A 70,236-nucleotide genomic window follows, 5' to 3' on the forward strand; every position below is an offset into this window, starting at 1 on the left:
TCCAGGAGACAGTGAAGGACAGGGAAGCCTGGCTTGATGCAGTTCATGGGGTCACAAAGAATCAGACACAATTTAGTGGCTGAACAACAACATGTCCAGCTCTTTTGTGACCCCATGGACTGTGTAGCCTTGCCAGGCTCCTCTGTCCACGGGATTTCCCAAGCAAGAATACTGAAGTGGGCTACCTTTTACTTCCCCAGGGGAATCGTCCCAATCCAGGGATCAAACCTGAGTCTCCTGTATTGGCCAGCAAATTCTTTACCACCTGGGAAACCCCTTTCCAAAGCTACTAGATCATTTTATAATCCTACCAGCAGCATAGTCAGGCTTCAACTGAACATGAACTGTGAGCTTCCAGATATTCAAGCTGGATTTAGAAAAGGCAGAGGAACCAGAGATCAAATTGCCAACATCCGTTTGATCATCAAAAAAGCAAGAGAGTTCCAGAAAAACATCTATTTCTGCTTTATTGACTACACCAAATCCTTTGGCTGTGTGGATCACCACAAACATATGGAATTTAGAAAGATGGTAACGATGACCCTATACGAGAGACATAGAAAGAGACACAGATGTAAAGAACAGACTTTTGGACTTGGTGGGAGAAGGCAAGGGTGGGATGATTTGAGAGAATAGTATTGAAATATGTTTATTACCATATGTGAAATAGATTGCCAGTTCAGGTTCGATGCATGAGACAGGACACTCAGGGCCTGTTCACTGGGATGACCCTGAGGGATGGGATGGGGATGGAGGTGGGAGGGGGGTTCAGGATGGGGACACATGTACACCCATGGCTGATTCATGTCAATGTATGGCAAAAACCACTACAATATTGTAATTAGCCTCCAATTAAAATAAATAAATTAACTTTTTTTAAAAAAAGAAAATTCTTAAAGAGATGGGAATACCAGACCACCTGACCTGCTTCTTGAGAAACCTATATGCAGGTCAGGAAGCAACAGTTAGAAATGGACATGGAACAACAGACTGGTTCCAAATAGGAAAAGGTGTACGTCAAGGCTGTATATTGTCACCCTGCTTATATAACTTATATGCAGAGTATATCATGAGAAACGCTGGGCTGGAAGAAGCACAAGCTGGAATCAAGATTGCAGGGAGAAATATCAATAACCTCAGATATGCAGATGAATACCCTTATGGCAGAAAGTGAAGAAGAACTAAAGAGCCTCTTGATGAACGTGAAAGAGGAGAGTGAAAAAGTTGGCTTAAAGCTCAACATTCAGAAAACGAAGATCATGGCATCTGGTCCCATCACTTCATGGGAAATAGATGGAGAAACAATGGAAAAAGTGGCAGACTTTATTTTGGGGGGCTCCAAAATCACTGCAGATGGTGACTGCAGCCATGAAATTAAAAGACACTTACTCCTTGGAAAGAAAGTTATGACCAACCTAGACAGCATATTAAAAAGCAGAGACATTACTTTGCCAACAAAGGTCCGTCTAGTCAAAGCTATGGTTTTTCCAGTAGTCATGAATGGATGTGAGATTTGGACTATACAGAAAACTGAGCACTGGAGAATTGATGCTTTTGAACTATGGTTTTGGAGAAGACTTTTGAGAGTCCCTTGGACTGCAAGGAGATCCAACCAGTCAATCCTAAAGGAAATCAGTCCTGAATATTCATTGGAAGGACTGATGCTGAAGCTGGAACTCCAATACTTTGGCCACCTGATGCAAAGAAGTGACTCATTTGAAAAGACCCTGATGGGAAAAATTAAAGGCAGGAGAAGGGGATGACAGAGGATGAGATGGTTGGATGGCATCACTGACTCAATGCCATGAGTTTGAGTGAACTCCGGGAGTTGGTGATGGACAGGGAGGCCTGGTGTGCTGCCGTTCATGGGTCGCTAAGAGTCTGACACGACTGAACTGAACTGAACCAGAAGCATAGGATTCTCATTTCCCATATCCTCACCAACAGTTATTTTCTTTTATTATGCCCAGCCTACTGGATATGAAGTAGTATTTCACTGGCATTTTGATTTGTATTTCTCTGATGTCTAATGATGTCAAGCATCTTCTCATACGCTTATTGGTCATTTGTATATCTTATTTGGAGAAATGTCTATTCAAATATTTTGCCCATTTTTCATTGAGTTGAAAGATTTCTTTATATGTTCTAGATACAAGTCCCAAAGTTCATGTTCTTACAATACAGAGTTCTAGGTGTTCCAGAACCATTTGTAGAAAGACTTTCCTTTTTTCACTAAATTACCTTGACACTTTGCAAAATGATGCCAATTGACCATACCTGTGTGGAACTATATTTGGACACTTTACTTCCATTACACTGGTCTGTTTATTTGTCTTTATGCCTTTTCAGTTTGGAATATTTCCTAGTTTTCCCTGTAATATCTTCTCTGACTCCTGGGTTATTTAGAGGCATAATGCTTGATTTCCAAATATTAGGGCATTTTCTAGATAAATTATTGCTGCTGATTTCTAGCTTAATTTCATTCTGATTAAGACATAATCTCTACAATTTCAACCCACTGGCTGATAGTCCAAATAGTTGGTCTTGGTTAAAGTTCACGTGTACTTGAAAAGAATATATATCCTGCTGTCGGTGGTATAATATTCTATAATGTTGATTTCATAATGATAAATTATAATGTTTACATCTTTTGTACCCTTATGACTTTGTGCTTGTGTTATTAATTACTGACAGAAGTGTTAAAATATTCAACTCTGTGAATTTTATATTTCTCTCTTTTGTTCTGTCAATTTCTGCTTGATGTATTGGAAGTTTGATTGTTAGACTCATCATATTTAGGGTTATGTTTTCTTGATAAATTGATCCTTTTATCTTTACAAAAATGACACTTTTTAATTTGGGGACTACTCCTTGTGTTGAAGTCTACTTTGTACAAACTTAACATAACTCAGGCTTACTGTTTACATTGTAAAATTCATTCACTCATTTACTTTCAACTCGTCTATATCTTAAAGTGAATCTTTTCTAAACATAGTGTTGGGTCTTTTCTTAGTCATTTTGACAAATCTTGCCTTTTAACTGAAGTGTTTAATATAGTTGTCGATAACTTTTCAATCTTGCTACTTTTGTTTTATTTGTGTCCCATCTTTTTTGTTTACTTTTTCTAAATGTAGAGTTGGGTATCTTTTCTATGCATGGAGTTGAGTCTTTTCTTAGTCATTTTGACAAGTTCTATCTTTTAATCAGAGTGTGTACAGTAGTTCTTGGTAAATTTTCTATCTTGCTATTTGTCTCCTTTTTTTTTTTTTTTGCTTATTTTTCATAGCTTTCCTGACTTCTCTATTTCAATAGTTCTTTTTATATCTTACACTGACACTACTCTGAGTTAATACTATAAAGCTCCACATGTAAGAACCTTACAACAATATGGTTTTATTTACCTTCCCTTTTGCTTTGTGCTTTTCTTGTCACACACCTTGTTTCTTCTACATGTGTTATAACCCCCCTAATATTAGTTTTTTTTTAATCTAAATTGTCAGTTGATTTTTAAATCATTGAATACAAGAAAGAAAATTGTCTTTTATATTCACTAATATATTTATCATTTCCTGTTCTCTGTTTCTTTCTGTCGATTCTAAATTTTATCTTGCATCATTTCCTCATCCTGAAAACTTTCTTCACTTTCTTTTTTTTTTTTTTCACTTTCTTTTGTAGTGTGAATCTGCTGGTGGCAAAAACTAGTTTTGTTTATTAGACAATATCTTTATTTAGATTTCCATTTAAAACATGTTTTTAACTAGATACAGAAACTATAAGTTAATAGACCTTTGTCCTTTCAACGCTCCCCTTGTCTTTTGGCTTACGTTGTTTCTGATGAGAAGTTAGCCATTGTTCCTATCATTGGATCCATGTGTACCATGTATATTTTTTCCCCTGGTTCCTTACAAGATTTTTCTCTTCATCTCTGTTAAGTTGGTAACTATGAAAGGATCTGAGATTTGATTTTACTCCTCTTGTAAGCCAGAAAGTTAGCATGTCACAATTTTCACAGACACTGGCGAAGACAAGAGAGAGTTTATGACTCACAGCAGTAGGAGGGGAACATTGGTACATAGGTTGTGAGTGTGCTCTCAGTTGCTCAGTCGTGTCTGACTCTTTGTGACCCCATGGACTGCAGCCCACCAGGCTCCTCTGTCTATGGGTTTTCCCAGGCAAGAATACTGGACTGGGTTGCCATTTCTGTCTTCAGGGGATCTTCCTGACCCAGGGATTGAACCCAAGTCTCCTACATCAGCAGGTGAATTCTTTACTACTAATTTACCAGAGAAGCCTGCAGGCATGATCATTGCGATAGAATAAGAAATACATATTTGGTCTTTGCGCCTGGTTCCTGGCACAGAACTCCTAAAGCCTCTTGTAATTTTCTGAGTGAGAGAAAATAGGAGCATCTTTTGTTGTAATATTTGTTTGTTTGTTTTGTTCCCAGTTTCTGAAATAGCTCTGCAGTGATAAAGATGAAGGAGGGTTGTCTGTTATTCATAACAAGCAGCTTTCAAAACACTTGAGTTTATGTTAATGAAGTGACTTTTGGAAAGCTCCTATAGATGGGACTGGTTGCCAGGTGAAACAGTCATTCAACTAGAGGATTGGAACTTTCAATCCTATCCCCTTGATCTCCAGGGAGCAGAGAGGTGTGGAGATTGAATTTAGTCACCAAAGGTCAATGGTTTAATTAATCATATGCCTACATATGGAACCTCCATAAAAACCCTAAAGAACTGTGTTTGAAGAGCTTCTTCAAGCTCTTGAAAGAATGGGTTGGTGAACACATCTGTGTACCAGGAGGGTGGTGGGCCTGGAGATGGTATAGAAGCTTTGCACACTTTCCCATACTTTGTCCTGTGTGTCCACTGCATTTGGTTGTTCTTGAGTTACATCCTTTAAAGTAAACTGGTAGCAGTAAGTCAAATGATTCTTGAGTTCTGTGGGCCACTCTAGAAATTAACAAACCTGAGGAGAGGGTTCTGGGAGTCCTTAATTTATAGCCAGTGAGTGAGAAGTCCAGGTGACAACCTGGAACTTGTGACTGGCATTTGAAGTGAGGGGAAGCCCCTAGCCTGTGGGTTCTGCAATAACTCTGAGTAGGAGAAGGCAATGGCAACCCACTCCAGTACTCTTGCCTGGAAAATCCCATGGACAGAGGAGCCTGGAAGGCTGCAGTCCATGGGGTTGCTGAGGGTCGAGCACGACTGAGCAACTTCACTTTCACTTTTCACTTTCATGCATTGGAGAAGGAAATGGCAACCCACTCCAGCGTTCTTGCCTGGAGAATCCCAGGGACGGGGGAGCCTGGTGGACTGCCATCTATGGGCTCGCGCAGAGTCGGACACGACTGAAGTGACTTAGCAGCAGCAGAAGCAGTGTCATAAATTATAGGACATCATACTGGTCTGAAGAGTTGGAGAATTGCTTAATATGAGGGGAAACCCCATAGTTAACAGTTTTCCTTGAGTTAGCAAGGTTGGTTTTTTTTCTTCAGTGGATATACAGTAATTGTTTTTCCCCCTCTTTTTGACCATAGTTCACATATTCTATTCACAATGTCTACTATTTTTTCCCCATTGTTGTTGTTGTGCGGTAGATATTGTGAATGATGCATTCTGGATTCTTTTATTTTCCTGTAAAGAGTGTCAAATTTTGTTCCAGCAGGAAATCAAATGACCAGAAACTCACCTTGGTTTTGTAGGGGCTTGGTTTTAGATTTCTCTTGATTTGTCCCTAATCCTGGCATATATTCCTTAATCTTGGAATGCAGTCTTTACTCCTCAAATGTGTCATTCTGAAGTTTCAGTGGACAGTTGAATCAGCATTTACAACAGCCAAAATATGGAAGCAACACAAGTGTCCATAAACAGGTGAATAAAGAACATGTGGGATAAATACACACACACACACACAATGAAATACTACTCAGACATAGACATGAATGAAAGTTTGCCATTTGCAACAACATGGACGGACTTGGAGGGCATCATGCTTACTGAAATAAGTCAGAGAAAGAGAAATACTGCATAACATCACTTACATGTGGTATCTAAAAAATACAACAAGCTGGCAAAAATAGCAAAAAAGAAACAGACTTGCAGACATAGAAACAAACTAGTGCTTACCACTGGGGAAAGGGGAGGGAGGAGGGGGTAAACTAGGGGTAGAGGATGAAGGGGAACAAACTTCTTTATAGAATATAAATAAGCTACAAGGATATATTTTACAGCAAAGGGAATATAGCCAATGTTTTATAATAACTATAAATTGAGTATAACTTTCAAAAAATGTAAATCACTATGTTGTACACCTGAAACTTACACAGTGTCATAAATCAACTGAACCTCAAAATAATAAAAAATTTTAAATAGAAACAAAAAAGCCAAGTGTTCACAAAGCAGCTTTAAGACAGCAGGACTTGAGTCCAAACTTCCCAGCAGCAGGCAACAAACTGTTCAAATTTCTGTTCGGCTTTTCTTTTCCTTTGGGTCGTGTGGGTTCTTGCCCCATGCCTCTTCATTCAGGAGTCAGCCAAGGATTTGAGGGGAGTTTGCAGGCAGTTACCTGTTGCACCTTTTCGCTGTGTGGTTCCCTCCTTGCTAGGATCTTTTCCCTCAGGGAGTGGCCCCTCACTTCCCAGCACCAGTTCACAACATACCACTCCCCTGCTGGACGGTGAACTTCCTGAGTACTTGGTTCAGGCTTCTATTCCACAGTACCTAGTCTGTGTCTGGCATACATACAGTAGGTGCACAGTAAATGTTTGTACCATTACCAAACAAATTATTATTGAGTTGTAGGACTGCTGACCTAGCATTAAGTCTGTCATCCAAAAATGACAAAGCAACAGCGTTGCATGGTGACAGACAGCTCCTGTCTGGTGTCATGGGTCAGGTTACTTCACCTCTCTGTGCCTCCGTTTCCTTTATAGGGATGGCTTTCTACCTTATAGGGTGATTATAGGATTAAGTATTAAGACAGGTAGAGAGCTAGTTAGTTAGTTCAGTGGCTCAGTCGTGTCCGACTCTTTGCTGACATATTGATAACGCTCATATATTAAATACTAGTAATAGCTGCTGTTGTTGCTTGAAGAGGACCTCATCCAATACAGAGGAACTTCTAAGGACTTCCAGGTGGTCCAGTGGTTAAGACTCTGCCCTTCCACTGCAGGCGGTGGGAATCCTCGGTGGGGATCTCACCCCTTGCGGTGAGATGTGGCCAAAGAAGAAAAGAAAGGAGAAAGAAACGGACTTCTGTTGTCTATCTCTAAGGAAGCTAAAGCATCACTGACTGCACTAGAAATCCGGACTCACTTCGATTTTCACATAGAGCGCCTTGCACAGTTACAGACTGAAACTAGAGTGGCATCCAGGGGGGCATTGAAATATAAGAGCCTCCTGCCAATACCACGACCTCTGAGGACATGTTTACTAAGACAAATTCAAGTTTCAAGACACAGCTATTCGTCTCCAAGCCACCGATCCCTAAACCATCAGGCGAAACTTCGCCATAAATCAAGTTATAGAAGGCTGAAATTCCGAGCTCAAATAATGCCACTTTTTTCTTGAGCCCAAATAAGAAATACTACAGGATGGGTTTGGAGGGACTCGGATTTGGACCCGGCTCGGGGCTGTGCACACGTCTGAGATTCCAGCTGATTTCTGGGCTGGAGGAGGACACCGGAGCGGGGTCCAGACGCCGGCGGCCGGCCCGTCTGGAACACCGCGGGTCGTGCAGGAGGCGCCAGCCCGCCCGGCCGGCCCCGCGCCGCCGCCGTCAGACCAGTCGGACGGCTTCGCGCGCCCCGCCCCGCGCCGCCGGTTCTGCCGCCGCCCTAGTCTCTGCGCCGGAAACCCGGGGCCTCCCGCGAGCCGCGCGCCAGAGCTGGACCGGCCCGGTTCCCGCGCAGCCGCCGCCCGCAGCCCCCAAGCCCGCGCCTGGGCTCTGGGCCATGGGGCGCCCGGGTGGGCGGGCGGCCGGAGCAGGAGCCCGGCGGGACTCGGGTAAGAGCAGGTGGGGCCCTGCGCCGCCCTCGATGGGGACCGTGCGCCAGCGCACTGGGGCGCCGACCGGGGGAGCCCCTCTGCAACCGGGAGCGAGAGCGAGTCGGGGTCCTCCGCCTTCAACTTCATCAGGGGGCGGGGCCAGGGACCGCAGGGGGACCGCAGAGCCTGCCCCGGCCTGGGGTGCCGTGGCCCCACTGACCTCCTCCAGCTGGGCGGGTTGCATTTCAGTGCAGGAGGAGTCCTCAAAAGCCTCCAGAGTCTGAGCCGGGCGCCACCGAGGGCCCTACTCCTTATATCCCATTGGCCTTGGTGGCCCCTGGGCCTGTGACCCCGCTGGGACCTTCTCTCTGTTTGCTGGGAGCCTGGCCGGCCTGGCCGGCTGTCCGCCTCTCCAGGAGCGCACGGGGATGGAGGAGAAGCCAGCTGTTCCCCATTTCTTTGGGTGCTGCCCCCCCCCCCTCCCCCCGTCCTTGGCCCTGCTAGGTGTGTGTGTCTGGTCAGAAAACCCAGAGATTCCTAAGACGGTAAACAGTGTCTGCCCGGCTAACAAACTCGCATTATCCCGCTAAGGTTCTTTCTGGCCCTGCGCTTGAGTTTAGCTTCTTTCAGCAAAACAGTGGAGCCAGGACTGTGAGTTCCTTGCAGGTGTTTTTCCCCCCGGGCTGCAAGGTGCCGTGCATTGCTAAGTGTGCTCACGCAGACCCCTGTGTCCATGGCCTGCATGTCTGGGTCAGGTGGGCAGCAGCAAAGGGAAGGCTAGGGCAGCCAGAGGTCCCACCTGCCCTTGAACCTCAAGTCCTTCCCCTGGCCCAGGGTTGATTGAATGTAATTAGCCACTAATTGAATGTCTCTGAGGCCCTCTACATGTGAAACACACCAAGGTCAGATTTAGACAACTGACCCTGCTGAGTGACTCATTCTTTTCTTCCAGATATGGTGTTTCCCTTAGGTGAGGGGTCTGAAGAAGGGTCATTCATTCATTCATACAAAATTTACTGAATGCCAACTACTAATCAGACATTGAGGCCCTGAGAATACAGCTGCTGTTATTTACATGAGTTGTGGGAAAGAGAAAATAGGTAAGCAGATGACTCATATTATTTCAGAGAGTGAGAAGTGCTGTAAGACAAAACGAAGCAGGATGACGATGGGCATGAGCATGCCTGCTCAGTTGTGTCTGACTCTGCGACCCCATGGGCTGCAGCCGGCCAGGCTCCTCTGTCCATGGCATTCTCCAGGAAAGAGTACTGAAGTGGGTTGCCATTTCCTTCTCCAGGAGATCTTCCCAACCCAGGGACCGAACCCTTGTCTCCTGCACTGGCAGGTAAGTTCTTTACCAGTGAGCCAGCAGGGAAGCTGTCTGACTTGTTGGGAGGTTTACATCTGAGGCATCGACTTGAGTTTCCCTGGAAGACATATCCTTTTTTTCTCTTTAATAGTTATTTATTTATCTGGCCGTGTGGAGTCTTATTTGCAGCATGTGAACTCTTAGTTGTGGCATGTGGGACTACTTCCCTAACAAGGTATCAAACCCAGTTCCTCTGCCTTGGGAGCAAGGAATCTTAGCCACTGGACCACCATGGAAATCCCAGAAGACATATTCTTCTCAGTCACTTATTTGTTCATTTATTTGACAAATACTGAGGGCCCACATGTTAGGCGCTGTTCTGGGTATTAAGTATACATCACTGAATAAGATAGTCTTTCCCCTCATAGAGCTTATTTTCCGGTGGAGAGAAATGGACAGTGACAACAGATAGTAACACAGAAATTTGCTCGGTCATGTCTGACTCCTTGCGACCTCACAGACTGTAGCCTGCCAGGGTCCTCTGTCAATGGAATTCTCCAGGGAAGAATACTGGAATGGGTTGCCATTCCCTTCTCTAGGGGATCTTCCCAACCCAGGGAACGAACCTGGGCCTCTTGCATTGCAGGCAGATTCTTTACTGTCTGAGCCACCGAGGAAGCCCACAGTAGCAATAGCAGTTTTATTGTCATGTAGATAAATGCTATGAACGAAAGTAAAGCAGCTTAAGGGGTGAGAAGGTGATGGGGGCTCCTGGGTTCAATAGGGTGGTCAGGGCAGGCTGTGCTGAGGAGCCAAGTGTAGACAAGACACAGATATGTGACTCTCTGGGGAAAGAACATTCCGGGCAGAGGGAAGAGCAAGTGCAAAGGCCTGGAGATGTGAAGGAGGCTGGAGCAGTCTGGGCATTGCTGAACATGTTAGAGGAATGGGAGGGAGGCCTTCATGGCCATGGGACGTGAGCAGGCATCTGCGGCTCTCAGTAGAGGGGACGGGGTTTAGACTCCTGACCGGAGACATGCAGGAGGGCAGGTGATGCTCTCAGCTGCCATGACAAGAAAATTTACATGCTCCCAGGAAAACTTCCCATGTGGCGCTGGTGGTAAAGAGCCCCCCTGCCAATGTAGGAGATATAAAAGATGCTGGTTCAATCCCTGGGTTGGGAAGATCCCCTGTAGAAGGAAATGGCAACCCACTCCAGTATTCTTGCCTGGAGAATCCCATGGACAGAGGAGCCTGGCGGGCTACAGTCCACGAGGTCACAAAGAGTCAGACACGACTAAAGTGACTTTGCATGCTCACAAGTAAGAAAACTCAGGATCGGGCCTGGTGGTTTACACTAGCAGGGGAATAGGCAATCACCAGAGATGGAGAGTGTATCTCTTGGCAGGAGAGGTTTCACTTGCTTTTCTTTTTTGTAATTTAATTTTTAAATTATTTATTTATTTTTTGGCCATGCCCCTTGGCATGTGGGATCCTAGTTCTCTGACCAGGGATTGAACCCTCACCCCCTAAGTTGGAAGCATAGAGTCTTAACCACTGGAACACCCGGGAAATCCCTCACTTGTTTTTCTTACACCCAGCATCCATTAAAAGGACATGGGCTAAAGTGGGAGGCAGACCACAAGTTTTTGAAATCAGTAAAGACTGGCTATGGGGAGCAAAACTGTTGCCGTCTAGGTAAATTCCAATAATCTTTTACAAAGAATAATCTGATTAGTAGGCTCAAAAGAGAGACAGGAGGGTATGTTGATTTGTACTGTATGCTAGGCTCTCCTTTAAGCACCTTATGTGCAAACACAAACCAGCCTCATAGCATGTCTGTGAGCTACAGACAACTCCGTTTCACAGATGAGAAAACTGAGGCCAGCAAGAAGCAAGTTGCCCACTTTTCTACACAGCTAGTGGCTGAAGAAGAATCAGGGTTTAAAATCATGTGGTGCAGTTTTAGAGCTAAGTGTTCTGAAAGAGAGAGAAGCTTTGGCTGAAGGGATGTTGGTTAGGGCTCCAGGGTGTCTCACAGCAGGGGGTTCTTAGAGAGACAACAGCAGGGCTTAAGGGTGCATTCCACCTCTTTTCTTCTTTTTAAGACAATCTTTGTGTGGGTTACAAATTCTTTTAAAAATATTTTGAAAGGTACTACTTGCCTGTTAAAAATTGTTTTTTACAGATGTTTGTTCAAACAGCCCTTAAGGAACACAGAAATCTCTCTTGTTGTCCTGTCCTCTGATTCCCAGTCCTCCTCAGAGGCAATTGAGAATGCTTGCGAACAAATGTTCTATTTGTAAATGAGCGTGTATGAATTGTACTTTTAAACAAGTATTTTAAAATTAATTTTACTATTTAATTTTGCCTGCACTGGGTCTTGGTTGCTGCCTGTGGGCTTTTCTCTATTCGCAGCGAGCGGGGCCGACTCTCTAGTTGCAGTATCTGGGCTTCTCACTGCTTTGGCTTCTCTTGTTGCAGAGTTCAAGCTTCAGTAGTTGTGGCACACAGGCTTAGTTGCAGCATGTGGGATCTTCCTGGACCAGGGGTCGAACCTGGGTCCCCTGAATTTACTGGCAGATTCCTAACCACTGGACCACCACGGAAGTCCGAAATTGTACTTTTTTTTTTTTTTTAACACAAATGAGAAAACTCACGTGTGTACCCTTTTTTTTTTTTAACTTAATATATTTATTCTGATTCAGGAGGTAGAGATATACTTCATCTTTTTAAAATAAATGCGTTTGTACTGTATTCCTCTAGTCATTCCTTTATGGTCTCTAAATTGCTTTTCCTATTTGTGTTTGTTTGCTGTGGTAGACAAGTATGCATTTGGATACTTGTACCTACGTCCAGCTTCCTAGGTAGCACTAGTGGTAAAGAACCCGCCTGCTGATGCAGGAGACGCAAGAGACGCAGGTTTGATTCCTGCATCAGGAAGATTGCCTGGAAGAGGGTATAGCAACCCACTCCAGTACTCTTGCCTGGAGAATCCCATGGACAGAGGAGCCTGGTGGGCTGCAGTCCACAGGGTCACAAAGAGTCGGACACGACTGAAGAGACTTAGCACACACGCATGTATCTACATCTTCGCTCACTCTTGTGACTTTCAGCAAGGGAAATCCATAAACGTATAACTACTGATTGAAAAGCTCTGGGTATTTTAGATTTCCACTGATGCTGCCAGCCTGCTTTCCGAAGCCCCAGTCTGACTACTTCCAGGATTGCTTGTTTGCATTGGCATGGCCCTGCAGACTTGGGCATCACGTTGTCGTTTTTAATAGGTGTTTCTGTATCATGAGTGATGTTATGAGTCTCCTGTATTTTTTAAGCCCTTTGTCTTTCTCTTTCTGTTCATGTCCTTGGCCTCTGGTTTAACTTGGATTTTTGTCTTCATGTTGTTGTTTTTGAATTCTGGGGGAATTTTAAGGGATCTCATTATGATTTATCCCTCATCACTGACTGCCCTTCAGCCTCTTCCTTTTGTGCACAGCAGCTACTCTGATATATTTATGATATGTTTATCCTGGGATCCGGACTACTTTAGAGAAATGTATGGTATTGATTTATATGTGCATGTAATTTAAACTTACAGACGTTGTATTGTGCTACAAATCTCGATCTTACTGTGAAACTCGATGCTGTTTTTTAAGGAGATTTATCTGGCTGGTGTCTGGACACTTGGTTTATTGCTTCTGATTGTTGTACTATCAGAAGCAATTGTTGTACAGATTGGTGTATTGCTTCTGATTGCATCCCATGTTTGGAATTATGAAATTATCGTAGCCATTGATTCTTTTTTTAATTAGTTTATTTTTAAATTGAAGGATAATTGCTTTACAAAATTTTGTTGTTTTCTGTCAAACCTCCACATGAATCAGCCATAGGTATACATATATCCCCTCCTTCCTGAAACTCCCTCCCACCTCGCTCCCCATCCCACCCCTCTGGGTTGATACAGAGCCCCTGTTTGAGTTCCCTGAGACATACAGCAAATTCCCATTGGCTATCTATTTTACATACGGAAATATAAGTTTCCATGTTACTCCCTCCATACATCTCACTCTCTCCTCCCTCTCCCTATGTCCATAATCTGTTCTCTTATGTCTGTTTCTCCATTGCTGCCTTGTAAATAAATTCATCAGTACCATCTTTCTAGATTCCATATATATGCGTTAGAATACGACATTTATCTTTCTATTTCTGACTTCATTCTGTATAATAAGCTCTAGGTTCATCTACCTCACTAGAACTGAGTCAAATGTGTTCCTTTTAATGGCTGAGTAATATTCCATTGAGTATATGTACCACAACTTCTTTATCCATTCGTCTGTTGATGGACATCTAGCTTGCTTCCATGTTCTAGCTGTTGTATAGTGCTGCAATGAACACTGGGGTACATGTGTCTTTTACATTTTGGTTTCCTCAGGGTATATGCCTAGGAGAGGGATTGCTGGGTCATATGGTGGTTTTATTCCTAGTTTTTTAAAGAATCTCCATACTGTCTTCCATAGAAGCTTTATCAATTTACATTCCCACCAACAATGCAGGAGGGTTCCCTTTTCTCCACACCCTCTCCAGCATTTATTGTTTGTAGACTTTTTGATAATGGCCATTCTGAGGTGATATCTCATTGTAGTTTTGATTTGCATTTCTCTAATAATGAGCAACGTTGAGCATCTTTTCATGTGTTTTTTGGCCATCTGTATGTCTTCTTTGGAGAAATGTCTGTTTAGATCTTTTTCTCACTTTTTGCTTGGGTTGTTTGTTTTTCTGGTATTGAGTTGTATGAGCTTCTTGTATATTTTGGAAATTAATCCTCTGTCAGTTGCTTCATTTGCTATTCTCCCATTCTGGAGGGTTGTCTTTTCACCTTGTTTATATTTTCCTTTGCTGTGTATTGGCTTTTAAGTTTAACTAGGTCCCACTTGTTTACTTTTGTTTTTATTTCCATTACTCTAGGAGGTGGGTCATAGAAGATCTTGCTTTGATTTATGTCATCGAGTATAACCATATTGATTCTTATTGGCTTGGTTAGAAATTTTTTTGGGAGAAATGGCATGATGGGGGTGAGCCTTGGTGGATGAAGAGGATTGGCTAGGAGGAAAGGAGAATGGGGAAGGGAAATAGAGCTGACCAGGAGCCCAGCATGAGGACATGCCAATGTGTGAAAGTTCCAGGAACGTTCAGGGGAGCCCCATAGACTGGGGGCGTGGCTCAGGGTAGGCGTGTGTGGTCCCAGGAGAGGTTGGGGGAGTGTTGGGCTTTCCCTAAAGGCAACAGGGAGAGGCAGTGGGCTAGGGGTCAATCAGAAAGGATTTTCAAGGGCAGAGGGGGTCTCCTGAAGGAGAATTGGGACCGTGAACGTGAACCTGGAAAGCAGGGAAGGTCCCTGGGGTTCTTCAGGTAAGGGAGGAATGGTGGGGCTGCTGGGCAGGGAGAACCAGCAGGACTGGGTGCTGGAGGCATGAAGGGTGCCTGCTAACCTGGGGAAACCAGGCAGATGGGATGTCACTGACAGGACCGAGGGCAGGCCTGGGCACAGGGGTGGGGAGGTGCACTCACGGGCACGTGGACAGGCTGTTGGGTGCCTAATTATTCTGAAGTCCTGCTCGCCTACCTAGAGTATTCTCGTTGGTAGTTAGGACTGCAGGCTGGGGAGTGTTCCTGAACCTTCAGTGAGTGGGTAGGAGGTGAACATGCGGGAATAAGTAGGTCATCATGTGCCATTGTTATTGTTTAGTTGCCAAGTTGTGTCCGATTCTGTAACCCCATGGACTGTAGCACACTAGGCTTCTCATGGAAGTCCATGAGAAATCCATGGGATTTCGCCTACAAGGATACTGGAGTGTATTGCCATTTCCTTCTCCAGGGGATCTTCCCAATGCAGAGATTGAACCCAGGTCTCCTGCATTGCAGGCAGATTCTTTACCATCTGAATTTCCAGGGAAGCCCCCAGGGGCAGAAGAGGCCCCTCTAGAACAAAGCCCTGGGCAGGCATGCAGGGAGAAGTGGATGGAGAGGCTGGACCAACAAGGAGGCATGGATGCCCTTTTGACCTCTGCCCTCTGCTGGCTCCACAACCTTGGGGATGCATCCTCTCATGAAAAGCTGGTCAGGGGATGACCAACAAGGGCTCCCTGCCTTCCTGGTGTCTCTCCGTGGATCCTTGGAGGATGTGTGGAAGGGCTGAGGCAGACAGGAGGGAAATGACCTCAGGAAGCACAGGTATGTGGGCTCTCTCCCTGGGAGGAGCTCTGGGCCCTAGCACTGTTCCAGCTGGAAGTTGCCAAGCCAGACAGGCTGCCCCCTCTGTCCCTGTGGGCAACTGTTGATAGACATGATCATCTCCAGCTGGCATGTAGAGGGCACTGGGAAGCCCATGGCTTTGTTGCTCTGGGCAGGCTTAAGTGTGGCACCTCCAGGGGAACACTGACCTTTCAGGGGGCCCCAGGAAATGCCTTGCTCTTTCTGTCTCCCTTCTTCACTATGTCAGAGCATATCTGTTCCTTTAGGTAACACAAGAGCCTCGGTTTTCTGCCAGTTGTGCACCTGAATTGAATTCTATGCTCATCAATCAATGATGGATGAAGGCCAGTTAGTATTATAAGGAGTACCACAGTTCTTTCTCCAAAAGAGTAACTGCCTGAAAGGTTGAACTCAGCCATATAAAAAGTGTCTACTCATTCACACAGTTTATCATGATTTCTGACATGAAAATTTTCCACCTATACTATTTCATGTAACATTTTTCCCTGAGTGCACGCAGTTTGAAAAATCAATGTGAAGTAGGCATAATTTACTTTAGTGTGGTCCTTAGCAACAATATCTGTGAAATCATGACTTTTTACTGCATATTCAAATACATTCTTAACTATTAAAAATGTTTATTATGTATACCATATGCCTACTTAGGCAAATACAGCTTTAGATTGGTGGATTCATGGAGGAGATAATCTTTATGATGTGAAGTGAAGTGAAAGTTGCTCAGTCATGTCTGACTCTTTGCAACCCCGTGGACTATACAGTCCATGGAATTCTCCAGGCCAGAATATTGGAGTGTAGCCTTTCTCTTTTCCAGGGGATCTTCTCAACCCAGGGATCAAACCCAGGTCTCCTGCATTGCAGGCGGATTCTTTACCAGCTGAGCCACAAGGGAAGCCCAAGAATACTGGAGTGGGTAGCCTAACCCTTCTCCAACGGATATTCCGGACCCAGGAACGATGTGGGAGAGGGGGAAAAGAAAAACTTTACCCTCTAAAGGGGCTTTCCAGGTGGCTCAGTGGTAAAGATTCTGCCTGCCAAGCAGGAGATGCCAGTTTGATCCCTGGGTCAGGAAAATCACGGAGAAGGAAATGGCAACCCACTCTAGTATTCTTGCCAGGAAAATCCCTGCATAGAGGAGCCTGGCGGGCTATAGTCCATAGGGTCATAGAAGAGTCAGACACGACTTAGCGACTAAACAAGAAGAACCCTCTAAGATGTTGTCACTGGTACCTCTGAATTATACTGACAGATGTTTAATAGTAGAAAAAGTTTTATTGGCCTGCACATGAGAGTCAATCTAAGTAGCTGGCTTGTTAAAGGGTTGCAAAGAGTCAGACATGACTGAGCGACTTTCACTTTTCACTTATTAAAGGGTTAAAGGCTTATATACCTAAATTAGTAGGGGAAAGGGAGGAGGGAGAAAAAGCCTTCCAGGCGAAGAACAAATAGGTTTCTTTTCTTAAGACCAATGGGTTTTTAGAACACATGAAATAAGAAAATAAGGATAGTGTTGGTCTTTATAGGTATGACTTTTTTTCAGTCTCCTTCTGGGCCATGAATCTCTCCTAGAGAAGGGAGGTGGGGTAGATTTTATTCAGTTCTTTCTTCTGGGAGTAGATCTGCCCTGCAGAAGGAATTTATGACAACCTTATTTCTCAAGAGTTGCTGCTTTTAGTCTGATAAGTTAAGCTCTGAGATGGTTTCTTACTGTATCTGTTAGATCTCTAATGTCTTCATCTTAAACTCTGTATCAGCTCTGGGGCCCCAGGTAGGTCTCTACACCAGCATCAGAGAAGTCACCCAGCAGCCAGTTGAGAGGTGGTAACAGAGAGGAGGTCCCATCAGATCCTCTCAGGCTCACCTCCATCCCACACAAGTAAGGGGTATTGGCAAAGAAACTCCCAGCCTTTAAAGTGAGCAGAGAAATTAAATATTTCCCTGTAATTTAATACAACAAATTTATTTTTGCTGATGACAAACATCATAGGTATTTGTTTTTGTTTTTGTTTCATTGCCAAGTCGTGTCCAACTTTGCAACCCCGTGGACTGCAGCATGCCAGGCTTCCCTATCCTTTACCATCTCCCAGAGTTTGCTAAAATTCATGTTCATTGAGTCAGTGATGCCATCCAACCATCTCATCCTCTTGTCGCCCTCTTCTCCTCCTGCCTTCAATCTTTCCCAGCATCAGGGTCTTTTCCAGTGAGTCGGTTCTTCACATCAGGTGGCCAAAGTATTGGAGCTTCAGCTTCAGCATCAGTCCTTGCAATGAATATTCAGGGTTGATTTCCTTTAGGATTAACCGATTTGATCACCTTGCTACCCAAGGGACTCTCAAGAGTCTTCTCCAGCACCACAGTTTTAAAGCATCAGTACTCAGCCTTCTTTTGGTTCAACTCTCACATCCATACATGACTACTGGAAATATCATAGCTTTGACTGTATTGTATTATTTTTTAATTTGAACCTCCTAACACTCAGCATGTGGGATCTTAGCTCTCTGACCAGGGATCAAACCCTCGCCCCCTGCATTAAAAAAAAGCACAGAGTCTTAACCACTGTACCACCAGGGAAGTCCATCCCTCTTTATTTTTAACAGCAGGTACACACACACACACAAAACCATAAAGAGCTTAAAATCCTGTGTATTGTTACCACACAGAGATTGCCACTATCAACCAGTGTTTTGGTATTTCATTGCCTAGGTACATATATTTTTAAAAAATGAGACTGTGCCAAATATATAATCAAGTTCCTTACTTAATAATATGCCGTGAGAATCTTTCCACTTCATGAAATACTCTTCAAAAGCAAGATAGTTAAAGGTGCCGGGATTCACTCTATGGCTGTCCCATAATTTGTCTGTTTCCTGATTATGGATGTTGAAGTTGTGAGCATTTTTGCTTTTATAGTATCTTGTTCGGTCGCTAAGTTGTTTCGGACTCGTTGAGACTCCTTGGGGCTGTAGCCCACTAGGCTCCTCTGTTCAGGGGATTTTCCAGGCAAGAATACTGAAATGGGTTGCTATTTCCTTCTCCAGGGGATCTTCCCAGATCAGGATTGAACCTGAGTCTAAACCTGTGTCTCCTGCATTGGCAGGTAGACTAGTTACCACTGAGTCTGTCTTCAGTTCAGTTTAGTCGCTCAGTCGTGTCCGACTCTTTGCGACCCCATGAATAGCAGCATGCCAGGCCTCCCTGTCCATCACCAACTCCCGGAGTTCACCCAGACTTGCATCCATCGAGTCGGTGATGCCATCCAGCCATCTCATCCTCTGTCGTCCCCTTCTCCTCCTGCCCCCAATCCCTCCCAGCATCAGAGTCTTTTCCAATGAGTCAACTCTTCGCATGAGGTGGCCAAAGTACTGGAGTTTCAGCTTTAGCATCATTCCTTCCAAAGAAATCCCAGGGTTGATCTCCTTCAGAATGGACTGGTTGGATCTCCTTGCAGTCCAAGGGACTCTCAAGAGTCTTCTCCAGTACCACAGTTCAAAAGCATCATTTCTTTGGTGCTCAGCTTTTTCACAGTCCAACTCTCACATCCATACATGACCACTGGAAAAACCATAGCCTTGACTAGACAGACCTTTGTTGGCAAAAGTAATGTCTCTGCTTTTGAATATGCTATCTAGGTTGGTCATAACTTTTCTTCCAAGGAGTAAATGTCTTTTAATTTCATGGCTGCAGTCACCATCTGCAGTGATTTTGGAGCCCCCAAAAATAAAGTCTGACACTATTTCTACTGTTTCCCCATCTATTTCCCATGAGGTGATGGGATCAGATGCCATGATCTTCATTTTCTGAATGTTGAGCTTTAAGCCAACTTTTTCACTCTCCTCTTTCACTTTCATCAAGAGGCTTTTTAGTTCCTCTTCACTTTCTGCCATAAGGGTGGTGTCATCTGCATATCTGAGGTTATTGATATTTCTCCCAGCAATCTTGATTCCAGCTTGTGCTTCTTCCAGCCCAGCGTTTCTCATGATGTACTCTGCATAGAAGTTAAATCTTAATGCATATGTATTTAGACAGATGTTTGTAAGCATCATCTGGGTACCAAGGGGGCTCAAGGACAGAGGTGAGCACCTGTGGACCCCTACTTTCTGGTTACCTAAATGAACCTGTGACAAGTAGCTACATGGAAAATGCTAATCTGAAAGCATGGGGCAGCCCTAGGAGAGAGCAGCTGAGGCCGGACTCTCGTGGAAGAAAATGTCCTGGGATTGGTGGCCTGGCCACCTGTCCCCAGGCCAGGAAGGGACACCTCACAGAGTTACCATACCCAGCACTCGATTGGGCAACCAAGTCCGGGAGATAGAAGCTTGTCACTCATTTTTGTAATAATCACTTCCTGCCCTTCCCCAGGAAATCAAGGGCAGTCTTGGCGTCCACATATGTAGGGCGGTTTTTGTTGGTGTTACCACTGGCCTCTGCCCTCTGTCCTCATTGCCCTGCTCAGGGATACCTCTCTCTCCAAAGTCTAAGACCGCAGGTGTTAGGGAAGGACTCCGGGAACCCCATCCCTAGACTCCATCATGGACTCGGTTCCTAGAATCCCTTTACCTGGACCTTCCTCCCAGCTCTCTGCTCTGATCCCCAGGGACCGCGCAGTCCACTTGGCCAGTGGCGCTGTCATCATCTAAGCTGTCAGAAGATTGTTTAGGAAGACAGACACCTGTCTGTCTCCCCGAGGGTCCAGGCTTGTGAAGGCCTGAGGGCTAGGAGAGCAAAGGGCATTTTCTGGAGGAAGGAACACGTGGCTGCCTCACTCCCAGGCCTCCTTGCAGAACAAAATTTCTACAGAGACAACAGGGATATGTGGCCCAAATGAGGTGCCTCTGGCCTCAGCTCTCCCTCTGCCTGGTAGCTAGCACCCCCAGAAGGATGGTAGTGAGCTCCATCAGCATCAGAGTTTTCCTATGGCCTGCTTTGTTAAAAAATGAATTCACAGCTTCCCTGGTGGCTGAATGGTAAAGAATCCACCTGCCAGTGCAGGAGACATGGGTTTGATCTTTGATCCGGGAAGATCCCACATGCTGCGGAGCAACTAAGCCTGTGTGCCATGACTGTTGAGTCTGTGCTCTAGAGCCTGTGCTCTGCAACAAGAGAAGCCACCGCAATGAGAAGCCTGCCCATTGCAACTAGAAAGTAGGCCCGGCTCACGGCAACTAGAGAAAGCCCATGCATCAGCGAAGACGCAGCACAGCCAAAAACAAACAAGTAAAATTATTTTTTTTTAAGGTGAGTTTTCAAACTGGGCTGTCCGTGGCCCTACTTGCTTGGAAAGAAGCCTCAGTCCTTCACATGAGTGGTGTGTGGATGGCAGTGGGGTATAGCAGAAAGTGAATTTGGTTTGACAGTCCTGAGCTCAAGTTCAGCTGGAGTGGCTACTCTGACCCTCAGTCTCCTCATCTGTTCTGTGGCATGGAGCTCATGACACCCCACCCCCACCCTAGACTCTAGAGTTTGGAGATACTGGTTGTAAAGGGCCCAATGAATGTCAGCACCTAGGGGCCCACTGTGAAAGGTTGTCGGAAGTCAGGTGTCCATCCCCTCTGTCCTCTCACGTTCTGCCTCTCAGGAGTGTGGGCTGTGTGCTGAAAGCCCCAGAGCTCCTCTCCGGGAAGGTGGGCTCCACTCCCCAACCTGTGCTCAGTCTGTGAGACGCCGCCTCCCCACCTGCACCCAGCAGCTTCCTCTGCGGGCAAACAGGAAGCCGCTCACATTGGGGGAGGCAGGAAGGGGCTGCCTGCCCCTGGGCTGTGGTTGGGTCAGCAGATTGCACATCTGCCGGGCCCAGGGGAGGGAGACAGTGGGCTGGGACCCCCAGAAGGGGGAGGGGGCATAAAAGATCAAATCCCATCTCTGTCAGGGCTCTGGGGGCAGGAGCCAGTTTGCCTTCCCCTTCTCTCCAAGCCACACACTCTGTGAGCAGAAGGCCCTCCTTGGCTTTCCAGCTCTGTTCCTTGCATCTTGGGAAGGAGGTGAAAGTTCTAGGAGATGAAACAGAGCTGATGGGTGCAGGAGTCTCTTCTTGGAGTTTGCTCTAAGCAGGAACCACCCCCTGGCCACATCCCAGAACCCCACCAAACACACACACCAAACACATACAAGACCTACTGGGAGGAGAGAGAGAGGCAGACCCCATTTCCCACAGTGTCGCTTGATGTGATCGAGGGATGAGGATGAGCAGCTTTGACTCCTTCATTTATCAGAAGGTCTTGGAGCAGTTATGAGCCCAGCCCCCACCAGTTGCACAACTTGAGTGGTGATAGAGGCGAGTGGACCAGTCCTCGCCCTTGAGAAGTTCACAGTCGGGGGGATGGGTGAAGATGCAGAAATGCACAGAGGAGGCTGATCCCTGGCACCTGGCTTGACCAACAGCATCTCAGGCCAGCATGCTAAGGGGCCTGGGGATGGTGCAGAGCTGGGACTGGAGGAGGTGGACCCCGGTCCTTGGCTTCTGATCAGTCCTCACCTCCTGGTCACCCCCATCATGTCTTCACCCCCACCCCCAGCTTGTCTGTAACCTCACTGTGGGCCTCATTCGATGGTCATTTTTCTCCTTATCATCCTCTGCTTTCTAGCAGCGTTTGACACAGCCGACCACTTCCTCCTTCTGAAGTTGTCTTTCTCCTCTCTTGTCTTTGGTGACAACACACCCTCTCGTTCTCACCTCCCTGACAGCCCCTGCTCGCTCTCCTCTGCAGGAGTCTCCTGGGGAGGCTCTGCCGACCCCTAGTGTGGGTGCCTTCTTGCTGGTCACACTCGAGCTCCTTTCTGCACCCCAGGCCCTCCCATCCACTCTAGGTACCAGCCACTCCTGCTTGAGTAGCTCACAGATATCTCAAACCTAATATTTAAAGATTGAAACCCTTGATTTTCTCCTCTGAGCCTCATCTCCCCAGTTCTTTCCCATTTCCAAAAATATTACCACCCCTCGAAGCTGCTCAAGCCAGAACTCCAAAAGTCGCCCTTGACTTCTGTCTCTCACCGCTTTAGTGGCAGATTCTACCAGGCATCCCTGATGTGGGTCCCACATCCTCTGTCTTCCTGCTATGCCATTTCTGACCCCCTTCCAAGCCACCGTCCCGCCTCCCCTGGACTGTCACAGAGCCCTTCCCTGACCTCACTGAGCACTCCCACTGTCTCTTTTCCATGCAGCGCCAGGCGATCTGAAAAATAAATATACCTGCAAGTTCCTTGCTTTACCCCTGGGCACCCTGTGGGATCCAGCCCATCCACTTCTCCCGCCCTCCCACACTGTCTGGCTTTCACTCCTGGAGACCTTTCCAGTCTCGGTAAGAAACTAGGCATGCAGGTTCATCTTCCTAAAATGCCCACCCCACGCTCTCTCTTCACATCCTGGCTCCTTTTCATGGGGATATGATGCCCCTGGTCTCCCCTCGCAGTGAGCCCCCCAGCCCCAGTCACTTTCTTCGCTCCCCACCTGTTCACCTGCCAACATTCCTAACAGTTTATAATCACATGTTGATTACTTCTTGTTTATTTTCTGTCACTAGATTGGAAGCTCCTGAGGACAGAAGTCCTATATATATATTTTTTTTAATATTTATTGATTTGGCTCTGCCAGGTCTTAGTTGTAGCACATGGGATGTTTTGAATTCTTAGCTGTGGCATGTGGGATCTAGTTCCCTGACCAGGAATGAACCCAGGCCACTTAATTGGGAGCGTGGAGTTTTAGCCACTGGACCACCAGGGAAACCCTGGGGATCCTGTGTTTTATTCCTGACCGTCAGTGGCTTCTCACATTGAGAAAGCATGGAGTCAGCGCTGGCCAGTTTCCAGATACCTCATGAGGCTGGAGACCTAAGGGTTGGCATTAGGATTGGCCTGAGGCAGGGTTGACATTAAGGCCAGGGTGACTTCAGTTTCTGTCACCTGGCTGGGAATAAGAACCCCTCATACAGAGGAGAAACAGCTTAGAGGAGGTAAGGAACCAGGTTTGCATTGCACTGACCTTGAAACAAGCCTGCGTCTAGCATTGCAGCCCCAGAAACGGAACAGTGGAGGGTCCCCCCTTCGAGATGTGTTTGGATATGTCAGTGTTATAACACCACAGCTGATGAACTCTTATGGAAAGAGTGTTCCCTTCTTCTGCCTCCCCCTTTAATAATGGCCTGGAGGCCCGAGTTTGAATTGAGATCCTCAGCCATCACTGTATATGGCAGCAGAGCCCATCCCCAGCCTTTGTCCCCTCCTTCTCTCTTCCCTGTCCTGTCTTGATACAGCATGGGCATAGAGGGACGTGACCTGCCCCCAGGCCCAGGCCATGTTCCCCTCTTGACTGTCTCTCGCCCTCCCTCCAGGTCTCGGGCTGCACAGAGTGGTGATGTGATGTCCACAGAGAGGGTAGAGACCCTGTGAGTCCAGGAAGCAGAGAATCCCAGATTCCAAGGTGCCCAGGGTGTGATGCAGAAAGGCCAGGTAGGCGTGTCCCTATGGACTCCTTGCTCTGTGTGTGTATATGTGTGTGTGTGTGTTTGGGGGTGTAGCTGGAGCCACACCCTCTGTGCTGTGGGCCAGGCTGGCCCAGGTCTGAAGCCTTTGACTATGGGTCTTTTTTTAAAAAATTAATTAATTACTTTATTTTTGGCTGCAGTGGGTATTGTTGCTTCCCGAGGGCTTTCTCTAGTTGCGACTAGTGAGGAGCATGGGCTCCTTATAGAGCACGGGCTCCAGGAAAGTGGGCTCAGTAGTTCTGGTGCACAGGCTTAAGGCACGTAGCTCCAAGGCATGTAAGATCTTCCCCGATCAGGGATCGAACCTGGACCTCTTGCATTGGCAGGCAGATCCTTTACCATTGAGCCAGCCCCCTGGGAAGCCCCTCCATAAGACCTAGCCACACATAAATCGAGGGAAAAAGAAAAGTTGGCAGCCCCAGGGCTCTCCTGAGTCCCACTGGGTGCCATGCAAGGAACCGAGAGCTGGGCAGAGATGAGAACCTGGTGACAGACCCGCAGGGAGGAGGGTGGGGCGTGTTCACAGCCCAGGGCTCTGCGTCTTCCTCTTTTTCTCTCCCAGGCCCTGACTCTGGGCTGTGCAGAGGGTGGGGGTCCGCAGGAGCAGGGGCCTGGCAGCTAGAGGCACTGAGCCTGGGAGTAGGGGCTCTCACACTGGGGCAGGAAGTGTGAGGTGCAGAGCAGCAGGGGAGCCCCGGAGGCCTGAGCCGGGTAGAGAGGGCGAGTGTGGTGAGGGGAGCGGAAGTCGGAAGCAGCAGCCGCCACCTTCGCCGTTCACAGGGCGGGCAGACGGGGAGGCAGGATCGCTCCAGGGGAGCCAGGCCCACGCATCCCTTCCCAATCCTCTGGAGGTGAGCAAGGTGGGCCTGCGTGGGGTGGGGGCGGAGGGTGCAGGGAGTCATGTGCGGACCCTAGTGGGGCAAGTGGGCAGGATGGAGGGCCCTGAAGGCCTGTGCACCAGCCGTGAGCCCAGCCCTGAGCCGCAGCCCCATCCTTCTCCTTCCTCCTCTCCATCAACCAGCTGCCTCCCAATCCAGCCCTTTCCCTGAATCCTACTGTGGCTCCCACTTACCCCAGCCTCCCAGGGAGCCCCTTCCTGAATCTTCTGTGAGCCTTCCTGGTGACTGGTGCCCAGTGGGGGTTAATTGAGGCCAGAGCCCCAAATGAGGCTTGATTCCCCCGACCCTGGAGAGAAGGAAGCCATTAGGGCCCGGGCTTTGGGGTGGAGGAAGCTTTGGGTGTGGTCATTGTAGGAGCTCAGACTTCAGCCTCCCAGCCCCGAGTTGCCTTCAGGCCCCCGCAACAAGGCTGGGTTGGGGGAGGGGGCCCAACTTGCTGGCTTGCCCCGGCAGCATGAATTCAGGCTTATCGCCCTGATGGTTGACAGGAGCAAGCTCACTCTCAATGGCGTCCCTGTTCGGGACAATATCAAGCTTCCTAGTTCTTATCCTCAGCCACTGCCCCCTTATTCTAGGGCCTGAGATCCTACAGGCAGAGTCACTCTTCTCTGCTAAAAGCCTGGGAAGGGTGACCTGTCATCAGCTGATAATAAACACCCCCAGAGAACTGTGGGGCCTCAGCCAGGAGGCCTGTCTTCCAGGCTTTAGGACATCACAAGGCTCCTTGCTCTACAGATAAGGAAGCACCCAGCCTATGGATTGGAATCTGGGCTCAGGGCTTTTTGTTTTGGGAGGGGGAGATCCAGGACGGCGTGAGGCAGGCCCAGGCTGGCTCTGAGGCTTTGTTGTCCTCCTGTGGGCAGTAGTTACTCTGTGGCCCTCTGCCCCCTCATCTCCTCTGCCCCTGGCTCATCCTTTCTGCTCACCACTCTCCTTCTCTGTCCTTTCCATTCTCCCTCCATGCCTGCTTCTCAGCTGACCCATCTCGAGGTCCTCAGCACCAATGGCATATGTGTGTGTTTCTCTCTCTCTCTCTGCACATTTGCATGAAGCTGCCTTCCATGTGGGCAGGATGTGGGGTGGCCCCTCATCATATGTCTTGTACCTCGGGTGCCCTGGCCCCAGGTTCAGGAAGGAGTGTCTGTCCTGTGACTTCAGCCCAGGGACAGCGTGAGGGGGAAGGGAGGGTAACTGCCCTCAGAGCAACACCCTTAACCTGGCTGCCACTCAGGGCTGCTGAAGGACAGGGCAGATCACCTCCTAAATCCTGGGATGGGCCAGAAGACTTTGGTTTTTGCATAGGAAGGGAACGTTGCCAGGGCAAAAGGAGGCAGCTTTCTGAGTTGGAAGCTTAAAAGGAGAGAGAGACACACACGGTCCAGACAGGACATCCAGGAACCGACTCCTCGGGTACAGAGGGAGCCCACGGGGCCAAGCCTGTGCTCTCATGGAGAGCTGTTTGTTTGCTTGTTTTCACGTATTTTTTTCTTCTCCAATTGGACCTGCAAAGCAGCCAGGTTAATCCAAGCTGAACATGGTCTTTCTGAGCACCTCCCAAGGGCGGACTCAGCATTGGCACTCAGACCCCCTCCCATTTTCTCTCTTTCTTTTTAAAAAGATTTTACTTATTTGTTTATTCATTTAATTATTTTGGGCTGCACTGGGTCTTCGTTGCTCCACAGGCTTTCTCTGGTTGCGGTGAGTGAGGGCCACTCTTCGCTGCAGGCTTCTCATTGTCGTGGCTTCTCTTGTTGCAGAGCGTGGGCTCAGGAGTTGTGACTCTCAGGCTCTGGGGCACAGACTCAGTAGTTGTGGTGCACGGGCTTAGTTGCTCTGTGGCGCGTGGGATCTTCTGGGACCAGGGAACAAACCAGTGTCCCCTGCATTGCAAGGTATGGATTGTTATCACCTGGGCCACCAGGGAAGCCCCTGCTCCCACTTTCTAGCAAACTTCCTGAGAAGACTTATCCGTCGTATTTCCTGCTTTCACAGGCAAGGAGCTGGGTGAAGTTTTGGACCAGAGTCGCCTGGATGGTCAGTGGTAGTTAGGATTTGAGACTAGGCTGTGAGCCTCCAGGTTATGGCGAGCAGGGGCTGAATGTGTGACACTCGTGCTGTCCCCTGTCCCCCTTGGACAGGCTCTCCCCTGGCCTCCCATGGCCTTCAACACGTCAGGGCACAGGCTCAGTGCCCAAGCAGAGGGTGGAAAGAGAACCTACTCTCAATAGGATGATCCAGGTGCCATCTGGGCTCCTTCCTTTCCCAAGATGGAAAAAACCTTGTCTTGAAGCTGGGGGGAGAGGTTAGGTGAGGGTACAAGGAACATATGTCCCCTTTGTCCCCCAGCTGTCGGGTTCTGTGTCCTTTACCTCCCATCAGCTAATACAGGCACAGCCCCAGCAGTGGTCACTCCGCTCTGGACAGGAGCCCTGGGAGGCCACCTAGTGGAGCACCCGTTCTTTCCCATCCCTCCCCCATCCTCCGCTCCCTCCCCAGTCCTTCTCCTCACTGGCTTCTGACTCAGAGCATTTTCTTGGATTCCAAAGATCCACCCCACTTCTCCCAGAAATTTTCCTTAAGCTTCCTGACCCATCATGGTGCTTAGAGACATGAAGGGCCGCTCCTTTCAGAGGTGATGGAACCCTGCTAAGAGACCCGGATTGGACACTTTCTCCCTCCTTTGTTCTGGTTAATTTACCTGAGCGATTTTAAAAGAGGTAACACTAAATACCAAGGGTGTGGCAGGGGAATAAACCAAGAATATTCGAGATACATGAAACCTGGGCTCTGCTCCCCAATTCCTGGCCTACCTCTGTCTAAGAGGTGCCATCCTACCTCCAGGAACCAGAGACTGGTCTCCACCTTTGAACCTTGACTCTTCACCCTTGCTTGGTCAGGTTGCCCTCACCCAGGTGATTGGTGGGACTGCCATGCTGGTCATAAGAAGTGACCTCACCCCTCAGGTCATCCTGTCCCTTCATTCAGCGAGAAGCAATGCAGGGTGGGGGAGGGTGGCGTGGGGGGCGCTGTGGGCCGGGAAAGGGAAGGAAGGTGGGAGAGAGAGACAGAGACTCAGTCAACTTGCATTTCTAGTGAAGATCATCGACAAGGTGGTTGAATGAGTCCTGAACTTTCTTCCTCTCAGTCCAGCTTCCTCTCGGAGCCAGGACCCCGATGGACATTTTGGCTGCTGGACTGGCCTGGTGGGAACCACTTCTGGGAAAGCTCTGCCCTTAGGGTACTGGGCTTCCTGGGAGTAAGGTGTGATTGGCTCATGGCCAGACTTGCCCTTAGGGGAATGTCTTCATGTCATAATGATGCTAAATCTCCTTCTCCAAGCCTCAGTCTCCCCAGTCTTGTAGTGAGGTTGTGAAGAGGGAGCTTTCTGAGGATCCATCCACCCATCCACCTACCCATCCATTCATCCATCCCTCCTTCCACCCCTCTATCCATTCATCCCTCTATCCATCCATCCATCATCCCTCCCTCCTTCCCTCCACCCATCTCTTCATCTTTCCTCTTATTTTCTCAAACATTTCTGGAGTGTCACCTCTGAGTCAGGCAGGCCCTGCCCTGGACAGTGGGGGAAACAGGTGAATTCAGGTGACTCCACTTCAGAAGAAATTCATGCTTTGTTCAATCCATGAATACCCAAAGGAATTGATTTGTGGATGGAAAGAAAGTGCCGCAAAAGGGAGCTGCAGACCTGGATCAGACCCCAGCTTCCCCACCCACCAGCTGAGCTACCCGGGCACATTTCTGAAGCTCTCTGAGCCTTGTTTTCTTATGAGTAGAAGGGCAATGTCACCACTTGCCTCACCCGTGGGGTGACTGGCAGGCCTGAGGTCTGGTTGCAAAGCACAAGCTAGTTGAGCGACACCCTACTGAGATGGGCGCTCTCAACATGAGTTGAGTTGCCAGATATAATTAATAGAATCCAGAGCTACATTTAAATTTCAGAGAAATGAGTCAATTTTCAGTGTAAATATGTTCCCAATATTGGGCATCTTTTGTTGTGTATTTGCTAAATGTGGCAACTCTGCCTAGAAGTTGTGTGCGCCCATGTGGACCTGTCTGCCTGGAACCAGGACACCTGCCACCAGGCTCTTAACCCCAGGTGTCTCATGAGTGGTCCTGAGCTTCTCCAGTCCACACTAAGCCTCAGATTTCTAACTGCTGGAACTAGAGGATAATGCTGTGCCCCTCACCCTTGGCAGCTGGAGCGGGTATACATAGTTCAATTCAGTTTAGCCACTCAGTCATGTCCTACTCTTTGCAACCCCACGGACAGCAGCACGCTAGGCCTCCCTGTTCATCACCAGCTCCCGGAGTTTACTCAAACTCATGTTCATTGAGTCGGTGATGCCGTCCAACCATATCATCCTCTCGTCCCCTTCTCCCACCTTCTATCTTTCCCAGCATCAGGGTCTTTTCAAATGAGTCAGTTCTTTGCATCAGGTAGCCAAAGTATTGGAGTTTCAGTTTCAGCATCAGTCCTTCCAATGAATATTCAGGGTTGATTTCCTTTAGGATTGACTGGTTGGATCTCCTTGCAGTCCAAGGGACTCTCAAGTCTTCTCCAGGACCACAGTTCGAAGGCATCAATTCTTTGGTGCTCAGCCTTTTTTCTTATCCAGCTCTCACATCCATAAATGACTACTGGAAAAACCATAGCTTTGACTTGATGGAACTTTGTTGGCAAAGTAATGTCTCTGCTTTTATAATATGCTGTCTAGGTTGGTCATAACTTGTCTTCCAAAGAGTAAGTGTCTTTTAATTTCATGGCTGCAGTCACCATCTGCAGTGATTTTGGAGCCCAAAAAAATAAATTCTGTCACTGTTTCCACTGTTTCCCCATCTATGTCCCATGAAGTGATGGGACCAGATGCCATGATCTTCATTTTCTGAATGTTGAGCTTTAAGCCAACTTTTCCCTCTCCTCTTTCACTTTCATCAAGATGCTCACACAGTCAGTCACTAAAGTGATTAGGGGTAGCATTTCCATAGGAGATAGTGATAGCAAGAAACACAAAGAACCTCCTTCTGGGGAGGGGAGGCAAATGAGAACCAGGTGGGTTGACACGCTAGGAATTACACGATGGAGTAAATGCTCTGAAGTATGAGAGAAGGGGGTGGTGTGCAGGCATACCTCTTTCCCCACCATGTGCTGGATCTGTCTGTCTTCCCCCAGACCCCACCCCACCTCCTTCAGGCTCTTCCCCTCAGGCCCCAGCGATCTGTTCCCTTTGGTCTCTGGAAAGCTGCTACAACTTCTCTGATTTTTCTTTCCCTTTGAATCCATGGGGAAAGACCCCGTTTCTTCTGGGAAGTCCAGTCCAATCCTCATTTATGTCTAGCATGGTCATTGACGTTTACCTGTATATCTGCTTTGCTTCATATACCAGTTTATTTATAAGGGCTACCCTGGTGGCTCAGTGGTAAAGAATCTGCCTGCAAATGCAAGAGACACCAAGATGCAATTCGATCCTTGGGTCAGGAAGATCTCCTGGAGTAGGAAATGGCAACCCATTCCAGTATTCTTGCCTGGGAAATCCCGCGGACAGAGGAGCCTGGTGGGTTACAGTCCACAGGCTTACAAAGAGTAGGATACAACTGAGTGACTGAGCACTTTGGCAAAGAGGGACGTGTGGAACTCCTGTCTTATTAAAATTGCAGGGCACACTTTCCTCCAACCCCCCTGCCCATCATTTCCCATTCCCATTATTGTCATTTGAACTTGGCTGTCAAGCAATTCACTAACAAGAGGAGGAGAGTTGAAGTCATTTAAGCAGAATGCTGTGGTGCCCACAGGGATACGCTCCTAAGGTAGACAACACGTCAGATAGAATGTGTGGAGGAGTGAGGATTGGAGAGGGGGCATCTCAGGAGGGGAGCCTGCTGGACACAAACAGACCAGGTCTTGGCAGGGAGGGATGGTCAAGGGGTCTGGGAAGGGAGCTAGGGGTGCCCCGTCTGTGATGGAGGTGCTTCCCTGCACCTCTGCTCTCTATCTCATAAATGGAGCTATTTCCTGAGTTTCCCATACCATAAGCGCTGTTTCCCCGGTGGCTCAGACAGTAAAGAATTTCCCTGCAACGCGGGAGACCCAGGTTCAATCCCTGGGTCAAGAAGATCCCCTGGAGAAGGGAATGGCTATCCACTGCAATATTCTTGCCTGGAGAATTCCATGGATAGAGGAGCCTGGTGGGCTATAGTCTATGGAGCCATGGGGTTGCAAAGAGTCGGACACTACTGAGCAACTAACAGTTTCAAGGGCTGTTTCCTTTAGAAGCCTGCAGAGAGGGTGTGTGTGTGTGCATGGGAGGAGGGGGGTGTCTGACCTCTTTATTTATGCTTGGTCATTCTCCAGGAAGGCCTGGGGAGGAGGGGTTGGCTCCAGAGGGGTTGCCCAAATATAGTTGGTGGGTCCTGACCTCACTCATTCTCTCCCCCTTGGAGATAGGATCATAGCAGGGCTCTCACCCAGAGAGGGGAAGAGTTGAAAATGGACAGCTGCTTGTGGGGAGCAAGGTAGCCAGGGATTGCCCCTGAGGCCAGCCAAGGACTTAAAGAGTGAACCGTATGAGTCCTCAGCCTTTAACCTGGGGAAGGTATGGGGTGGAGAGGAAGATGCTCAAATGATGACTGAAAGTGAAAGTGTTAGTCGCTCAGTCATGTCTGACTCTTTGTGACCCTATGAACTGTAGCCCGCCAGGCTCTTCTGTCCATAGGATTCTCCAGGGAAGAATACTGGAGTGGGTCGCCATTCCCTTCTCCAGGGGATCTTCCCACCCAGGAATCAAACCTGGGTCTCCTGAACTGCAGGCAGATTCTTTATCATCTGAGCCACGAGGAAAGTCCCAGATGATGACTGAGGCTGAGCTAAAAGAGTTGGAGACCCATAGGAAGAGCAGATTTCAAATTGATTGGATTCAGAGCATCAAATACAAGACTGAAAGTAAGAAGTGGCCTCAGCTCTTGGGAAGTTCCAGTCTACCGGGGAGGCTGGCTGAGAACTCAGTGGTAAATGGGCCCTCCCTGGGGCCTAAAGCTTCAGAATCCTGAGGCCACAGATCGGCAATTACAGATTCTTGCTGTGCTCATGGTGAGGGATGTGAGGGCTGGGACAGAGGGAGAAGTAAAAACCCAGAAAAGGATTCTGGTTTTGAGAGACTTTTTGCAGGATGCTCTCAAGGGGAATAAGAAACTGAAATTCACGCTGGTCCTGTCTCGTTTTTCTCTGGCACCTCCTGAAAGAAGGAACAGTACCCAGTTGTGCTTTCTTGGTGACCTTAAACAATAGGACCCCACCCAGCCTTAGTTCCCTGTCTCTGAGACTTCCCCCTTATTGAGTGTCTCCTGGTGGACCATGAAGTAGGTGGACAGTGGGTATTGGGAAATCACACATGGTTGCAAGTCAGGAGCAGGGATATGTGTGTGTTTACTTGTGCCTTTGTTCCCCTCAGATATTTCAAAAAACAGCCTAATGTATATACAGTCCTCCAAGCAGACATATATGAATGAGGAAAGTAAGGCAAAGGGAAAATGAAAGATGTGACACGGTCTGGGGTGCATTTATTGTTCTATTTTTATTTATTTGACTGCACCAAGAAATAGTTGCAGCAAGTGGGAGCTTTAGTTGCATCTTGTGAACTCTTAGGTGCAGCAAGTGGGATATGGTTGCCTGACCAGCCATTGAACCCAGGCCCCCTGCATTGGGAGCATGGAATCTTAGCCACTGGACCACCAGGAAAGTCCCCTGGGGTGCATTTAATCCTGGAAATGCGTGCATAGGGCCTGCAGATTTAACCTACACATCCTGAGGGCCAGTACTGGGAGGGAAATAGGTCCAGTTACCAGTCTCACAGTGTCCACAGGATCAGAACAGGACAGTTGTTCTGAAGCAGTAGCTGCTGCTGCTGCTGCTGCTGCTGAGTTGCTTCAGTCGTGTCCGACTTTGTGCAACCCCATAGACAGCAGCCCTCCAGGCTCCCCCGTCCCTGGGATTCTCAAGGCAAGAACACTGGAGTGGGTTGCCATTTCCTTCTCCAATGCATGAAAGTGAAAAGTGAAAGTGAAGTCACTCAGTCATGTCTGACTCTTAGCGACCCCCTGGTCTGCAGCCCACCAGGCTCCTCCGTCCATGGGATTTTCCAGGCAAGAGTACTGGAGTGGGGTGCCATCGCCTTCTCTGCTGAAGCAGTAGAGCCACTCCCAAAAGCTGTGTAACCTGGAGTCCACATGCAGGGGATGGAGATATGTCTTCTAGAAAATTCCCCGTGAGAATCCTTGGCTGCATCCCATTAGGCCCCGCCCAGAGTGCCACTGTGGCTGATGCACTGGGCAGCTCTGAACAGATGTGGTAGAGCCCTAGGGGAACATGGGTGGACATTCCCAGCTTTCTCCACACACCTCCACCCCAGTCACCAAGAAGGCAGTGGTCTCCTCCCCATGCAGCTTGGGTCTTCCCTGTGGGCTGAAGCCCACCACCCCCAACCCCCGCCCCGCCCTCCCGGCAGGAGTCCAGGCTGAGCTTAGCTGGTGCTCCTCTTCCTGGTTCCACCTAGGCCAGACTGCATGGCTGTAACTGAGAATTGGCCGGTTCATTGTTGCAAGGATGCAGGCCCCGAAGGCTGGAGCCTCGAGAAGTGGAAACAAGACTGGGCATGGCCTTTCTTCCCTGGCTGCCTGCTTCTCTTGAGTCTGTTTCATTCCTTTCACCTCTAGTCCTTGACTGTTTGGCTCCCACATACGTTGGTTTCCGTGTCTTTTTTTTTTTGGTGTGCTTCTGCTTTCCTGCTAATTTGAGACATTTGTGACTTTTGCTCTTGCTACCGACATTGTCAGCCTCAACATTCTCCAATCCAGGTACCCCAAAGAAGGCTCTGGTGCACTCAGTTCATCCTTTTCAGCTCAGCCACGGGAGCCACCTTCAGCCAACAGCTGAGTGTCTTTGGGGCAGGTGCCCCCATGGGACAGGCAGTTGCAATCATGGGTCAGACAGCATGTATGGTACACTCCTCACCCCTGCCTCCGTGTCGAGGGCAGTGGCCCTTGGCCTGGGCTGTGGATGTGGCAGGCACTCAAAACCATATGTAACTTGCCACTTGTGTGCTTCCAGGGGCTGACAGCCCAGTGCTAACCTGAGTTTGCTTTGGGTACTTCCAGGGTACATGCGGGATCCCAGTTGTCCCCCTGGCCAGCGCTCCCTCTAATCCACACTATGGGCTTGTGAAGGTGGATGCTCCTGAAGGCTCTAACGCAGCTTATGCTCATTGGATGATGGGCGACGACGGACTCTGTGGCCACCCCAGACCCGTGGAAATCCTCGACATCTGTTTGGGAGACAACCTGCAGCCCCACTCAGAAGCCCACCTAGGGGAGACCTGTGGCCACCCTGAGCCTCTCGAACCTCACGGGGAGCAGACCTGGGTCTCTGTCCCTCCTGATGCCGTGAGGCCCGATGTTTGTCCCCAGGGCTCCAGCCCAGAGCCCATGCATGTGGGGAGTGGCTCTTCCCAGGAACGGGCAGGACAGAAATCCACCTCCCCCGGGTCTCCCAGGGACAACCAGCCTCTGGGGAGCCCAGGGCAGAGCCAGAGCACGTCCACACAGGTGGTGTTCTGGGCGGGGATCCTGCAGGCCCAGATGTGTGTGCTAGACCTGGAGGAGGAGCTGGAGAAGACAGAAGGGCTCAGAGCTGAGTTGAGATGCTGCATTCCCGCGGCCCCTGCCGACCTTCCCACTTTTCCCTCCAGCCCAGTTGGCCCTCTGAACTCGGGCCTCCTCCCCAGCCCACCCCTGGATGTGGATGAGGCCTCGGGGGAAGATAGCAGCGGGCCAGAAGGGGAGACCCAGAACCCAGCATGGCCGAGGGAGGGCACGCTGGACTTGTCTCCCGAGTGGAGTGCCGAGGAGGAGAGCATCTTCTTTGACAATCCGCTATTCCTGGAGAGCCCTTGCTCGGACACCAGTGCATCTGAAACGCACTTTTCCTGGGGCTTCTCGGACTCCTATGTAGATGTGAGGACTGGGCCCCAGAGCCCACAGACCCTGGAGCCTCCACCCCCGGGAGGCAGAGTGCCCTGGGAGCTGGGTGATGAGCCGGATCTGGGGGAGAGCACAGCAGAGTCCAGCGGGCACACCACCCCTCCATTCCCTGTGCCCACCTACAGGCCACACTCTTTCTCCTGGGTCATGGTGGACACCCCCGAGGGGGCTCCTGCAGCACCTTCCAGCCAGGAGGAGACCAAGGTAAACTGAGCCCCGAGAACCAACCTTTGGGCTGTGCTTGGGGACATGGACAGAAGGAAGGACCTTCCTCTGCCATCACTGGGCCCAGAACTCTCTTCCTTTTGGTGAGCAACAGAGCAGAAAGGTAGGCCCAGGGTGGCCTTCAGCAGAAGTAGAGGGAATTTTACAGGAGCCGTGATGTCAGCTGAGCACGATGACAATGTTCAGTTGTTAAGCAGATGACATTTGTTAAGGCACAAATGTCTCCATCTCACCAGCTCTAAGGCGCTGCATCTGGACACATTTAGCTCCTCCTGTTGCAGCGTGTTCCAGGCCAGTCTTTAGACTCTGGCCTCCCACCTCGAAGAAGGTCCCAACTGTAACAGGGTAGGGGTCAAACTGCAGGGGTGACCTCTTCTCCGGCTGGGGAGATGTCTCCTGTAAGAGTCCTCTCTGTTTGGGAGAGATTGCAGCATTTTGTTACTTTTAGCATCTTTCATCGAGTTCAGTTTCACCAGCTCAGGCCCCCAGGACAATGGCAGAGGTCCTTGATATCAACTAGCACAAGTTACGGGGACAAGTTATGTGAGCACTTTTTTTCCCCAGGGAGGCCTCTGCTTAAGAGATAAGGAGACTCAAGATGGCAGAGCCAGGCTGTAACGTTCTAATCTCTGTGATCCCAGAGAACAATGGGGAAGAGCTCTGGCCCCAAGTTCTGAGTAACTGTGAACACTGGCAAGGCCCCTCCACCCACAGGCTGGGGTGGAGTAGGGGGCGGTTGTGGCTCTGTTTTGTGACATGTGTTCTAGGACCTAGTTGCTCCTGGCCCCCTAAAGTCCTCAGAGGGAGGCCTGGGAGCCCTGTCCTGGGAGCTGGCAGTTTGCTCTTATCTGGGATGACAGAGCCCAGCCCAGTGTCTGGGGGCTGTTGACCTTCCCTCCAACACAGCCTCTCATTGAGCAGGGCCATGGGAAGCAGGGCCCATTCTGAGCAGACAGAGCAGAGATGACTAGAAATCAGTGAGCATGGATGAGGCCCTGAGGCCAGAGGGATGTGGGAAAAGCTCTGGAAGCAGTTTCCCTGGGGCAAATCTCTCCTCCTTTTCTTCCTTAAGAGTTCTCTGAGAGACAGCCTTGACCCTGCCTTGCCCGCAGCATCCTGTGTGGACAAAACACTGAGCTGGGCGACGGAACATGTGGAATATAATGGCAGCCCCACCACGCATCCAGTGCAACCTTGGGCAAGTCACTTCCCCTCTCTGGGCCTCACCTTTTCCATCTGTAAAGAAGGAACATGAGCCCTGTGATTTCCGGGGCCCAGCACCAGCCCACCTAGGATGTGGGTCCCATCCAGGGTGCCTGTAACTGATCAGGGAGTGTGGTCTGGGATGGAGGAGAACAGCTGGGAGGGAGGATCCTGTATACTTAAAGTCCTGCTTCCTTCCCCATCTTCCCCTTCCTGCACTGCCCTCTACACCTCTCAGTGTCTCCAGGCCTCATGGATGTACCTCTATCTTTCTCAACAGGTCGGGCCCAGCACCCAGGGCTGGCCAACCAAGGTCATTCCTTCCTGGCCCCCAGGGCCTCTTAGCTCCCAGGACAGAGGTGAGATCCAGTGTGGAGTCTGGGAAATCAAGTGGTTGGGGGCTTGATCGGGAGTGGGGACAAAGGCCATTCTTGGATCCCAGGGATGTCATTAAGGAGTCCCCTTGTATTGTATTAGAACCAGACAGACTTGGGGTTAAACTCTGTGTCTGCCTCTGTAACCTCATCAATACAATGGGTTTTAAAATACCCATCTCTGCTAATGGGAAGTTGCTATATAACACAGGGAGCTCAACCCAGTGCTCTGTGACAACTAGAGGGACAGGATGGGGTGGGGAGTGGGAGGGAGTTTCAAGAGGGAGGGGACATATGTATACCTACAGCTGATTCATGTTGTTGTACGGCAGAAACCAACACAACATTGTAATGCAATTGTTCAGTCGCTAAGTTGTGTCTGACTCTGCGATCCCACGAACTGCAGCACGTCAGGCTTCCCTGTCCTTCACTGTCTCCTGGGGTTTGCTCACATTCATGTGCTCTGAGTGGGTGATGCTTATCTTACCATCTCATCCCCTGCCACCCCCATATATTCCAATTAAAAGTAAATTTAAAAAAGTAAATAATGAAATACTCATCTCTTGGAGTAAATGAAGACTAAAATTAAAAAAAATATATAGAGTAAATGAAGAATAAAAAATTTTTTAATAAATTAAGTAAAATACCATCTCATAGAGTAAATGATGAAATGTGCAAAAGATCCTGAAGCTGGGAAAGATTGAAGGTAGGAGGAGAAGGGGATGACAGAGGATGAGTTGGTTGAATGGCATCACCAACTCAATGGACATGAGTCTGAGCAAGCTCCGGGAGATGGTGAAGGACAGGGAAGCCTGGCGTGCTACAGTCCATGGGGACGCGAAGAGTCAGACAGGACTTAGCAACTGAACAACAACAAAACAGCCAGCCTTTTGGATTCCTGGATCTTCATGGTTTAGCAGCCTTGAACCCCTGGTTGCCTTGAGGCTGGAGTTCTCTGCCTGCTGCCCCATGTGTGGGAGGTCACTGCCCCATGACCAGGGACAGAATGTGCAGTTTCAGGGAGGAGCCCAGGGGCGGGGGGGGGCCTGCTAGCGATGACAGCCCAGGCTGTTCCCTGGCTCTGCCAGGCCCCTTGGCCCGCAGCCTGCCCCTCACCCCATGCCAGCTTCATTCCATGCTCTTTCTCAGGTGACAGGGATACAGAGTGTGTCCAGGAGTCTGCTCCCTGCACTGTGGCCCCTGGCCACCCCTGGGGGAGCCCAGCCTCTTCGCCGGAGCCGAGCAGCCCTGAGTCTGGGGTCAGAGGCCCCAACTCCCTGCCCAGCCCTGTCTCCTCCCGGGAAGGCAGCCTGCGACTGCAGGGCCACCCCCCAGGCAGTGTTCTTCCCGAGTGGACACTAGAAGCTCCAAGCCCTTCATTCCTGGAGACAGATGGGGCAGAGCCAGGTTCCCTGGAAAAAGAGGAGGCAGGAGAGGCCCCAACCCAAGGGAAGGAAGTAAAGTTAAGCCCCGCCAGGACTGCGGAGGCCGGAGCCAGCCAGCCTGACGCTTGCCTGACTTCTGCAAAAACGTAAGTGTCATTCTAACCGCCCTCTGCCTCCTAATTATATAGGCATTTAAGAATACCCGCTCTGATTCTTTTCCCTTATAGGTTGTTACAAAATACTAAGAATAGTTTCCTGTGCTATTACAGTAAGTCCTTATTGGTTATATGTTTTATATATAATAGTGTGTATATGTTAATTCCAAACTCCTCATTTATTCTTACCTCTCTTTCCCATTTGGTAACCATAAGTTTTTTTTTCCATTTCTGTTTTATGAGTAAATTCATTTGTATCTTTTTTTTTAGACTTCATATATAAGTCATAGCATACAATAGTTGTCTGACTTCACTCAGTATGATAATCTCTCGGTCCATCCACGTTGCTGCAAATGGCTTATTTTATTCTTTTGTATGGCTGAGTAATCTTCCACTGTGTGTATGTATATATGTGTCTACCACATCTTCTTTATCCATTCATCAGGGGACATTTAGGTTGCTTCCATGTCTTCGCTATTGTAAATAGTGCTGCGGTGAACATTGGGGTACATATATCCTTTTGAATTATGGCTTTCTCTAAATGTATGCCTAGGACTGGGATTGATGGATCATATGGTAGCTCTATACTTAGGTTTTTAAGAAAACTCCATACTGTTCTCCATAGTGGCTGCACCAATTTACATTCCCAGCCACAGTGTTGGAGGGTTCCTTTTTCTCCATATCCTCTCCAGCATGTGTTGTTTTGATGATGGCCTTTCTGACCTGTGTGAGGTGACATGAGAAACGCACACTGGGACCTAGCATAGATGAATGTAAGCTAGAATTATAGAATGGAGGGTTTGGAAGCACAAGAAACCAGAGAGTGGACGGTCGCACTCATAGGGCAGGACTTGCATGTGCCAAGGGACAGCCAGGGAGACATGTCCACGACCAGACAGCAGGAGACGACCAGGGGCTTGTGCAGTGAACCTGACCAGGACCACGTGTGCAAAAAATGGGGGTCATGCTAGGCAGGTCTGGAAAGAGGGAAGGTCAGAGCTAGTGGTATGGGGATTGCATGCTATTATGAATTTGAAGGTGTGACTGAGAGGCCCAGAGTGCTGACTCAGATCTCTCTCTCTCACAGAGTAGCAGGGGAAGGTTTGATTGGTACCAAAGGAATGGTGGATCTTGGGGTCCATAGCAGGATTGAATGACCCCAGAACTGTGAGCCGAAGTAGGAATAGGCCACCTGGAAATCCACCTAAATGTCTTCCTGCTCCAAGGATACTGCGTGATGCCTGTCAGCCTCTAGGATCTCTCCATGGAAAAGGGATTTTGTTGGCCAAATTGAGGTCAGGTGAAAGAGATCAGGGAACACCAGTGATGGTTTAGGTGTTACACTAACTGGAAGGTGTTACACTAACTGGAAGGTTAACTCCACTCCTATCTAAATGTCATTGAGTGATGGTGAACCTCAGGCAGTGTCAGAAACCAAAGAAGCATCTTTCTTCCACTGCTGGAAATCTACACGGTCTCTGGAGATGTTCAGAGTAATCAGAAGAGTCTCTCAGTATCTAAAAAGAGAGTGTTCATTGTACCAGAAATTAACCTTAATTCAACCCCAAATAAAAGTAAATCTACCTAAAATGTGAGCCATACTTTCATAGTAGATAATGAAAAAGGTTTAACTGATGTTTTTCTTGGTAAACCACACTAAATATTACAGAAATAAATTTATTTAATCTTATATTTAATACAATATAGGAAGTTAATTTTCCTAGCCTAATTTGCTGACCTAGTGAGCTGTAATTCATTCATCTTTAACTTTCACAGTGAGGTCATAAAGGTCTATTTATTACTTTATTTTGGGCTTCCCTGGTGGCTCAGATGGTCAAGAATCTGCCTGCAGTGCAGGAGACTCAGGTTCAATCCCTGGGTCAGGAAGATTAATAACAGCTTTATTGAGATGTAATTCACATATCATACAATCCATCCATTTAAAGTATACAGTTCCATAACAGATTATATTTGTTTTGTGGGTTTTTTTTCCCCTCAAAGTGCCTCCCTATCTAGATGTTATTTTAGTAACAACACTAATTGACTAGGTCATGTTGGTAAAAGTATTTGAGGGCTTCGTCAGCTGATTATCCAAGTAGTTCTGTTTACATTTTTTTGGCTGTACCACAAGGCGTGTGTGATCTAGTTCCCTGAGCGGGGATTGAACCTGTGCCCTCTGCGTTGGAAGTGTGGAGTCTTAACTGATGGACCTCTCAGGAAGTCCCCCAAGTAGTTCTCTATACATGTGACAAGCATGTCATTATTTTTACTTCCTCCTCCTCAGTTGTTCATTGAAATAACCCTTCCTGTTCCTGTACTTGTCTCTGGCGTCCCAAGTGACCCCTGGAATCTTCCAGTATTACATTAATGGACTTCATAACATCCTATGTTTTTTTGGCAAGATTTGTAATGTCACTTTTCAGTTGATTTCCATTATGTTTGCCTTGTTGGATGCAGATGAGCCTCAGGAAGTAGGGAGAAGTTATCAGCAAAGTCACTGACCCAGATGGGGACAGAGACATACGTTTGTGTTACGTGGAGAGGACTACTAAGTCCAGCCAAATTTTATAAGTGGATAGTCCATTGGTGAACACTTTCGTGTTGTGATAAGTTTTGCTTCTCTGTGCAACTCCCTAACTATGGTAACCTGGATGACGCGTGCTCGCATGTGTTCAGTCGCTTAGTCGTGTCTGAATCTTTGCAACCCCATAGACTGCAGCCCGCCCAGGTTCCCCTTGTCCATGGGATTTTCTAGGCAAGAATACTGGAGTGGGTTGCTATTTCCTCCTCCAGGGGATCTTCCCGACCCAGGCAGATTATTTTACCACTGAGCCACCTGGGAAGCAACCTGGATGATAATAACAAGGATAGCCCAGTACTTGGTTGCAGTGTTGCAGGGACAATGCAGGAGTTAGATGGAGATTGGTCTTGGTGACTTCTGAGGTTCTGAGTGCTCCCTGAGTCTGCCCGGGGGTCTCCTGGTCCTGTGCACCTTTGTAGGTCCCCATCCAAGCCCCTGCAGTGAGACCCTTCTATATGATAGAGCAGCTGGTATAAGAGGGCAAGGGTTGGAAACCACCTCTATGGCAACCCCAGCTATCACCATCCCTAAAGCCAGTCTAGCTTCTGGTTCTCACCCCATCCTTGCACCATCCTTGGCTGCAGATCTAGGAGTGGAGGCTGGAACTGGGGGTAGGGAAGGAGGGCAAGGAGGCATAATGGGGAGGGCAGGAGAGGTGAGGGACACAAGTGGCTGCTGGGGTTTGGGGAGGTAATCCCACCCCTCCTTGGGTGGATTCAGTACCACAGGGTCTTCAGAGGGCTGCACCTGCCGCCCAAGGGGAATTAGGCTCAGTGCATCCCTGTGCTTTACCTGAAAATGCGCTGGCACCAAGCTTGGCTCCAGCCCCAGCTGGCTTGCTGTGGATACTGCCCACAATGGGTCCTCCTGGTGCCCAGGTCAGGTCAGGCAGGCTGTGACCCAGACTCTTCCCTGGGGGTAGAAGGTAGCCCCAGCTCCCACCCTGAGCTCTGGGCATGGACTCTGAGCACTACTGCCCCCCACTGCCTCAACTGACCTCAAGGACACCTAACCCAGAAGCCCTTTGTCTCCATCCCAAATGGGAGCCTGAGGACACTCATGGACTTTCACAGGCTTCCTGGGAGCCCTATGCCCCAAGTGCAACCCCCAGAGGAAGGCCAGAGGCCCCCGGCTGGAGACAGGCTGGCGAATGGCGTCAGGACTGACAAGGTGGCCTGGAACTTGGCCTCTCGCCTCTATCACCTGGAGGGCTTCCGGAAGTCTGAAGTGGCCGCCTACCTGAGGAAGAAGTAAGGGGTTCTGAACTCAAGCAAGGCTGGATGTCTAGTCAGGATGGGAGGACCGCTGATGGGCCATCCTTGCAGCCCATGTCCCCCCACCGCTGACCTCTCATGCCTTCACTCCTGCCCTGACCGCTGCACCCCTCTCCCCTTCACTCCCAGACCCTGGCTGTGCCTTTCCTTTGATCGCACTCCCAGCCCCCGTCAGGCCCCAGGAGGCCTCCGGTCCCCACCCAGGCTTCATCCCCACTTTCCTTCTGCAGCAATGACTTCAGCAGGGCCGTGGCTGAGGCGTACCTGTCCTTCTTCCAGTTCGGAGGCCAGAGCCTGGACCGCGCGCTCCGGTAACACCTGGGGGCCTTCTCTGGAGGGATGGCCGGCGAGGCGGGGGGCAGGGGGAAAGCACCACCAGCAGAGGCTGGATTCTGGCTGGCCCCGAGCGCAGGCTGCTGGGCTCTGCCTGGACACGGGCCCTCCTTCCAGGGGTTTCCTCCAGGCCCTGGTGCTCAGTGGGGAGACCCAGGAACGAGAGCGGATCCTCTACCAGTTCTCCAAGCGCTTCCATCACTGCAACCCCGGGCTTTTCTCCTCAGTAGGTAGGGAGGGGCCAGTTCACTGGGTGGTGACTGGTGGGAGTGTGCTGGGGGCCGTGGGGGCCCAGAAGCATTGGGGAGGTCCCCCCACCCAGGGTAGACAGAGGCAATGCAGGAGTCCCGGTTCCAATGGCCTTTTCTCTCCGCGGGGGCAGACTGCGTGCACACCTTGACCTGCGCCATCATGCTCCTTAACACAGACCTGCACGGACAGGTGAGAGCCTATGGGGGTCTTGGGAGGGGGGAACCACGACCAAGGCCTGGGATGGGGTCAGGGAGGGTCCTGGGGGAGGGGAGGTTCGGGGTGGCCAGCCAGGGGTCTTGCTGCTGGAGTGGGGCATGTGTACCAGCTGCCCTCCTCTCCACATTTCTGGCCACAGAATATTGGGAAGAGCATGAGCTGCCAGGAATTCATAACCAACCTGAACGGCCTGCGGGATGGTGGAAACTTCCCCAAAGAACTGCTCAAGGTATGGCACCGGGTCCACGTGGGGCCTGGAGCCTCAGCTCACTGTCCCAAGGGGAACATGAGCTCGGGCCTGGCTCTGCCAAGACATCCTTGAGACAACACACCTTTTTAAAAACATAATTCCTTGTTTATTTATTTGACTATCCTGGATCTTTGTCACCAATAAGCAACATCTTCTAGTTGTGGCATGTGGGATCTAGTTCCCTGACCAGGAATCGAACCTGTCCCCCCCTGAAATGGGAGCATGGAGTCTTAACCACTGGACTGCCAGGGAAATCCCAGAACAGGTCTTCTTTACTGAAGGGAACTAAAAGTGATACTGCCCAGCCTGCGGCATCAGTGTCCCCTTGAAATGTATCAGCTTGTGTGAATTCACATCCCCCTGGCCTGGATCCACTGAATCAAATCTCGGGCTGGGCCCCTACATTGTTCCGTTATGCCTCTGGGTGACTCTTAGGCCTGTGAAGTCTGAGAAGCACTGGTTTTTGGTCCTCGGTGTAAAGCTTCACGTGGTGAAAGTCTGGAGCTACGATTCAGGAGCCAGAGGTTTCAGGGTTTAAATTCTAGCCTTGGGCAGCTTACACTTTGGCCAAGGCAAGTTCTCCCAGCATGAGTGACCATTTTGCAGGGTTGTTACCACGATGAAATTAAGGTGGTCAAGTGCTTAGTCCAGGGCCTGACACAGGCTGCTTTTATAAGCAGTCACAGCATTTATTCTCCTGTCTATTCAGCAAACATTAACTGAACACTTAGTATCTGCACGGCACCACCGCTAGGTGTGGCCGGAGCTCCAGAAGCCAGCCAGCCAGCCCCGTGAACATGCATACTCTCGGTCATATCATTTCAAAGTCATGGCATCTCGTTTACTCATTCACTCGCCAATGCTGACTGCTCTGTAGTGAGCCATTCCTACTGCCTCAGATCCCTCTGGGCAGGATGGTATGTGGGTGATTCATTTCCCCTTCAGGGAACTAGTTCAGGCCTCACTAAGTTCAAGGGAAGGGCTTCCCTAGTGGCTCAGATGGTAAAGAATCCGCCTGCAATGCAGGAGACCTGGGTTTAATCGTTGGGTTGGGAAACTCTCCTGGAGAGGAAATGGCTACCTGCTCTAGTATTGTTGCCTGGCAAATCTTACGGACAGAGGAGCTTGGCAGGCTATGGGCTTGTCTGATGACTCAGACAGTAAAGAATCTGCCTGCAATGCGGGAGACCTGGGTTTGATCCCTGGGTTTGGAAGGTCTGCTGGAGAAGGGCATAGTAACCCACTCCAGTATTGCTTGGAGAATCCCCATGGACAGAGGGGCCTGGCGGGCTATAGTCCGTCCGGTCGCAAAGAGTTGGACCCGACTGAGCAACTAAGCACACACACACAGTGGGCTGGAGTCCTTGGAGTCACAAAGAGTTGGTCACACTGAGGACAAAGAAAGAAAAGCTCAAGGAAGGACGGGGATTGGCTTGTTCACCCTTGTGTCTCCAGCCCCCAGCACAGTGCCCGGCACATGGCTAATGCCTGATAAATTGTTGCCTGCATGCATGGATCCATGGGTTGCTTGCTGTCCAGGGCAGAAGGGCAGCAACACTGGGATGGAGGTGGCAGCATGCCTGTCCTACCTCTGCCAGAGTATGGGCCCCCTGGCCTGAGGCTCTCCGGCCCAGCTGTGTGTTTTTATTTACAGGCCCTCTACTGGTCTATCCGAAGTGAAAAGCTCGAGTGGGCCGTGTAAGTGAGACCCATCTTCCCTTCCCACCCTCTCCCCTGCTCGCCCTCCTCCCGCCCAGCCGAGTGGGAGAGTTCAGGGTCCCGGACAGTGCTCCCCTCTACATGGGTGGAGTCAGAGGCAGGGCATCAGGCTGGTCTCAGAGAGGATGCAGGGGGGCATGTAATACCTGGAGGAGCCAGAGGCCATGAGGGCATGGGGATGATAGGAACTGATGGGCTGACCTTGAAGAAGGGCTTCTTTTAGGGGGTCCTGAGGTGTGGCTGCCCAGCAAGAGAGAGGGTGCGGTCCTGAGGCAGGGGTGCCTCCTGGTGGCCTCTGCCCATTCAAGCAGCCCCAGCCCGATTCTTTGATGCCCAGGGATGAAGAAGATGCAGCCAGGCCTGAGAAGGCCCGGCCGTCTCCCCCGGCTGGCAAGATGAGCAACCCTTTCCTCCAGCTGGCCCAGGACCCCACAGTGCCCACCTACAAACAGGGCTTCCTGGCCCGGAAGATGCACCAGGATGCAGATGGCAAGAAGAGTGAGTGTCTGCCTGCTGTCGTGCATCTGTCTACCAGTGTGTGCAGAGCGCCCTGCCCAGGAACACGATGTCCTGAGCCGATGTGTGCGTGGGTGTGCAGAGAGACGGCATGGGTGGAGGATGGGCAGCCCATGGTCCTTCCTCAGTAGTGACTGTAAGCTCGGGGCTGGGCTCGGGGAGGTGATGCAGAGACAAGACAAACCTAGGGATCCCCCGCCCCCTGGGCCTCTGTGCTAAGGTAGGAATTAGACAAACAAGGCAGTGTCTGGGATAAACAGAAGAGCTAGCTGCATGGTGCAGGGAGGTCTCGATCGGGTATGGAGTGTGGAGGAGGGTGAGGCTTCTGTTTTTGTTTGGGGGTAGAATGCAGGAGACAGGATAGTTAAGGTTTCTGGCACATGATGGTCTCTGAGCTGAACCTTGGAGGAAAAGGAGGTCTGGTTATTTGCAGAGAGATCCCCACTGGGAAAAGAGCACAGGGTGGGGTGTGAGAGAAAAGATGGCGCGAGGTGCTCTGGGCTTCATCCTGCAGACGGTTGAGGGCTCTGGAGCAGGGAGCCACATGACCAGAGCAGGAATGGGGTCCCAGATGGATGGGGCTGTGGTGACCAGCTAGGAGACTGGCATTTGGTCGTGAGAAGCCACATGAGCAAGGCCAAGAGGTGACCATGGGGAAGTAGGCCTTCAGCCCTAGCTTCTGAGCCCCTGTGTCTCTCTGGATGGGACTAGAAAGAGGTCCCAGAAGAGCTGTGCTTGTGGGTGGGCATGTTTGAGGGGGGCTAGACTGGATGAGCACCTACTTGTGTTATTGTTCATAAGTAGCTCTGTTTTGGTATCTAAGCGTGATTGCCCGTGTGTGTGAGACACAGTACTGCCTGCTTGTGATCTGTTGTGTTTTGTTGTGTTGGTGTGCTTCTGTGTGTTTCTGTGCACCCTGGGGAGTGACTGGAGGTGGTGAGATGGTGTGCCTCTGAGGGTCTGGATGTGGTGGGGGGGATCATCACCCACATTCATGTCCTGCCTCCCGGGTAGCGCCATGGGGTAAGCGTGGCTGGAAGATGCTCCACACCTTACTTCGAGGGATGGCCCTCTACTTCCTGAAGGTAAGGCGGGTGTCTCCGCCCTTGATGCGCAGTGCAGGAGGGTGGGCAGCTGATGGAAACCTCTTTTCTGAGCCTCTGTTGCCCTGTGGCAGGGAGAGGACCACGGCCTTGATGGGGAGAGTTTGGTGGGGCAGATGGTGGATGAGCCGGTGGGGGTGCACCACTCACTGGCCACCCCCGCCACCCACTACACCAAGAAGCCACATGTCTTCCAGCTGCGCACAGCCGACTGGCGCCTCTACCTCTTCCAGGCACCGTAAGTCGGGGGCGGGGATGGGCGATAGCAAGACCCCAGCTTTCCTCCTGTGAATCTCTCATCCTCTGACAGGTGCTGGCCCCACCCTGGAGGGAGGTGCAGGCTTGACCTGAGATGTGTCACTGGTGGGTCCCAGATACACATGAAGTGTGGGGAGTGGGGAATTTCCAGCTTCCATCCCCCGCCCTAAGCCCATTTCACCCCTGGGACCGCCTCTTCCTTGAAAGTTAGACTAAGCCTCCCAGTTCCAGAGGATTCCAGGAAGCCACGAACACTTGATCATTTTTTGGCATTTGATATAAACTCTATTGGGCTTCCCTGGTGGCTCACTGGTAAAGGACCCACCTGCCAATGCAGGAGACTTGGGTTCGATCCCTGGATCGGGAAGATCTCCTGGAGAAGGGCATGGCAACCCACTCCAGTATTCTTGTCTGGAGCATCTCATGGACAGAGGAGCCTGGTGGGCTACAGTCCTTGGGGTCCCAGAGATGGACACGACTAACTAAACATAAACTCTATTGCCTTCCCAGATTTGCCTCTGTTGGGTGAGAAAAACCACCAGCAGGGGTCAACCACCTCAGCTAGTGGCAGGACTTCTGGCTTTTGTAGCCAGGTGCCTGTGCTGACCACCAGAGGCTGGAGGGCGGGGATAGGCTAGCACTCTGTGGTCCAAGGGACAGACCGTTCTCTCTGCCCATAGCACTGCCCAGGAGATGACTTCCTGGATCGCGCGTATCAACCTAGCCGCCGCCACGCACTCAGCTCCGCCTTTCCCTGCCGCGGTGGGCTCCCAGCGCAAATTCGTCCGGCCCATCCTGCCTGTGGGCCCAACCCAGGGCTCCTTGGTAAGACCTGATCCTGAGGGAGGGGCGGGATGTGGTGGTGGGATACACCCTGGAGGACTAGAAGGGAGATGAGAGGCTGTGCACCTGGCCTAGGAGAAGTGGGGGACAGGTGCTGGACTGAACATCTGGACCCCTGGGTCAGGATGGAGCTGTACTCCTGGGCTCAGGAACAGAGAGGGGAGGTCTTGGGATGATGGGGACAGAGAGGGAGGGCTTGAAACAGCTCCCCGCACCGCCTCCCGCTCCCAGGAGGAGCAGCATCGATCCCACGAGAACTGCCTGGACGCTGCCTCTGACGACCTGCTGGATCTACAGAGGAACCTACCCGAGCGGCGAGGCCGCAGCCGCGAGCTGGAAGACTACCGCTTGCGGAAGGAGTACTTGGAGTACGAGGTGAGGTCGCCGTCTCGCCCTCCGCCTGGACCCTCTGCCGCCCTCCCATGGCCGTGGCTGTCCCTGCAGGCTTGGCTCCCAGCCGCTCAGGGCAGGGGGAGGGGCTTGTGTGAGAACTCCAGGCCTGTGTGAACGGTCTACACACACGAATGTGTGCACATGCCTGCACAAGTGTGTGTGTCTGTGTGCTCTCAGGCCACTTCACCTCTTGTGCTTGGAACACAGCAACTGCTTGTCTGGTAACACTCGTGTGTGTGTGTGTGTGTCTGTTGCTCCGTCTTGGCCCCAACCAGGTTCCCTTGTTCATGAGATTTTCAGGCAAGAATACTGGAGTGGGTTGCCATTTCCATCTCCAGGTGATCTTGCCAACTCAGGGATCAAGTCCAGGTCCCTTGCTTTGCAGAAAGATTCTTTACCATCTGAGCCACCTGGGAAGCCCAGTTGTTATATACATACGTGTGTGTGTGTGTGTGTGTGTATACACTTTTCTTGGCCACACCTTTTGGCACATAGGAGCTTAGTTCCTGACCAGGGATCCAACCCATGCCCCCCACATTGGAAGTGCTGAATCTTAACCACTGGACCGCCAGGGAAGTCTTGGAAAAACTATATTTTACCAGAATTATTTTCCCTCATACCTACCTAATACTATTATAATAGTATTTCTGAAGCTTGTTGCATGGATTGTCTTATTTAGTCATCCAGCTGCTCTGGGGTAAGGACACTAATCCTCATTTTACAGATGAGGAAACTGAGGCACAGAGAGATTAAACTTGTTCACACCTGATATACTTTCATGAGACCTGATCACATCCATGCCTCATTTATGGCCGTAACTAAGGAATGATCTTTATTAGCTCTCTGATTGATGCTGAAATATTTTCCTCACCCCACCCGCAATCCTGCCCCCAGATTCAGCAGGAGGGTGGGTGAGGGGCAGTGTGACAAGAGAGGAGGGCAGAGGCCACCCAGGGGCAGAGAGGGGAGAGGGGAGCAAGCGTCAGTGCCTCCTCCTGTCTGTGCCCACCAGCCGTGCACTATCCTTTCCCTCCTTTTCTAGCTCTTCCTCTTGGGGCATTGGCTGTATCCATGGCCATGAGCATGCCACTTCCCCAGGGTCCCAGGGGTGGCTGATAGGATCCAGCCCTGCCTGCAGCACTCCAGCCATTCCCCACCGCTGACCAACCTTTTGCTGGGACCTTTGGCAAGGCCTTGACCCTTCCTGGTGGGCTTACCTGGTGGCTCAGATGGTAAAGAACCTGCCAGCAATGCAGGAGAACCTGGGTTAAGTCCCTGGGGCAGAAAGATCCCCTGGAGAAAGAAATGACAGCCCACTCCAGTATTCTTGCCTGGGGAATCTTATGGACAGAGGAGCCTGGCAGGCTACAGTCCATGGGGTCACAGAGTCAGACACGACTGAGCGACTAACACTGACCCTCCCTCTTTATAAAACACAGCGATGACTCCCACCCAGCCTCGCAGGGCGTGGATGAGGACCCAGTGGGTGGGAAAGCACTGAGTGAACTGGGAACTGTGTCTGAAGGATGCTAGTTACGGGGGCCCGAGCAGTGTTAAGCAGATGAGGGTAGTTAGCGCCATGCTCTCCAGATGCCAGTTGTTAAAATGCTGTTCAGACTCAATGAGGGCTGCGTACAGATGTGTGCTGTTTGTGTGCAGTGCTGTACAGATCTCTAGCCTAGTGGCTTATGGATCTTTTAGTGTCTCAGCAACGTAACGTGCTCCAGAGATGTTAGTTACAGCACCAGGCAGTGTTGGCTGTATCGAACAGGGCCAGGCTGATGTGTGTAACTCTAAGACACCTGGGGAAGGACAGGATATGCAGAGGTCGTTGTTCAAGTGAATGCTAGCTGTTGGCCCAGACCTTTTTCTGAAGTCTCTGTCCTTGTGGCATCATTCAGTGTGATCTGTTTGTCCCTCACCATCCCAGCTCCCTCCTGACCTGGAACTGGGGTGTTGCTGAGGCAGTGGGACCCATATGTGTTCCAGAAAACCCGCTATGAGACCTACCTGCAGCTGCTTGTGGCCCGTCTGCACTGCCCGTCGGAAGACCTGGACCTGTGGGAGGAGCAGCTGGGGAGGGAGGCTGGAGGCCTGCAGGAGCCCAAGCCCAGCCTGAAGAAGTCCCACTCCAGCCCATCGCTGCACCAGGATGAGGCCCCCACCACGGCCAAGGTCAAGCGCAACATCTCAGAGCGCAGAACCTACCGGAAGATCATCCCCAAACGGAATCGCAATCAACTGTGAAGCCGGGGTCACCTCACCAACTACCCTTCGTGGCCTGGGCCTGCTGTGGATTTGGGATGAAACTCGAGGAAGAGCCTTACGTCAGCGGGTCCATGCTGAGGATGGGGCCCTGCCTCTTCCCCATGGAAGGATACCCTAGTGCGGTCCCCCCTTCCCTCCCTCCCTCACCACACTGGAGTTCTCCTGATACGGTTGCCCCCACCCCGGCTCCTCCCAAGAGAGGACAGAGGTCAAAGACTTGACTCAGCTCCCACAGTTCGTCCCATTCCACCCTCCATCCCTCCAGAAGCCACAGAAGACACCTTTCCTGGATCTGGGGAGTTGCTCAGCCCTCTGTCTGAGTGTCAGAGGCCCTGCGAGCTCCCCCATCCTCGGGGACAGAGACCAGGGCAGCAGAGACCTCGGCACAGACAGGCTAGGGAAGCTGTAGCACTGGGAGCGGTCTTGCTCTGGAAATCAGGTGACTTGCTGGAAGAGGTCCTGGGAGACCTCAGCTGGGCCCTGCCTACTGCAGGGAACAGCCTTCTGGGCAGGAGCAGAGACTCGGCAAGTTCAAGGGCTCAGTGAGGCTGGCTCTGGGGCCCCCTGCCTTTGTCTGGTCTTCCCTACATCCTGCACACATAGAGGGCAGATGAGAGAGGCCCTGCCTCCCATGGCCAACTGCTGATCATCAGAGTGGAACCGACGGTGGTCAGCGAGGGCCAGAAGGGGAGGGGGTGCCCAGAGCTCAGTGGAGAGCCCTGTAACAAGGGCCTTTGCCTCCCCAGAGCAGGAAAGGAGGTGCTCCAGGCTTGGGGAGGCTAAGGGTAAGAGGTGGTGACGCATGCTGTGTCCCTTGGGGGCTCTGAAGAGTTGTGAGGGGCGGTGAAGGCCTGGCTCCCTCCCCACACACCCCTCCCCTGGAAGCTCCAGGACTCACTCAGGGACCCCTTCCCTCCCCCAGCTTGCTCCCAGGGGCCCTTGCCACCCTCCCTGGGAAGCCTCCTTGTGCTCCCTTTGGCCGCGTCCCAGCTGGGCTGTTCTCTGGACACTCGAGGACCTGAGGCTCTGCCTGTGGGAAGGAGGCTGGGCCGCCAAGCAGCCACCATTGTCTCTGTTCAGCCAAGTGTGAGAGCCGGCTGCCCGCCAAAAGGGGCCTCTCACCACCCGCCTGCTGGCTGACGCACGCACGGCCTCTCCAGCCTTCCTGCCGCCCTGCCCCCAGCACACTGGGGCCTGCAACTCCAGGTGGGGCTGACACTTGAGGGTCACCAACAAGTGTCTATCCGTGGCTGGGCCACGCACCCAATGGGTGCACGATAAATACAGGCCAGTGAAGAAGGAGGTGTGTACCAGTGAGAGGGGTTGGGAGGAGCAGGCAGCTCTGGGCAGCTGAGGCCACCTTCTAGCACCTGCCTGAGGGTGGCAGGCCAGGTTCCCTTTGCCAGGTGTGTGCATGTGTGTGTCTGTGTGTGTGGGTCTGTGTGTGCATGTGTGGGTCTGTGTGTGCATGTGCACATCTGTGAATGTGTGTGTAGCACGCTAATCGTGTGCAGGAGTCACATAGGCTGTCACAGTGGGAGGGAACCTCAGAATCATTGATTCACCCACTCATGGTTCATTCTTTCATTTCTCCAATAATATTAAGTACTTTTGTGGGCCAGTACTGTGAGATTGAGGCATGAATCAAGCATGTCCCTGGCCTCCAGGAGAGGACCATCCTGTTTTCTGGTGCCCAACTGGCACTATAGAGTGGCACTGGAGACATTCCCATCCTATGCCCAGGAATCTGGATCCAGTAGGTCTGGGTCAGAGGCACCAACGGGTATTTTTAAGGCTCCATGGGCCACTCTGATGGGCAGAGGCCAATTGTCTCATTTGATTGGGGTGGTAGACTAGCGCCGTGTCGACGTGACTTGGCCCACAAGTGATGCTTACAGGCTGAACCGCCGTGAGTGGGTTATTTGACCTCTCTGACCTGTATCCTTATTTCCAAAACCAGAATAAAAAGCAGAGGTTTGTTTGCATGCATGCATGTCTGTGACGCTTCCATGCTTTTCTGCTCTTGTAGAACTTGTACCTCCCTTTCACCTTGGCACAGGAGGTCTCCAAAGCCAGGTGGCCCAGGCTGCTGGGGTGCCCCGTGTACAGCGCTGCCCCCGCCGGGTTTGGCCTGGAGGCTTGACGGGCTGTTAGGCTGCGGTTATGACATGTGACCACTAGGGGGCGGGCTTGCATCTCCCAAGCGTCAAGCACTAGGTGTCCAGCTGCAGCTATGCCTCTAGAAGAACAGGAAGTGAGTTGGGTGCTCCTGGCCATCACCAGAACCAGGCTCTACCATTTCCCTAGGGCCATAGTGGCCCAGGCCAGGCCTCCCACCATCTGGGAAGGCAAAGGGTTGGTACTTTGACATCTTCTTCAGTGAAATGCTTGTGCTTATTTGCCCAGTCATGTCTGACTCTGCGACCCCATGAACTGTGACCCGCCAGGCTCCTCTGTCTATGGGATTTTCCAGGCAAGAATACTGGAGTGGATTGCCATTTCCTTCTCCAGAGGCTCTTCCCAACCCAGGGATCGAACGTGCATCTCCTGTGTCTCGTGCATTGCAGGCGAATTCTTTACCCACTGAGCCATCTGGGAAGACCCTCTTGCTGCTGATGGAGAGGAAAAAGTTCCTGGAGTCATACGGGGACAGCCTAGGATTCCCTACGGAATTGTCTCAGGGAATCTAGAACAGTGAAAACTAAATGAGTTTAGTTTTCACCCAGTCTCAGTCCTGCGTATGGAATAGATCAAACCCCACAGGCCTAGACTGACCTTGTCTCCACCCTCCTCTTCCTTCCTACCCAGGAGTGGGCTGGTCCATTCCTTTGCAGGGGAAGGGACTGGACACGAGTTCTTGGTGAACAGCTCAGTCTACATAAGGCTAGCTGAAGTCTGTCCTCAGGGCCTCCTTTCCCATCTAGGGAGCTCAGCTCACTGCCATGAGCCAGGTGACACCCCGGTGCGACCTTTTCCCGGTCTCTCAGCATCTCTGCTCCATCTGGCTTTCTGCTAATAACATTCATTTATTTGTTGTTTGCTGGGCACCAGGGAGGAGTTAAAGGTCACTAAGGCCTGAGGGCTGGGTCATTTCCTTGCGGGGCTCAGAGTCAGATGAAAACAAGAGGGCTTTGTCGGGGTTGGAGGAGCTGCACTGGAGGGTTGGAGGGGGGATGGGGTAAGACACAGAGTGGTCAGGGTGGGCTCAGGCCAGATCATAAAGGAATTAGTGTCTATGGCTGTACCATCCTGAACACACCTGAGCTCATCTGGTCTCAGAAGCTAAGCAGGGTTTGGCCTGGTTAGTACTTGGATGGGAGATCATAAAGGAATTGGTGGGCAGCTCAGAAGGGTGAGTTTTGAGCAGAACAGTGACCAACTCATGGCTTGGGAGACAGCCTGGGAGTTTGGCTTTAAGATGCAATAACTTGAGTGAGTGAGCCTAGAACAGGGTAGATAATGGTAATGGCCTAGAGATGTTTATGTGTGCAACTTTTCTGTAAGAAAAGAGGGGGCAGAGAGAATGACCTGGAACCTTGGGCCAACCTGGCATTCTCACAGCTGGCCTCTCCTCCCTTCCTGTTCCCCTCCCCCGACCTGCATGCAGCCCTGCTCATTTATAGGGTTTACTGAATGTCAAACTCTGTGTAACGCCCCCTCCTTATCACCCACTCTGCCATCACCTTTGTTATTGTTCAGTAGCTAAGTCATGTCCAACTCTTGCAACCCCATGGACGGCAGTACACCAGGCTTCCCTGTCCATCTCCAACTCCTGGAGCTTGCTCAAACTCATGTCCATGGGTCGATGATGCATCCAACCATCTCATCCTCCGTTGTCCCCTTCTCCTGCCTCAGTCTTTCCCAGCATCAAGGTCTTTTCCAATGAGTCAGCTCTTTGCATCAGGTGGCCAAAGTATTGGGGTTTCAGCATCAGTCCTTCCAATGAATATTCAGGACTGATTTCCTTTAGGATTGACTGGTTTCATCTCCTTGCTGTCCAAGGGACTCTCAAGAGTCTTCTCCAGCACCACAGTTTGAAAGCATCAGTTCTTTGACACTCCAGCCTTCTTTACAGTTGAACCCTCACATCCTTACAATAACGCTTTTGTCCCCAACTATTCTGCATCTGACTGGCGGCTCCACCTCCACCTGTTCCCTGTCTCCCATTGGAAGGAGGTGCTCCTTGCCTTTCTGGGACTATCCCCTCTCTCTCCCCAATTTTCTGCCTGCCTTAGAGTTCCCCCTTGGGGGTCCCATCTGGGTCTTGGGCCTATGTTCTACCCCTTCATTATCTTGCCTTGTAAACAACTTGAAGAATCACCATCAGAAGGAAAAAGAAAAGCCTGTGTTTGACTCTCTGCTTCCTGTAGCTGAGACCCACGGATAGGTAGTCTTTGCCAGCTGTTTTGCTCCCTCACCTGGTTCCATTCACACCTGGCACACTGGCCTCCAGCCACCACTCTCCACTGGTGACCCTCCATCACAGTCTTCTCAACCTCCTCAGCCCTTCATCTCTCAGTGACCTTTGGCCCCGTCTGCCCTTTGATCTGTGGACCCTACACAAGGCCCAGTGTGACCTGGCCACTTGCTTAGCCTCTTATGCTTCGGTTTGCTTCTCTATAAAATGGGGATAATAACACCACTTACCTCACAGGGCCCTTAAGTGAAATTATGCACGTAAACAACTCAGAACAATGCCTGGCACAGGAGGAAGCCCGGTTAGCTATTAGCACTGGCTTTGCCGGCCTTCCCCAGGCACCCTCCCACCTCTGGGCTCCAGTTTACCTTCTTCCCTCAAACATGGGGTCCTTCTCCAAGGCTGGGCCTCTGCACTCGGCTCTCCCTCTGCCTGGACATTGCGAGTGACAGATGTCAACTCAGATGGACTTTAGCAGAAACGGACATCATTTGGCTCCAGTAACTTGACAATCCGGGTCAGGTTCCACACTGAGCCAGGAACCCATTTCTCTCTTGTTCAGGGCTCCATCTCCCAGGTCGAGGGAGACAGGAGCAACCCTCTTGATACCAACACTTATGGACCAAGATGGTCCCTAGGAACTCCCAAGGCTCCCTCTTCTTGGTACAAACCTAGCACACAGAGAATATCTGCTTCTCAGAAATGTCAAACTCAAGTCCAGGGTATGGTCTCTTTGAGCAACATACCTTGGGCCAGGTGCCCACCTCTGAGCCAATCACTAGGGACTTAAAGTAATCAGGGGCCTCCTTCCAAGTTGGGGGTGGGGTGTGGAGGCAATGCTACTCAGAGGATGGGGGCTGTGACCAGCTGCTGAGAAATACTGAGAGCTAGGACTGGGAAGAGGAGAAACCCATTGTCCTCTACGTACCACTTCCTCTGTGAAGCCTTCTTTGCGTTCTCCTCCCCCAGTTATTCCCTATTACATCACAGCCGAAGTTTCTACATCCCGCCCCTGCCCGCCTCTCCTGTCTTTCCTGTCTGTCTGTTCCCAGTGGAACATGAACCTCCCAAAGGCGGGAACAATGCAGGTTGTTTTCCATCATATCTCAGGGCCTTGTCCAAGGCCTGGCTCTTGGTGTTGAAAATTATGAATGTCAGAACTTTATCCTCCCTGGGCTTCCGGTACTCCATGTTCTCCTGGCTCTTCTTCTCCTTCCTTACATGTTCTTTTCCATCTTTCCTCTGCTTGCATCGCCCCCGCCCCCAGCCTTGAACTCAGCCTTTTCTCAAAGTGAAACCTCAGAGATCTTGCCTCACTGACTTCAGGGGCACCAGAGTACCTTCTGGGAAAGACTTCCAAATCTAAGCTTTCAGCCCTAATATTTTTTTTGGAATTGCAGACCTGGAGTTCTGTCTGTAGGGATATGGACCCTCAATAAATCCTCCTGGAAATGGTAAATTTCTGTTCCCACCCCCACCCCCATGTGTGCATGCTCAATCATGTAGGACTCTTTGTGACCCCCAAGACCATACCCCAGCAGGCTCCCCTGTCCATGGGAGTCTCCAGGCAAGAATATTGGAGTGGGTTTCCATTTCCTCCTCCTGGAGATTTTCCTGACCCAGGGATCAAACCTGCATCTCCTGAATTGGCAGGCAGATTCTTTACCACTGAGCTGCCAGGGAAGCCAAATTTCTGTGTAAATGTTACTTATGACTCGTGAGACTGAACTTGAGGTCATCTCCCCTAAACTGTCCCCCGTGTCTATGAATGATGCTGTGGCAGGTTGTCCATTGCTTTGAAAGGCCACACACCAGGATTATGGGGAGATTTGAGCCAGATGGGCCTTTGCCTCACTTTGGGGTCGGGTAGAAGCTCTGGTTCTCTGATTTCTTTGTCCCCATCTGATGTGACACGGACGGTGGGGGAGGGAGGTGTATGCACAGAGAGGTGCTGACTCCCTCACTGAACGAATGAGACTCAGTAAGTGACTATGACAGCACTTTTGCTTGGCCACCAAGAGACTCTAGGCATGTTTGCGGTTCAGGACCCATCCTTCTACCCAGTCTATATTTTCTGTGGTCCCAGTGCTTTATTTCTTATTTGTATTTGACTAATTCAATGCATGCAGTTCCTGTGAGCTGTCTCAGATCCTCTCTGGAACAAGGTGGGGAATGCATGAATATTTAAAATAAACAAAATGTCAGCATGTGTGTGTGTCTTAGGTTGGAAATTCCTTAAGGGCAGGGACCATGTCTGTTTATATAGCACCTGGCACAGTGTCAAACTGAGGCTTAACAAATGAATTTTGATGAAGACGAGAAAGAAGCTGCCTGCAAGAAGATACAAAGGTTTTAGACCTCACCCTCCAGCCAAACCTCACCCAAATCCCCTTTTTGCAAGGAGTACCCTTCTTCAGGCTCCACCCAAATCCTCACCCTGATTCTGATCATCCAGGCTCCTTCTTGTCACCCCTATCTGTCCATACCACCCTGACACCAACCCTGTGTGTGCATGTGTGTAAGTCACTTTAGTCGTGTCCGACTCTTTGTGACCCTCTAGACTGTAGCCCTCCAGGCTCCTCTGTCTATGGGATTTTCCAGGCATGAATATTGGAGTGGGTTGCCATGCCCTCCTCCAGGGTATCTTCCCGACCCGGGGATCAAACCCACATCTTTTATGTTTTCTGCATTGGCAGGAGGATTCTTTACCACTAGCGCCACCTGGGAAGCCCTGTCCTCACCCACAAATTCTCCCCTTCCTCACACAGAGAATCAACCTCACCTCACTCGGGGTGGCTTCACCCCAAAACACCCAGGCCACCCTTTCACCCAGTGTCCCAGCCCCGCAGGCCCATCCCCGGCTGGGCGGCAGCACGTGGTGCTGGGAGACACCACCTCTGGCCAAGTGTTTGAGGTGCTGTCCCCTCGCGTGTCTTGGCCCCTTGGGGGCCTCCAGCCAGGCAGGCACCCGACAGAGGGAGGGGAGGGGATAAGCTGCTTCAAAACTCCAGATGCAGCAGTTAAAAAGAGGACAGAGGCAATGATCCTTCAAATTGCCACATCTGTATAATCTGCCTTTTATTTTCTGCTTCATGAAGTTTTATTTCCTATTATTTATTCACCTCCCCGCCCTCCCCTCCCCCGCCTCTGTTCTTCCTTAGCAGGCGACATGCTCAGATGGGCCCCCGAGCCTCAGCCTGGGGCTCGGCCCCCACCCCTCCCCCACCCCGGGCTGCTGCTGGGAGAAGGCACCTGCTTCTGCATGGTGACTCCCTCTCCTCCCCTAGTCACTGCATGTCAGCCCCCAAACGCCCCTCCCTCCGCCCTCCAGGTAGAGCTGGGTGGAAACGTGCGTGGGGAACAGGTCATGGACGTGAGGCCTGTCCCCAAGGCCCAGGTCACTGTCACCACCCTGAGCCAGAGCTCAGGGAGTGGAGGAACCCAGGAGATAGAGATGGGGGACTCGCAGCCAGGTGGTGTCCCCATCCCCCACCCCATCCCCTCCACCTGCCTCCTCTCCTGGGCCTCCTCAACCCTCTCTACACAGCACCCTCATCCTTCTCTCTTGCCTCCAGTTCTTGGACCTGTGGTCAGGGAGCTGCTGAGATGGAGAGGAGGGGGACCAGGCAGGACCACAAGGAGGGGAGCTTTTGGTCTATTTTGAGGTTCTGAGCATCTCCCGCAATCCCTACCCCACTGGAGGAATAAAGATTCCTGACTCAAAGAAAGACCCAGGCTGTCTGGTTCTAGTTAATCATGGTGGGAGGTGGTGGGGAGGCTGGCCCTCAGTGCCTGCAGTGGGGTGGGAGGGCCTCTGGGAAAGGGCACCGACATTGAGACTTCTTGCCTAGAGCCCTCCCGAGCCCTCCTTGGGACACAGAAGTCAGGACAATAATCCTTTTAAGGAAGAGGGGTGAGGCTGGAGGTTAGGATTTGCAGTTGGTGTTCCTAGAGGCTCCTGGGAGAAGCTATGGATGCTTGAGAAGGGCCTTGGGTGGCAGGCAGGAGGAATTTTGCAAATCTTACCCTGAAACCTGACAACACTTTATATCCCTTCTCTTCTGGCTTTGATCCCTTTCCTACCTTGCTCTACAGTGACATTTTCGTTCATGTTTATTTGTTTATTTTTGGCTGTGTCCGGCGTTAGATGCAGTTCAGGGGTTGTTGATTGCAGTGAACGATGAAGTGCTAGAGGAAGTGGAACTGTGAGGGGTTCTTTGTCGCAGTGCATGGGTTTCTCTCTAGCTGTGGTGCTTAGTTGCCCCTGACACATGGGATCTTAGTTCCCTGTGTGCATGCTGCACGCTAAATGGACTCAGTCGTGTCCGACTCTTTGTGACCTTATGGACTGTGGCCTGCTAGGCTCCTCTGTCCATGGGATTCTCCAGGCAAGAATACTGGAGTGGGTTGCCATGCCCTCCTCTAAGGAATCTTCCTGACCTAGAGATCAAACCTATGTCTCATATGCCTCCTGCCTCGGTAGGTGGGTTCTTTACCACTAGCACCACCTGGGAAGCACTAGTTCCCTGACCAGGGCTCAAACCCACATCCCCTGTATTGAAAGATGGGGACAACCTTCCCACTTTCAACCAAGGAAGTCCTTAGAATGACTTTTGTAAAGGCTCTAAGCTCTGAGGTTTTTTGTTTTTATTTTGGGTGATGGTGGGGTTGGAGGAGGGTAGTCTCATCCGGTTCATCCCTCTTACAGGGACAGGCACAAAGTAGGTGGCTTATGATCTACTTCTGAATGAATGAATGAATCAATGAATGTGTGAATGAATGGATGTGAGGCCTACACCTTCTCATGCCCTAGCCTATACGAACTGTGGCTGTATTTGCTTTGCTCTGTTTTCTCATCTCTGCCCCAGCCTGGAATCCCCTGGAAGCCTGGCTTTCACCTAGCCAGCTGAGGCAGGACTCTAATGCCCTGGGTGAGTGGGGCGCCAGAAGCCACTCTGTCCCTACGCCAAACAGAGACTGATTCCACATACGAAGTATGGTGTTTGCCTGATGGAAAATTACCTGGGGAATCTGGAAGAGAGCTTCATACCTGAACCAGTCAAATGAGTCCCATAATGCCTTTGATGACCGGGTGACTACTGATTCATGACCTTAGGGCTGGACATCATTCTGGCCAGAGCCGTGCATTTTATGGCCCAGGAAGCTGAGGGTGTCCCTGGGGTTGCCACCCAGGAGGTGATGGGGTGGGGACAGAGCCCCACACCCAGGCCCGGACTCTGCAGCAACACCGTCTCCCAGGGGGTAAACAGATGACCATAACTAACAGCTCCAGCGACACCACAACCTCAGCCCCTAAAATAGCTGGTGACTAGGCCTTTTCTCTCGTCATCAGCAAAGAGGGTGGTTCTGGAGAGGACGTGGTTGTAATTTCAACAGGTAAACCTCAGTTCTCGTCGAGGTCAAGAGGCCTTACTTCCTCCCTTTTTTTCGCGTGTGTGCTCAGCCACATCCAACTCTTTGCTACCCCATGGACGGTAGCCCGCCAGGCTCCTCTGTGCATGGGATTTCCCAGGCAAGAATACTGGAGTGGGTTGCCGTTTCCTTCTCCAGGGGAGCTTCCTGGATCAGGGATCAAACCTGCACCTCCTGCATTTGCAGACAGATGCTTTACTTCTGAGCAACCTGGGACGCCCTCCTTCTTTTTTACACACCTTCTTTTCTTTCTTTGCTTTGATGGAGAAATAAGTTTCCATTCAGACCAACGGCATCCATTTATGGCTAGCATCTTTCCCGAAGTAATGTCCCCTGGTGGGTGTGTGACTGGACTGGGGGACTCTCTCTGGGCCAGGACCAATGGGGTGTGCTCCTCTTCCCAGGGGCTCATCTGCCTGGGGAGCGGTAAAAAGTATCCACCTGCAATGCTGGAGATACAGGAAATGTGGGTTTGATCCCTGGGTCGGGAGGATCCCCTGGAGAAGGAAATGACAACCCACTCCAGTACTCTTGCCTGGAGAATCCCATGGACAGAGGAGCCTGGCGGGCTACAGTCCATGGGGTCACAAGAATCAGACATGACTTAGCAACTAAATCACAACCACCATGGGGGTCGGGGGGAGCAGAAACCAATGTTGCCCACAGCTGGGGGCGTCTACTCAGGACTCCCTGGGAAGCAGGAGCAGGCCATAAGAATCGGGATTCAATGGAGGGATGCGGTGGAGGGGAAGGTGAGTTCCCAGGCCTGGGCTGTTAGTGAAGTGACTAATGCCCCACTCCTGGCAAGAAAGCAAATACATCTAAAACAAACAAAAAGAGTTATTTGTAAATGAACATGGCTCTCATTCAAGGATGGGCCCTTGGATTTGAGGCAGCAGGCTGGGCTGTGAGTGCACACACGCGTGTGGGCCTGGGCTCCCCTTGCACGGGGGAGGATGCCTTGGCTAGGGAGGAGGGGGAGGGAAAGAGGGGGAGTCTGAGACGAGGGGGGACCAGGAGGCATGGTGGGGGGAGGGTGTTGGCTTCACGCTGGTACTAGTGTGATTTATCCCTAATGAGTTCTCAGCACATGGCTGCTCCCGGCTCACTCCGGGGGCCAGTGCGGCCTCCCGCGGGCCCCAGCCCGCCCCCGACTCCAGAACAGCCTCCACTCGCTCAGAAAAGAGCCAATTTCCACACTGCACAGTCCGCTTCACTCAAGGGGAAATCACATTTCCCTGGGAGAGCCGGAGGCAGCGCTTCACTCCCCAGCCTGGCCGGCTGCCACCGGGCACAGATGTGGAAGAGCTGGGCTCCAGCTTCTCTTCTCCCCCCCAAAACAAAGCCCCAGACCCTGCAGACCCAGCCCTCAACCTAAGTCTCAGGGCAGCCCCTCGGCACCTGAGGTTTAGCCTTTGCCACTCAGCGAGAGAAGGAAAAAGGATGATACTCAGGGAGGATGCTGGCCGGGAGGGGACCAGCCTTACCTGCTTCCTCTAGCTTCATCCAGGAAGCCAGGCACCTGGTTTTGCCTGAGGCACTTAGAGATGTGGAGGTGGGGTTGCTGGTGGCGTGTGTGTGTGTGTGTGTGTGTGTGTGTGCACACGTGTGCATGAGAGCAGGGAGCAGTAGGGAATCAGTATCTGCCATCAGAAGATAAAGACCTCCAGCATCTGTATCCCAAGTGCCCCCAGAGCTAGAGGAAGAGGAGAGAGCAGAGAGAAGAGAAACAGAAGAGAAAGGAGGGAGGGAGGAGAAATGCTTGCGGCATTTTCTGAGCAGATGCAGGACCTCTTAAGTCCTAACGAATATTCACTGGAGACACAAAAGGTCTCACAAAGGAATAATTTCTTCGGACTCCTGCAGAAGAGGGACTGGAACAGGAAACTAGAAGAGGTGAGAAAAGGAAGGAGAAAGAGATGAGGTAGGTAGAGAGAGGAGGCGGAGAAGGCAATGGCACCCCACTCCAGTATTCTTGCTTGGAAAATCCCATGGATGGAGGAGCCTGGTGGGCTGCAGTCCATGGGATCGCGAAGTCAGACACGACTGAGCAAGTTCACTTTCACTTTTCACTCTCATTGGAGAAGGAAATGGCAACCCACTCCGGTGTTCTTGCCTGGAGAATCCCAGGGACAGAAGAGCCTGGTAGGCTGCCATCTCTGGGGTCGCACAGAGTCGGACACGACTGAAGCGACTTAGCAGCAGAGAGAGGAGGCGGCCCTTTTGGGACGAGATGCTTTCACTACCATCACAGCTGTGGGAGCATGGCTGGTCACTCTCTGTCTGCAGATGACACACAAGCTGGGACAGAGAAGCCATCAGATCCCTTGCAGGTGGAGGTGCTTTATGACCCTAAAAGCTGGCGGAGGGCTGAAGGGTTGGCCTGGGGGAGACTTGGAACCAAGGATGGAGGCTCAGCTGGCATTCCCCTCTGGCCCCAGCCCTCATTCCCAACCCGCAGGCTAATCTCTGGGTCCTTCATCCAGGACTGTCCCCACTTTGGGTGAGTGTGGCAGTGCCCCAGGCGGCCGTGAAACTCTGTACCTCACCACAGAGTTACGGGAGCCTGAGGTCTCTGCGAAACCCAGCCACAGCCTGCTATTCAAGGCCTTAGATTAGGATGCAGATTCAGCCTCAGATTAGAGTGCAGGCAGTGGTCTCAGCTCCTCTGAATGACCTTGAAAAATCCAGGCATCTCTTGTTCCCTGTTTCCCCAAGTGCGAAATGAGGCCAACATTCAGAATTGGAGACAAAAGTGGTTGTTGGGGTCAAAAAGAGTCGGACACGACTGAGCGACTAAACAATAACACCAGGAATATTAAAGAAGTGACGGGGGGCTCAGAACCAGCCTGGGGGCTGGCCTTAGACCAGGACTCCCACTTGCCCCCCACCCCCAGGCCATGGGGCAGGAGCCAGAGGGTCACAGCAGCTCCAGCCCACCTTAGACAGATGGGTTCTGCTCCACCCTAACTGCTCTGTCTCCTAGCAGGAAACCCACCCACGTGCAGGGGCTGCTCCAGGCACCTTGGGCTGGCCTGGTGTGTGCTGGGAGGGTACAGGGGGTGCTGGAGGAGCAAGGGCGAGGATGACAGACCAGGGAGAGCAGCCTGGAAAGCTGAGGAGGCCTCTCCACATAGGTAGTGAAAGGGCTGGGGATGGGGCAGGGGGTGGTGAGGCTGGGCTCTCTCTGCCCAGGTCCAGGTCTTCAGGACCATCCCCTACTTCCCACCCGCTGCCCACAGATGCATCCCACACGCCCCAACCTGATCCTCTGTGGCCACGCCCCTTTCCTCCCATCTTTGTCTTCATGCTCCTTCTTCACCATGGCCCCCTCATGTACCTCCCCGACTTGTCCCAACACCGCCTCCGAAGACAGGGCACCTCAGTTCGTCTCTTTCCCCCAGCAAGTGTGTGCACATGTGCGCACTCAGTTGTGTCTCTTTGCAACCCTGTGGATCGTAGCCCACCAGGCTCCTCTGTCCATGGGATTCTCCAGGCAAGAATACTGGAGTGGGTTGCCATTTCCTTCTTAAGGGGATCTTTCCAACCCAAGGATTGAACAAGGGTCTCCAGGGTCTCCTGCCTGCATTGCAAGCAGAGTCTTTAGCCTCTGAGCCACCAGAGAAGACTCTGACATGTAGAGAGCTATATTTTCTAAGCCCCTGGGGTTTGACCATGGACACAATGTCCGGAGAAGTACTGGCTGGGACCCGCTGCACTTGAGCCATGTCACACACCCACGGACACCTGCTCTGAGCAGCATCCTGGGAGGCTCAGCTCACCTCCGAGGGGAAAGGGGAGAGCTGAGCCACTACTACCCAGCAAAAGCACCGCCAAGTTCCTCCGTCATTCAGGCTTAGAGAGGCTACCAGAGCACCGGTGTTCCCAGAAAGGGTTTGGGTGTGAATAGAAAGGGTTGCTCTGCAGACTCCTTGGGGCACCAAGCAACTCGAGGTGGTTCCTGGGTGGGGACTGTCTTGCGGAGCTCAGGAACCCAGAGGTCTGGGATCATGAAGAGCCTCAGATATAATGGGATTCAGTCCTGCTGCCATGCCTGAGGCTAGAGGGAAGTCCTGTTACTGAAGAACGAGACTCTTCTCAGATCCACAAGGAAGACACGAGGACCGGCTTTCTTCGTGGGAGGGTCCGCCTTGTCCATACCACCCTCAGTGAGCACTCCTGGCCTCTTTGTTGGGAGAGCCAGGGGGGTCAGAGTCTCTGCCCTCCCAGCCTGAGAGTCCCTGGGGATGAGGGCTTGTTGAGGAATCCCTTCCTCCATCAGACTCAGCCCCAGGTGCTTTTTGCCCAACTGTCAGCATTGTCCTGGGCATCCTGCCCCCCAACCCCGGCCCCGCTCCAGCTGGGTCCTTAATGAAGACGGGCCACACAGACACCAGGCAGCTGCTGATGGGACGAGCACCCTCCTGTGGACAGAGCCAGCCCTTGCGGCCACCACTGTATTTCCCACCTTGTTCTGTGGAATTTCAGAGAAGAGGGTTGTTCTAAGTCCCCACAGTAACTCCCTCAACCCTTCCTGGCCCCGGCTTCTTGACTACCCAGTCTTGCCAAATATTTCGCGTGTGGTCACTTGAGTAACGTCCAACTCTTTGCAACCCTATGGACCGTAGCCTGCCAGGCTCCTCTGTCCATGGGGTTCTCCAGGCAAGAATACTGGAGAGGACTGCCATTAATTTCTCCAGGAGATCTTCCCTGGGATCCAACTCAAGACTCTTACATCTCCTGAATTGGCAGGCAAGCACTTTACCACTAGCGTCACCTGGGATGTCCTACAATATTGCCAAACATTGGGTTGGCCCAAAAGTTCATTCAGTTTGGCCAACCCAATACTTAGGAACCAAGCCAAAAGATATTAGACTCTCAGGGGTAGTCCCTGGATCTCCCTTGGGTCTAGAACCCCTGGTATCCCTGATGAGTGCCCGTGGTGCTAAGCCATAGTGTTGGACTTAAGGTAAGAGGTTTTGATCTACCACTTCCTGCCTCAGGCAAGTTATTTCTTTATTTTCTGAGCCTCAGCTTCTCCATATGTAAAATAGAGCAAATCCCAGGTTCATTTATGTGAGGATCCCATGCAGCTCCTGGTGGCTCAGGCAGTAAAGAATGTCCCTGCAACGCAGGAGACCCTGGTTCGATCCCTGGGTCGGGAAGGTCTCCTGGAGAAGGGAATGGCAATCCACTCCAGTATGCTTGCCTGGAGAGTACCACAGGGGAGCCTGGCAGGCTACAGTCCATGGGGTCACAAAGAGTTGGACATGACTGAGCGACTGACACTCTCAACACTTTCCCAGGCAGCTGAGCCCAATAACTGTCTTCTCTCTTCCCTCCTCTCACACCTCAGGGATCCTAAGAGCTGTTTCTGCAGGCTCCCATGTGGCGCTGTTCCTGGACCTGTCACCAGCCTTCCTGGCTGATTCTTGGGCTTCCTGTAAGTAACAGCAGCCACCACCTGTGGGGAGTCTGCAATTGGTCGGGCACCAGGCCACTTGCTTATTTTCTGCTCTCATTGACTCAGAGATGGAACAATCAAAGCTTGGGGTACGTGGTATGCCTGGTGTCGAACATATCTCCCTGGGGCAGAATACTAAGTCAGGGTTCTCTCGGACAGCAGTGGTCCTTTCAACACGCAGCCCCAGTACGAGTTCATTGGCTGCTAGGCTCTGAGGTTTTCTGGAGAAAACCCTGTGCCTCCTACCCAGTCAACCCCAAAGCCAGAGACCAAGAGCAATGGTTTATTGAGTCATATGGCAATGGTGGGTTGTCTTTTAAAAAAGAAAGAAGCGTCAAGGAGAGAAGCCGGACATGGCAGGGAAACAATACTGAGAGGAAAGGGGTAGTTTGACTTAAGCTGAGGCTCATTTACAGTATTTACAGTCAGGCCTGGTGGGGGCGGGGGTGGGAGCTGTGGGGCCCAGAAAGGGAACTGTAGGTGGGGTTGTGTCAGGGTCTCTCGGTAGCTGTGGGTTTGGCAGGGCTGTTGGGAGCAGGAGGCGGGGTCCCCAGTTACGTGCCTTGTTCTACTCTGGGCAGGGCTGCACTCCACCCTCCAGAGCCTGGGGTGGGGTGGGAGGGGTGCTTTGGAATGTCTGTCTCCAGCTGTAATGGGCTGGTCTGGCTGCCAAGGAGAGGGGTGGATTCTCCACTGCGGGGGAGCCCCTGGGATGGAATTGGTACATTCACAGCAGCAGGTAAGGGGAAGGCAGGCGGCTGACCACCTTGACCACCGGGTGGAGCTCCTGGTTGGCTGGACCCAGGGTTGAGCCCGTGACCAGGAGGGACGAGCAGGAAGAGCCAAGCAAGCTGCGTAGAGAAGGCGGTGCCTCTCAGGGTGGCGGTGGGGGTGAGCCTTCGCACCCACTGTGGCTGCAGGCTGGGCAGGAGCGCTCACAGCCCATGGCCGTTAGAGCGTGTCGACAATGGAGCCACAGAGGCGCCTCGGTGTGCCCCGGAGCCCGTTGTGGGCCCCAAGGGCCATCCCTCTCCAGCCCTCTTCTCCACATTTCTCCTCCGATTCTGTCTCTTTGGAATGGGACAGTCTGTCCCCCTGGGACTCTTGTCCCTCATTAAGGAGTCCCGGAGGACTGGTGGCGTCTCCTCCACCATCGTCCTGTCTCTCATGGTTCACTGAATCAACCACATAGGGAGGGAGCCGCAGTGCTGGATTTGTGGTTATTTTTCATGTAATAAATAAAGATTCCTTTGTGTGACTCTCGGGGGCCTGTCCCAGGCTGAGTCCTCCCGTGGCTCGGTCGCTCCCACTGTCCCCATGGCAACTACAGATGGTCAAAGGCCGTGGCGGTGGTGGGCGGCGCACTCGGCCTTGATGTGGAACTGTAATAATATGGGGAACCTGGACAGGTTCAAAAAAAAAGAACAACAACAACACTGGCGGTCAGAAGAAAAAAATTGCACCGTAGCCTCCCCCTGCCTCTGCTAACCTTTAAGACAGCGTGAGTTAATCATTGATCCCTCTGGCCTATCTGATCATCAAAGATTAACTCCTCTCTGGCCCTTATTTCCTCCTTCTCTGGCCTCACCTTTGAGTTTCTGGCCAGAAGGAGAACAGTGGCTTCTTGCCCCTCCCCTCCCCACGATTCCTTTGACCTTCAGCACCCTTGCATTGAGAGAGGGCAAGCAACAGAAGTTACAACTGGAGCCCTGAAGAATCAAGTACTGACTGGGGGATCACTGGGGTGTTCCCTGGCCTTGCCCAAAAGGCACAAGATCAGAGGATCTTAGGAACCAGGGGGGATGGAAAGCTGACTGCTCAAGGGATACGTGGATTTGAGAGTCTCCTCCAGGCTGCTCTGCACACTCACAGGATGGACGGCCAGGGGAAGTTCCATGGGGAGGGCACATCTCTATGCCCTCATCTTTCTGAGCTGAACTGGACATAAGGGTGGCTTGAACTCACATGGCAAACAGAGCCCAAGTCAGTCAGCCTCCTAGTCATTCCTGGAACATGAGGAGGTAACAGGAGGAGGTGGGGGGGGGGGTCTTGGGAATGGAGACCCTTGTGGTCGGCTGCACTGCACTGCGGCTTCAACAGGGCTCACGTTTCCTCCCAAACCCTCCAGGTCACCCCTTCATGGAGACTCCAGAGGGATCCCTCACGTTCATTTATGGGGCTTGGTTTCCTGATTTCCTTGGTTTCTCAACCCCCCGGCCCAGGGGAAGAGGGGCCAATGAGAAGCCCTGCAGTCCAGTTCATTATCTAGACCTCCATACTGCCCACATCTCAAGCCAAATATCAGGAATATGGTGGAACAGAGGGTCTCTGTGTAAGGGCTTTGGGGCTGAATCATGAGTATTTTTGAGCCACTTAGATGGTTAATGAGAGTGACGGGATGGCACTGTTTGTAATCAGCACGCTCCCCAGCAGGAGGGTTGTTGGCACTCCCCTAGGCACCTTCGAAGATGTGCAGGGGCATAGAGACGTGCCCTCCCCGTGGAACTTTCTTAGCCTATCCATCCTGCAGAGATGTCCCCTCCACCCCCACCCTCCCAAAGCCTGAGCCCTGAATCTTACACAAAACAAAGATCTCACAGACATGGCCTCAGGACAGGGAAAAGTCTCCCCGCCACCTCTCCCCCCAGACAACTTGGTACCCTGCCCTTCCCTGACCTGCTCGGATTATGGATAACACCTGTCTCTCCAGGCCCTCCATCGAACTGGGGATTCCCAGCTCTCAGACCACTTTGGTCCAACCTAGCACCTCCACCTGCCCCGAACAGTGGAGGGCCTGCGATGGCCCCAGAGGCAACTTACTCAGTAAGCTGGAGTTGGGGAAGCGCCAGGCCTCGCTGTAGGAGGAGTAGGGGGTGTGGCTGTAGGCGTTGCCAGAGTATTCGCTTCCTGTGGGAGGCACACAGGTGAGAGACCCATGAGGTGGATTCACGGCCTGAGGGCTGGGACTGGGGGATGAGGGTCTGCAGGCTGGATACAGAGCGAGCCCTGGGGGACAGGTGCAGTCAGGGCAGGGACAGTGGGAGCTCAGGAGACTCCTCCAAGAGCCCTTTGGAGGCCCCTCCATCTGCATTCCTTTGGGGGCCAGTGCCTTTTCCATCAGGGACTAGGGGTACCACCCTGACACAACAGCTCTCACAGGGACCCCAAGAGGTAGATGTTATTATGATGCCCGTTTTCCAGATGAGGAAACAGTCTTAGGGATCTGTAGCTCAAACAGCTGCAGGGTTTGGTGGAATTTGAAAGCTGTGCTGTGACTCCAGGTACCAGGTTCTAATCAGTTCTGCTGCTGCCTGGACTTTCTGTAGAAAGGTCTTTCCAGGAGGGGTCAATGTGAGTGAGAGAGGTTAGAGGTCAAGGAAGGACTCAAGGGAGTATAAACTGTACTGTTGTTTAATCACTAGGTCGTGTCTGACTCTTGCAACCCCATGGACTGCAGCCTGCCAGGCTTCTCTGTCCATAGGATTTTCCAGGCAAGAATACTGGAGTGGGTTGCTGTTTCTTTCCCCAGGGGATCTTCCCAACCCACATCTCCTGTGTTGGCAGGTGGGTTCTTTGTAGCCTCCTTCAATATGCTTTGTTACGGAGCAGGGAGAGAGAGAGAGAGAGTGTGTGTGTATGTGTGGTTGGAGATGGGTGCAGAGGATGAAAGGCAGAAAAGGGGAGGAGCCTGGAGAGCATGTGGGTCCTGAGGCTTCCTCTGAAGAGACTCTTGTCCCATCTCAAACCTGCCACTTGAAGAAAACTCAGCACACGACTTACACAGAGCAAATCATATCACCTGTTTCTGTGAGTAGATTCTCGGCCTCACTAGAATTACTTACCAAAGAAATGACTTGAGAATTCCCTTAAATAACAAAGCAGACCACCGCAATTACTGCTGGAACTCAGACGGAGCTTAAGGTTGGCAAAGCACTTTCCCACACTCAATGCCCCTTTATTCTCACAACTGAGAGGTGCCCATCAATAACGCCAATTTATAGAAGAGGAAACTGGAGTGCAGCATGAGGAAGGAGTTAGCCTCAAATCTCACAGATGGGAAATGGCAGAGGAGAAGTTGACCTGAGAGGTCTTCACTCGAAATTCTAAACCATCCGTTTATGCACTTGGGAGACAGTTCCATCCACAAAGCGAGGTTCCCACCAATCCTGAACTCCAATGAATGTCCACACCGCCTTCCAGAATCTCATCTGCTGTTACAAGCCAAGTGCCTTCTTTGGCTCCTGAACTCATTCCCAGACTCTGGGAGTGGGACTCGAAGCTGCCTGGCTCTGGAGCCGGCCTGCCTGGAGCCAAATCTCTGTGCCCCACTTCCGAGTTGTGCAACCTTGTACAAGTCACTGAGCTGCTCTGACCTTTAGTTTCCTCATCTGTCAAACGGGGCAGATTATTGCCCCTATCTCATGGGGTTGTGGGGAGGATTCAATTCGATAACATACATCAAATGCTTATGGCACCACTCTTGGAACAGAAGTGGGCAAGGAATGTCAGCATTTATGATTTCCCCATTAGGCAGGCACAAAAATAAAGCTCACCAGAGCCCCACATCCATCATCCAAC

General features: G+C 51.1%; 2 protein-coding genes across 7 annotated transcripts in view; one reads left to right on the plus strand and one right to left on the minus strand.

Moving 5' to 3' along the window:
- Positions 1-8,948: 8,948 nt before the first annotated feature.
- PSD4 (pleckstrin and Sec7 domain containing 4) lies at positions 8,949-52,333 on the plus strand. Of its 2 annotated transcripts, XM_040224242.1 has the most exons (18): positions 8,949-9,091; positions 23,895-24,012; positions 34,115-35,200; positions 36,294-36,419; positions 36,705-36,783; positions 37,948-38,329; positions 41,993-42,169; positions 42,424-42,504; positions 42,644-42,756; positions 42,909-42,967; positions 43,134-43,223; positions 44,899-44,942; positions 45,301-45,461; positions 46,494-46,564; positions 46,657-46,820; positions 47,521-47,665; positions 47,915-48,058; positions 50,066-52,333. In XM_040224242.1, the coding sequence occupies exons 2-18, from the start codon at positions 23,998-24,000 to the stop codon at positions 50,321-50,323; spliced, it is 3,195 nt and encodes a 1,064-aa protein (XP_040080176.1). In that variant the 5' UTR covers positions 8,949-9,091; positions 23,895-23,997; the 3' UTR covers positions 50,324-52,333. The 2 variants fall into 2 exon arrangements, with proteins under 2 accessions (XP_040080176.1, XP_040080177.1); XM_040224243.1 differs by lacking the exons at positions 8,949-9,091; positions 23,895-24,012 and adding an exon at positions 24,597-24,898 and having other exon boundaries at positions 36,705-36,793; positions 37,955-38,329.
- Positions 52,334-65,921: 13,588 nt separating this feature from the next.
- PAX8 (paired box 8) overlaps positions 65,922-70,236 on the minus strand; it is a 65,577-nt gene continuing 61,262 nt past the window's right edge. For all 5 annotated transcript variants that reach the window (XM_040224249.1, XM_040224245.1, XM_040224247.1 and 2 more), the window contains 2 exons: positions 68,479-68,565; positions 65,922-67,059 (listed from right to left, as the gene is read on the minus strand). In XM_040224249.1, coding sequence (XP_040080183.1) covers positions 66,983-67,059; positions 68,479-68,565 — 164 coding nt within the window. In that variant the 3' untranslated portion in view covers positions 65,922-66,982. The remainder of the gene's footprint in view (positions 67,060-68,478; positions 68,566-70,236) is intronic.

The sequence above is a fragment of the Oryx dammah genome, unplaced genomic scaffold (genome assembly GCF_014754425.2).
Source record: "Oryx dammah isolate SB20612 unplaced genomic scaffold, SCBI_Odam_1.1 HiC_scaffold_25, whole genome shotgun sequence".
NCBI lineage: Eukaryota > Metazoa > Chordata > Mammalia > Artiodactyla > Bovidae > Oryx > Oryx dammah.

What these genes read in the sequence shown, in the direction of transcription:
- PSD4 (XM_040224242.1), top strand. An exon ending in TCTTAGCTCCCAGGACAGAG is followed by an intron (nt 36,784 to 37,947) that starts GTGAGATCCAGT and finishes GCTCTTTCTCAG; the next exon opens with GTGACAGGGATACAGAGTGT. An exon ending in ACACAGACCTGCACGGACAG is followed by an intron (nt 42,968 to 43,133) that starts GTGAGAGCCTAT and finishes TTCTGGCCACAG; the next exon opens with AATATTGGGAAGAGCATGAG.